The sequence below is a fragment of the Oncorhynchus clarkii genome, chromosome 27, assembly GCF_045791955.1.
Source record: "Oncorhynchus clarkii lewisi isolate Uvic-CL-2024 chromosome 27, UVic_Ocla_1.0, whole genome shotgun sequence".
NCBI lineage: Eukaryota > Metazoa > Chordata > Actinopteri > Salmoniformes > Salmonidae > Oncorhynchus > Oncorhynchus clarkii.
In genome coordinates, this window is record NC_092173.1 from 17288816 (window position 1) to 17360904 (window position 72089).

The window sequence follows — 72089 nt, forward strand, 5'->3', positions numbered from 1 at the left end:
CGGCCTACCTGACTGTAGGCATACCAGTGACTGCCAAAATAAATGAAACACTTCAGTAAACAAGGGATACAAAGTATATGTTATGGTGTAGGGTGCATTTTCCTGGCATGGTTTAGGTCTATTTGTAGAATCTATGCCAAAGTGCATTGAAGCTGTCCCTTTTAAGACACTATATATTTCTTTCATTTTGGCAGATTTTTTATAAACTTGATTTTCTGTGGCTAAATGATGCTCTCGGGTGTATTTGAACATTGAGAGTGAGCTCCTGTGGTTGGATAAAAAAGTATAATAATAAAGTTATTATAATACATTTGGGCCCCCTATGGGCTTGGGCCCCTGACTCACACAATTGACCAGTCACATTTATTTATTATGCAGTTTATTTACTAAATATATTAATCAGTTACCCAATCAAGACAGGGCCCCCCCAGTTGCCCACGAGGGCCCCCTACCTCCTCTCCTCCCCCCATCTGATGTTTAGCAGTGGCAGCACAGGAGGTTAATGGCACCTTAATTAGGGAGGACGGGCTCGTGGTAATGGCTGTGCTTGATGCCATTCCGTTTGCTCTGTTTTTTGCTGCCTCTTGGGCCCCCCACAGGCATGGGCCCAGGGGCTTCAGCCCCGGTAACCCCTGCATTAATCCAGCCCTGTCCATGAGACACCATTTTAACTGACAAAATTTGGCTTCAGTGAGCTATTGAGTCTTCACATAGGAGTGGTGTCACGTGATCGATTGCTTTGTCCATTCAGTCATTGGATTATCCGCATAAAACATTATATTTTTCATCTCTATTCTAGTCATCATTGTTTTGTTACTTTTAACCTCTTCTGCACCAATTAGGAACAACCTATGTGACAGTCCTGAGGGCCTCAAGTTGGGCCTACTTGTGTATGTTTTGTCATGGGAATTATTATTGTTTTGTGTGGTGATGGGGACAAAAATCGATACAGTTGCATATCACAATATTATTTTGGGACGATATTATATTGATATTTGATATATTGCTATGTAAAATATTTTTTAAATAGTGAGCCAACAGGATATCTGCACTTTTGTTTCCTTGACTGTCCAAAACCTCATTCTCATGTTCTCTCTTCTCTCTGCAGTACACATATAGTGAGCACTATGTTTGGAACATCAAATCGTAATTAATTTGCAGTATCGAATCACAACACATATAGAATCGTGAGAATCGCAATACATATCGTATCGGCACTTAAGTATAGGGATCATTTCATATCGTGAGGTCCCTGGCAATTCCCTCCCCTAGTTTTGTGTGTGTGTGTGTGTGTGTGTGTGTGTGTGTGTGTGTGTCTGAGTGTGTGTGTGTGTGTGTGTGTATGTGCGTGTGTGTGAGAGAGAGAACTATAGACATGGACACTGTCATTGGACATGTTTGTTGTGTTCCTTGTGCCCACTGCTCAGGCTAAGGGACACTGTTGTTTTCTTGGCTGGAGCAAAGATGGAGCCGGGAGAGAGGAGGAGGACGGAGGAGAGGGTCGGGAGACAATAAGAGAGGTGCTGATTGGCTAAGGAGAATCAGCCTTGGCAGCAATTGGAGGAGGGAGGAGGAGAAGAATGCTGGACACGCAAACCTCTGAAAATGAATGTCTCACCCACACAGTGTATACTCGAGCATCATCACACACATATTCCAACACACACACAATACATTCACTTCGATAAACACTGGCTTTAATCAGAGCTATGCAGAGAAAGATGAGGTAATTTTCAGACCATGCATCTGCATCATCAAAGCAGTTTAGAGCCTCCCTCCACCACAACAGTCCATAATGAGATCCTGTTCTGTTCTGTTTGCTCCCTCCAATAGCATGTGCATATTTCACTGCGCTGAGGTAACTATGGATTTGGATGGCAACCCGCTTCTGCCACGTTATAAGTGCTCTGCATTGATTGGTTTCAGGGCCAATTAGGCTGAGACGTAATGCTAAAGCAGAGGGTTTCGATCTTAAGAGTTCTTCAAAGTTCTAGAGCTTGTTTGTTCTGTGTTCCACTGCCATCACCATCATTCTACTCACGTTGCACAGCGACGACTCCGCGATCTCAACAAGGCTCATAGAACTCTAACTTAATCTGCTGGATAAAACACTTAATCCATCCCCCCCATTTCCTCCCTAACGGCTTAATCCAGGAAGCTCTCACAATATAATTATTAATTTTTTTACTGATGCTTTTATCCAAAGCCACTTATTAAAGTGGGAGCCCAGTTTTATACAGAGGGCTTTAGTGGAGCCCACCAGATGTCGGCCCTACCTTTGATCAAGGGACACCGCCACAGTTGTGTCCCACCAGAGAGTTGAACCCGCCGCAGCCCCCCCATAAGCACACACACACATACATTCACTCCTAAAACACTTACACATAGCCTTCAGAAGGAAGAATTCAGAGTTCCCAGGGTTCTCTCTGCTCCCTCTGCTGCACTTCCTGTGGCAGCTGGTGGGGAAACATCTCCCAGAAACCTTTTCAGTCCGTGCAGCAGCCTGGCATTGCGTATTAGGTTGACCTCAAGATGGGTAGCTAGATTCTCTCCTCCCTCCCTCCCTCCCCTCCTCCCCCACAGCGGATCTCTCCGCATGTGGATCAAATCAGAATCGTCCACTAATTGACTATTTACAGGGCTCCAGAAAGGCCGTAATGGACTTGATATGAAATCCCCCCTCCACTATTTAAAGCGTGTTTTCAGAGTGCCTCGGCTGGACTGAAGGAGAGAAGGAGTCAAAGAGGGCCTGGGTTTTTTTACAAGGCAGCCCAGTTAAGCCCATCGGAGTGGGTCAGAGTCATCAGAGTGGGTACCGCCCAGCCCGGGTCCGTGTTCCAAATAGCACCCTAGTCCCTATGAGGTACCCTACCCCTGATCAGGGCCCATTGGCTCTGGTCAAAATTAGGGCACTATATAGGGAATTTGTGCCATTTGGGACGCAACCCCAGGCGGCTCTCAGACGGGATTATGGGATGACAGCGGTAAGGGAAAGAAAGGGCAGTGTGGACTGGAGAGAGGCAGGGGAGAGAGGCACCGGCACAGCCAGATCTCATCACCAATGAGTTCCAGATGGAACCCTAGGCCCCCAGTCAGGTTCTCACAGATAGGCTGCATCCCAAATGGCTTTTGACTTTTGAAAGGTAGTGCACTATAAAGGGAATAGGGTTCCATTTTGGACACATATGTTGATACACTGCCATACCTCTGCAGCTCTAGAGTGGGGATACTGTGCTCTGCATGGGGCTTAAACTTGGCTTTTTTATAACAGAGATAGACTGCATTTTATGTGGAAAGTTCGCATAAATTAACGACTACTGCTACATCTGTCTTTTTATGCTCTATTCAAGCTAGCTAAAGTCAGAAAAAGGTCATCATAAATTGAACGATGAGAATTAACTTGAGTTTTTTTCCCAGTAGGTTCTTAATAGTATCTTTTGGGTGTCTCCTGTTTTTTGAGGCAGATTGTTCAAACCACATGACGCGTATATTTATCTGTCCTCACCTCTCACACCATAGCATTGTTTCTGTTAGCCATCCTTGGCCTCTCATCCATCATAGGACAATCAAATCAATAGAGATTATTTTGTAGTCAAATGACTCTTGACTGAATGGTCCAATTTTCCCTCTTTTTCTCTGTTGTGTTTCCTTCCTGCTCTTAGATCTGGTTGGCCCCAGCTGCGGTCCGATTCTGCTCGCTCCTCCAGACCTACAGCCCAGCCCGGTAGAACCACCTGCACTCAGTTGAACATCCTCCAAAGAAACATGGAGGCCAGTCTAACTATTCAGCCTCACAACCACCATATCCGCCACACATACACATCCTAACCATACTTCCTCCTGGTGTGCACATGTGAGAACAACACATTTCTGTATATTACAATATACATGGTTTATTACTAATATCCTGTATCTCATTATTGTCATACTTGTGATTTGTATGAAGCTCTATGTAATAAATATGTCTCTTAATGAATTTGACCAGATATTTTATTTTGTATATAACTGTAAAGATGTATTATGGTAAAATGATGATTTGTACCCACAATAGTTAGGTTCTCTTGTATAGACACACTGCAAGGCCCCACATCCAATCATTTCTACATCCATTTCAGAGAGGAAATTATCTCTATTTCTCGTATCTTTGGTGTATGTATTGTGGGGTATTTGTCACACCAGTAAAGGTGTATACATAACCTAAGTTGCTCATACAGTATATGGGAAAATACATGCACTGTACAAATGTTATTCATGTTCAAGATACTAACAGGATCTCTGTTGAAAATATCAGTACCCCTCTTATCAGGCAAAGAAAGTGGTAGACATTTCATCCTGTCTGAGGACCCTAGATCTCTTGCCATTGATTAGTTGGAGTGGGAAGTTCTCCTCCGAGATAGAAAGAAAGAGAATGAGGGAGAGAGATAATGAGAGAGAGAGAGAGAAGAACAAGGAAGAGAAATAGAAAGCAATGTGAGGTACAGAGAGAGAAAGGAGGTGCTGACATGAGCCAGGGCAGAACCATCACTATAACTCAGGACCCTAATGATTGCTGTGTGTGAGAGAAAGCAGAGGGCTACAGGACCCGTATGTATGTATGCCCTGGGAGATCTGACCTCCTTTACCTCTACCATTCACCTGCATTTGTTACTGTACAGCCACGCTGCCCTGACACACACACTGACATATGACAGACACAAATGATTTCATTTGATAGATAACTAACCCAGTCAATGTTCACGGTATGATGTCATTTAGGTGGGTGTAGTTGTTGTTTATGTTTAATGTCTTTGATAGCTTGATTGGTTTTAAATAATGATGATTTGGTGGGTGCTTATATTTGTCCTATTTCACACAAGTGTGTATTAATACGCAGGTGTGAATTGGAAATGTGATTTTTGCATATCCAACCTCTCCCTGAGACACCCTCTGAGAGTGGGGTCATGGCCGGGGTCTGCCATTATAATCGGCGACCCTGGAGCCTTGCTCAAGGGAAATAGAAATGTAATTTATATTTCTGTGGGCCCAACGCTCTAACCTGCTAGACTACCTGCCGCCCGTAATGATTGATGTGAGCTTATGTGTCTTAGATCACCAATGACAGGTAAGTGCTAGTGGAGGATAGACATAAATTAATTTCAGACTGATTCCATTACCATTATTATTACCAAAATAATACATCCGCAAAGCTACTCTGTTGACCTTTTCAACTCTATCTGACCTCTTCAACTTTTTGGAGTAAACATAACGCTAAGCAACAATGGGAGGCATACAAATATTTATTTAATCAAGTGTGCAAAAAAAAGAAGTTATATGGAATATGAAAAGAAATGAATGGATAACGTGAGTGTGCCAGGTAATAGACCACCATATTGTTCTATTATTACCCATCCCTACTTGTCAAGGTCAGACAGGCCAGGCCGAATGTTACACGGTCGTCCCTGCTTCAGTTCAGCTCAGCTTGACTTCACAATGTGGCTCCTCGCCCGCCCTGCTCGGGCTGTTTTACATTTGCAGTCTTGTAAGGATTTTTCCAACTCAGTCATTTGGGGCTGGGATTTGTATGGAGCTCTGTGTTCTGCACTAGCGTTGACTTAACAGCGATTCCTTAAGCTCCCATGTGGTTGGCCAGGGACCTTATCCGAAGTCCCACTTCAACAGGCGGGAACGCTGCTTTGGAACGGACCTCGGGTTTGTAACTAAGGGCCGTTAGCCTAGCGGATGTTTGGCTTCATGCTAAGTGGTGTCACGCTAGCTTAAAACATGGCTAGCAGAGGCTTATGGCTGAAGGTGAGATCTAGACCTACAAACACTTAAGCTCTGCTCAAATGGACTGCATGGGTGGGCTTGTTGTGTAGTTCACCTGCAGCCCATGTTTAAAAGTTCAACAGATTTCTAACTGGCAAAGTTTCTCAACACAAGCAGAGAAGGCAAATTAAATGAAGGCTTTACTCAAGGTCTTAACAAAACATTTGGACTGTTACTTCAATCTCTTTGCACATACACATCCATGTCCCACTCCGTCGTATATGATATGATAAAGTTTTGCATTTAAATGTTTTTCTTAGAAACGTTAATCAATTCATTACTGGTACATACGTGTCCATCTTAATCATAAACACACTACTTCAAAAACATCAAAGGCATAATGGATACTCTTCACTTTGCTGAACACATCTCCTTTTGACACTGTTTGACATTGATAATTTTTTAAAGCCATCATATGGCACGCTATAGGAGGGGTTCTTCCTCTGGAATACTCATCATCATCATCACAGTCCTGATGCTCCTCCAGTCAGGATAACATGGATCTGAAGGTGCAGAGCTTTTGGGCAGATGGAGGCTTCTATTGGAGTTTGGCCACTCTGATTTGCTTCTCCTCATGCTAAACTACTATAGCTTCCTTACAACTTGGCAAGGTCATCATGGCTGTATTTCAACATAATCTCACTTCAGATGCCTCACAGGCAGTTCAAAGTTGGCTGGCTGGCTAGGGGGAGTCTGGTTGATTCTGGACCGACCGGGTGGGTGGACATCGCTGCTGCCGCAGGAGCCACACAGCACCCCATAGCCCTAGCTATCATTCCAGTGGGCCCCTACACTGCTCTGCCCCATCTGGTACTGGTAGGACGGGTCCCGGATGGATGGGGGGGCGCTCTGTGTTGGGAAGGCCGAGAACTCCCTGTGAGGCAGGAGAGGAGACCCAGGCCCAGGCTTCCTGTGGTACAGAGGAGGATAGACCAGCGGCCTACTATCCCTGGAACCAGGAACCGGTGGAGAAGAAGACGAGGCGGAGGATGATGAGGGGATGACGGCCAGGCCTCGCTGTGCCGTGGCCGGACTGTAGACTCCTATGTCGGGCTGGGGGCGTGAGGGACCGGAGGGGGTGTGGTGGGGCACCACGGAGGTGGCGGTGGCAGTACTGGTGAAGTGAGCAGTGAAGGGCTGGTAGGGGACGGCCTCCACTGTCTGCACACTGTACCGCGGGTAAGGCTGCACCGACGCCCATACGTTGCAGTTCAGAGAGGGGGGAACCAGGTCGTCAGCACCCACAGCCCCGTGGCCGTTCTCTCCTTCCATCCCTCCATACATACAGGCCTCCCTGGAGCTTATGGCCTCACCGCAGTAGGGGTGGGACAACAGTGGAGGCTCATAGGAGGGAGGAGAACGGAAGTAGTGTTCCTCCGAGACTTGTGGAGGAGCCGTGTCCAGATATGGCCGTTTACAACCCAGTTCCAAGTGCCTGGTGTTATCTGTAAAGAAATGAAGATTGAATCATCATAACTGAATTCAAAAACTCGTATGTATCACCCTGCTGTCCTATGATGCTTCTTCATACTGTTCGGAACTGTTTACCAATCCATCTATATTGTGTGATATTGATGTGTAGCACCAAAAGATGTATTGCAAGACGAGAAAGTTTTCTGAAAGATGAATGAGTTCTGCCCACTTTCTGTGATTGACAGGTGTGGAGATTTTCGGGTAGGTCTGTAGCTAACCCACCTCTGTGTTTGAAGCAGTGGTAGAGCAGGCTGGGCTCTCGGCTGGGAGGGAAGGAATTGGAGATGTGTTCCTGGTGGTCTGAGTTCCCCAGGGGCACCCCACCCTCATACTGGTAGTGGGACAGGACCTGGGGGTGCCCCGACAGGTGTACCCCAGCTCCCAGCTTCCCCGTCAGGTGACCGTGTGAGGATAGGAGCCTCTGGCGAACCATGTTCTTAGAAATCACTGGGTAGTCTTTTCTATGGACAGGAAGGAGAAACAAGAACGGAAGGATTAGCGTTACAGTGTTGGGGAAGCTAGTCTGAAAATATAGTTTACCAAGCTACCAATTACTTCACACTGGAAGAAGTTAAGCTACACAAAAGCTACCCTTAAGAAAAATATAGTTTGCTTAATTAAGTTACTTTGAAAAAGTAGTTCACTACATCCAAACTACTTAGTGAAAAATTATCATATATAAATCTGAAATGTCATAGACTACAAATTGCAAGAACAGATCACTCTGGAGTCAGATGTTAACAGAATGTGTAGTTTAAACACAAAAAGTGATTATGCACACAAAAAAAGTGTTTCAAGTGAGAATTGTGCAGGTATGATGTAAAAAAGAAGGTACATTCTTGCCAACACCCATCTGTTATTTTTGCTAGTTAGCTAGTTAGCTACACCACTACATAGCAACTACTGAAAACACTACCAAGATTTGAATTTAGTTCAACTACCACCAAGCTACTGCAAAATGTAATTAAATTACTAAATGTAGTTCACTACTCCCCAACACTTGCGTTAATAGATTCTACTTTGCAGAGAGAGAACGATGTATTAAAAAGGAAGCAAGCACAGTTAATCCATTCACAGGTGGGGAAAAAATCTGCTAAAGGAAGAAATGGAACAAGTTCCAAAAGGAAAAAATGGTTCCAATGAATGATGTACTGTGTCAAAAGAAGAATTGTTTCCATTATAAAGTAAATATTCCATATACTTTTATTGAGTGGCACATTCCCATGAACATAACAGAACGTACCCCTGAAGTCTGGAGACACGCAGGTCCCCTTCGTCGCTGCCACGGAAACCCTTGGCAAACGGATTGTTCTCGATCTTTAGCTGAGTTATCTGGGAAGACAGCAACATATCTTGTCACTGCACTGACTCATCATGAAATGTGCAGCTAGGTTCAGTCAAAACTTGACTATGAAAACTTGACTTGATCTATAACTGTCCATTTTGGATTTGGAACCTTTCTCCTGCAGACAGTGTTTTGAAGACATGCTCTCGTATTACTGACATTAGAAACGTGACTATGTGCAGAAGACGTTGAACATCAGACAGCAGGTGGACAACTACATGGGTGGCACACATACTGTACCTTATGGTTCTGGTAGGAGGTGACGGAGATGAAGGCTGTCTCGTGAAACACGTGAGTGCAGTAGGCTGTGTTCTTAGACCCAAAGGCGTTGTTCTCGTCGGCCTTGACGATGTGGAGCCGAGGCTGGTACTTGTGCATCGAGTTCAGGATGATCTATCAGTGGGAAGGAAGGAAATGTAGAAGAAAAGAAAAACCAGTACAAGGTCAGACGAACGAAGTCGATCACAGCACACAGTCCTCTTAGAGGCACCAGTGAATGACCAGCCACCACCACAGTCTTGAGACTTTTTAAGATGTTTGTTTAAGAGGTTCGTTTTTCCCCCTTTAAATGAATGGTTGTCCCTGCCCTAGATGCTAAATGCCAAGTGATGTAATTGTATTGACTTGAATAGACTCATAGTGTGAATGGGGTGCTTACGATGCTCAAGTTTTCCATGGCTAGCCTTTTTTGGAAGTAGGCCTATTTTAATGCTCCTGGAGTCGGCGTTAGTGTGCATACAATGTGGACATTTGTCAATGTACTGTAGTTCAATGTGTTGATACTGAAAAGTGGGCACCCCTTTGTCACACTTGAGTTGCAACTGTATAGTGCATTAATCAGCACGTGTGGAGCGTGCTCAATGTTTGGGTTGGGGGGGGCTAGGTCAGCACATCGGCACCAGTCTGCTCAGAGTAGCCCAGTAGCCTAGGAACATGCTCACTGGAGCGTCAGCAGGACCGGAGCAGGGTCATCTCCAGCGTAGCTCTGTCAGGACCGATGAGCATCAAGCTCTCCCACCTCTCCTACCTTCTAGACTCACAGCCCGCTGGTACCAGAGCCCTGACTTAAGAGGCCAGCCCCTCCAGGAGGCTATCACAGAAAGAGGTTAAGACTCATTTGGGAGGACAGGCTCATAGTAATGGCTGGAACGGAAAAAATTGAATGTTATCGAACACATCAAATGCACGGTTTCCATGTGTTTGATACCATTCCATTCACTCCATTCCAGACATTATTATGAGCCATCCTCCCCTCAGCAGCCTCCTGTGGTATCAGGGCACAGGCGGCTGGGGTCATAGTTGCACCCTGAACAGCCCAATGCTCACATGCCCCTTCCCCCCTTTTGTTGAGGCAAGGTTCAGACAGAGATAATCAATTGGTTAATTGGCTGACTACAGACTCTGTAGTGAAGGAACTGATAGAAATAAGCTAGTGGTTGGTTGACTGGAGACTATGGTCACAACCTTTGTCTAGTCTGCTAGTCTGGCAGGGGTCTGTCTGGAGGCAGTGCAGAAAGGAGTCTGACTCTCTCTGTGCTGTCTGGTTGCATTGATCAGGACAAGCCCTCCTTGGATCAATCCAGAACCAAATCGTGCATTCTCTCTTTCATCTTTTGGGTAAAAATGTCTGCTAACTGGTTTTTAAACCAAGACACTCAGTGACAGCTGGGAAGTGACAGCATTTCAGGAGTGATTCCTTGGACCATCTCTTGGTCAACAGTAGCAGGGGTCAGTGGGATCCCAGATCAGTGATAATGTTTTTACTGCTGATGCTGACAGGTCAGCAGCGAAGGGAGGGGAAGGGCAGAGTTTGTGGGGGATGGTGAGGAAGGGGAAGGGTTGTCATAGATCTGAGATACCCCTGGGTTGAATCAAGCTGATGGCCATCCTGCTCTGGACTGTGGGCGAGCAACCATGCTGACCCACATACTTGCACACACAGTCATGCAGACCGCATACTCACATTACATAAACAAACACTCTTGAAAAGACACACTCTCAAATGCACAAACAACAGAGTCTGTCATTGACTGTCATTAGCTCACTTCACAAGCTGTTTTATTTCAACTGTGGGTCAGTTTATAGCAGGGGTGTCAAACTCATTTTGCCTCTCGGTCTTCAATGAGGTCCGGAGGGCCGCATTGAAAATTGCTTATATTTCCTAGGAGTCGAAATATGAAAAAAATAGTCCTCTATCCATCGTTTTTAGAATTTTCTGTGCTCTGTCTAGCTTTCATTGTCTAGCTTTCATTTCAGTGATTATTAGCAAGCTGGATTTTATTTCCCCCACCCCCATGGGCCGTATGCCATATGTTTGACACCCCTGGTTTAGTGGGTCAGGTGGGTGGTGGATCCAGTGCTATGCAGGCCAGAGGAAGGGAGAGGCTCTCTGGCTCCCCTGCTGGCGTGGGCTGTTCTATCAGCAGGGCTTAGTAAGACCTGGCCCCTCTCTCTCTCTTTGTCCTCATTACTCGCCCTTATCACTATCCAGGCGGCGGATTCAACCTGACAGCGAGCCCCGCCACTGATCCCAGGGGTTATGAACCTAATGAGCTCGCCTTCTGACGGGATGGCTTTGGACAAGCCTGCTCAGAGTTCCTCTGGGCAGCACTGCTGCCGCCGTCACACTTCTCACTCCCTCTGTGGCAAGATGCTCACTTTCTCTCGTATGCTTTCTCTCTCTCCCTCTCTTCTCTCACCGCCACTCCCTCCACTTCAGTCCATCTTTCCCCCTTTCTCCTGCTCTCTTCCTTTTCCTCTCTGGCCATCCTTCCTCGAGTCCTTCCCCCTCTCTCCTCTCTCCCACTCATTCCACGAAGACAGCTTTATGACTCTGTCTCTTGTTAAAAAACACATATTTTCGGCTCTTGTTTTAACACTAATCTATTTAAGTCTCATCTACTGTGTAGTTTTGAGAAAATGAGTTGTGTCAAATCACCTCTCTTGTTTTACATGACCAGGAGAAGTGATTAGCTCTATTGTGTGAAATGACCCAGTGCCTTCCTGGGATGTGAATTCACCTACATTGTGAGGCATCAGTAAAGGGAAAGAGGGATACCTAGTCAGTTGTATAACTGCATGCATCTTCTGCATTTAACCCAACCCCTCTGAATCAGAGAGGTACAGGGGGCTGCCTTAATCGACATCCACGTCATCGGTGCCCAGGGAACAGTGGGTTAACTGCCATGCTCATGGTCAGAACGACAGATGTTTACCTAGTCAGCTCGGGGTTTAGTTACCTGCCGCCCAGCTAATCATCTCTCTCTCTCTCTATCTCTACACCTTTACAGTTAATTGAGCTTAAAGATTATAAACGTTGACATTAGTTTGTAGACTGAGAGTCACTCACATGCCCAAAGGGGTCCAGGTGGTTGTTGGTGAGCTTTAGCTTCTGGAAGGACACCATCTGCCTCATCCAGTGGGCTCCTGTTGCCGGGGAGTCTGGATGGACATAGAGCCTCCCTGGCATGGCTGGCTCCGCCTTGCCTGCCACCATCCTGAGTAGAAAGAAAAGGAGAAGAGAGAGAAGAACGAGAGTGGGAAGGAAAGAGAGGGAGATGAAGAGACAAATTGTGCAACGTCATGATCATCATAAGGACCGCTTGGCTAGCAGCAACCAATGACCATTTCTCTGCCAAGATGTCTCAGCCATTGTGGCAATCCAGCAACCATATGCAACCCAGCAGCCCAGTGCTCTAGCAAACCCTATTGTCAACCTCTTGTCACGGCATGGCTAAATCTTCCAGCAGCCACACGACTCCATTCGTGCTCACTGATTGTCCTCTGAAGAATCCCTTTTTTATAACAAACACATGTAGCTACAGTCAGTAATGGCAGCGGTTTCAGTCCTCACACTATGGGGCTAGAGGAACCATTCCCCCAGACTGGAGGCTGCTTCAACCGTAACATCACTGCTAATTATGCTCCTCCAAGGTGTCGCTGAAAGAGTCCAGAACCCCACGCTGGCAACCGCTGGGATTCCAGGCCCTCCCAGGCCATCCCACAAAGATCGGGAACAAATGGCTGTAAAACAAGAAATGGCTGGGTTTCTGCTGGAGAAAGCAAAGCACAGTTGTGCATTTTATGGGGGTTTTGTTTGGGTCTCAAATGGTACCCTACATTGTGCACAATTTTTTACTACGGGCCCTGGGATTAGGGAGCCATTTAGGACGCAGCCTTTTATTTTCTTGGCGTGATGTGACGCCGGGTTCTGCTTTCAGTACGCCCTACCCTGGAGACGGTTGTTTTGTCATTTGCACGGCCAGCAGTGCCAGCGGTTGATGCTGCTCCGGTGGGCAGTGGCAGAAGCAGGCTGTGGTGGCATCACCGGTCATGGCTAGAGGGATACAGTTTATATCAAATTGATGTCAAAAGTTGCTGCATTTTAGCTAAACCTAACCCTTTTCCTAACCTTAACCTAATTCTCCTAACCTGCTACGTTAATTGTCCAAACCTGTTTTGAAAAGTCAATTCTTTCTGGTCAATTCGAACATAAGTTGTTTCCTCTCTAGGCATCACCCAAAGTAAAGGGTCACTGGAAGGCCAGTGGGTACAGCCAAGCTGTTTTTATCCCATAGGTTTTGACAGGCGGCTTGCCAGTGCCCTGCGGTAATGAACTGTGTGCTAATGACAATCCGTAGCTACAGTTAAGTTTGCGCAGCGACTGAGACATGAGGTTCTGGTCTTGGTGTGCTCTGAAAGAACAAAGGAGCATGCATGGCATGGCATACTATTGTTACCATGACCTCAATAACAACAAAGTTTCCTGTGGACAGCCTTGTCACTTAAAATATTACAGTACTAGAGATTTTGATGATCATCATACTGTATTTGCGTCCTCTCTCTCGTTCTGAGAAGTGGTGATATGTCTCTGCAGCCAGGATGTTTGAAAATGGTTGGAAGAATGTCTTTTTTGACGTAAATGACTCCGTTTTTGTGGGAAGAGGTGATTAGGGCGCTCCTTTTGACAAGAGCAATGACTAAATTGACAGAAACCAGTTGGTTTTCCTCATTATTCAACCACACAAGACTAAATTTAGACATCCATGACTGGAGGCAGCAAGTGCCTGGACTCACGCTCCATCTCTCCATTCCATCAATGAGCGGATAGAGATGAATGAATGAACAGATGAGTGGGAGATGAACCTCACACACGTTGGTCTTGAACACAAAGCAAATGTTGTTAACCAATACACACAACAAATTAGGGTTCCTCAATGGTTATTTGTGAAGGGTGATAGTTCTACGTGGAACCATACTGACCCAAAGAACCCTTTGAGCCCTTCAATAGTTCTTTGCAGTTTGCGGAGTCAAAAAAAGGGTTATTTCCAATTTCAGTGATAATTAAAATAATTAAACTCATTATCATATTTTGGGGGGTGGTTTGTGCACCGCTCTTTTTGTACAGTGAGTGTCATTCCAGTTTATCTAATCTTTTTTGTTATGCCATGTTGAAAATTACTATGGCCAGTGACAGTGTTTTGTGAAAGAGTCACATATGGCCTTGTGTCAATTGAGAACTGTTGTGTAAGTCAGTGGTTCTCAACTCTCTCTTTAAGGACCCCCAGCTGTTCCAGAGCTAGCACACCTGATTCAACTTGTCAATGAACACTTAAGTCATCATTTTTATTTATTTTTTATTTCACCTTTATTTAATCAGGTAAGCAAGTTGATAACAAGTTCTCATTTACAACTGGGACCTGGTCAAGATAATGAAAAGCAATTCGACACATATAACAACACAGAGTTACACATGGAGTAAAACAAACATACAGTCAATAATACAGTAGAAAAATAAGTCTATATACAATGTGAGAAAATGAGGTGAGATAAGGGAGGTAAAGGCAATAATTAGGCCATGGTGGTGAAGTAAATACAATATAGCAATTAAAACACTGAATAAGAATAAGGCCTGAGGGGGTGTGGTATATAGCCAATATACCACGGCTAAGGGCTGTTCTTAGGCACAACTCACCCCGAGGTGCCTTATTGCTATTATAAACTAGTTACCAACGTAATTAGAGCAGTAAAAATAAATGTTTTGTCATACCCATCGTATACGGTCTGATATAGCACGGCTGTCAGCCAATCAGTATTCAGGGCTCGAACCACACAGTGTATAAAATAATATAACCTATGGAATTTTAACCAGAAAGAAGGTTATTTGTAGAACTTTTGAGATTGAAAAAGGTTTTAAATAGAGCCATTCTCCATAAAGATTCAATTAAGAACCGTTACAAAGTGTTGTACTGTATAAAGCACCAAAAAGGGTTGTAACCATAGCGGAACCCTTTTTGGTCCTATAGAGAACCTTTTTTATAGTTCTTTATAAGAAAGGGTTATTTAACGCACCATAAAGGTTCCATTTAGAACCATATGAGCATAGTTCTTTATAGAACCTTCAAAAAAGGGTTCTATACAGCACCAAAAAGGGATCCGCTATGGGATCCGCTATGGTAACAACGTTACATTATCCAACATGACATTTGTGAAAGGCGAGGAAGAGAGGGAGGTATAAATAAAGAATATAATGCAGAAACATGTTAATTTGTACCCTTCCATTTATTTGGTTTGCATAATGATGTCACAGCATGTAAAGTGTTTGTTCCAGAGCATGCCGGGAACAGTGCCCTCCGCCAGGGATGTGTGTGTGCGTGTGTACTGCTTGTCTGTGTGTATACTGAATGTGGGAGGCAGCATCACCTCAAGCATATAAAACTGTCTGAGAGTGTTAAATGTCTCTCTCATTTGCACCCACCGTTATTGTCTACTCTACAGCATTGGGGGTTGTTTTCCTAAGGTGAGAGGAAGGCCTCTACAGAGCGGTGGGGCTGAAGCTGTGGCTGAGAAGATGAGAGCTATTTTCACCTTCCTTAAGCTCACCACCGCTCCCTCCCCACCCTCCCTCACCACCCCATTTCTTGACCCCCCCTTTCTAAAGCCAAGCAGCATCTGAGACAGGGTAGAATGGTTAGATGTCTCATAACAACCATTAAAAATGTTACTCATCTAAACCCTGAGCTTAGAGAAGAACTTGAGCAATACTGCAAACTGGAAGAACCACCATGACAAGGATTTTGGCAGGATTTTATCATTGTCTTTGTATATTTTGTATACTGTTGTATTGTATGTATTGCTGTATTGTCTGTTCTTAATATGTAGATTTTTGTATTGACTGTATAGGGGCTCCAGAGTGGTGCAGCGGTCTAAGACACTGCATCTCAGTACTAGAGGCATCACTACAGACCCTGGTTTGATTCCAGGCTGTATCACAACCGGCCATTATTGGGAGTCCCATAGGGCGATGCACAATTGGTCCAGCGTCGTCCGGGTTAGGGTTTGGCCGAGGTAGGCTGTCATTGTAAATAAGAATTTGTTCTTAACTGACTTGCCTAGTTAAATAAAGGTTCAAATAAATACATAACAAATAGCTGCTGTGTTGGTGACCAGGTTTTCCATGTAAAGGAGAATCCTTATCAACAGTCTTCCAGGTTAAATAAAGAATCACATTTTTTAAAGGTGTCTCTGACGTAACTCACCACTTGTTGTCGCAGAACTTGTAGCGATGGTCGTCGGCAGGGACGATGTCTGTGAGGAGGATGTACTTGGTTTTGGGGTTCATACCCGTCACTTTCACCTTGTAGCTGGGGAACATCCTCCTGTGAAGGACACGAGAAGGGTCTTACATTAAATTAGACATTCCCTAATGACGATGATTTCACCCACCATTATACCCACTAGACATAAAGCTCGCTCCCCAACTCACTTAAACACGAATTGGGTCAGCAGGTGTTTCGTTATTGGTGACGAAGTCACCTCATCCTGATCCAATTTGGAAAGACTTGCCATTAGCTTCTAAGCACCTTCAGTATCGTAAGACCCGTAAATACAGAGGTTTATATAATGCCTTTTGTCATCGTGCTGCCCTCACACCTTCGAGCTTTGAGGGATGTTGAACGGGATAAGGCGAGTTGATAAGGCGCTTTAGGCAATGATGTCACCCAAGCTTTTTGAGCACCTAAGTACCTTCCCTCACCTAGCTACCTTACACTGGAAAAGATTTGCCTCTTCAGATGAGCTAATGAAAATCTGCTTTAGCCCGAAGGTGTCTCTCCGTGGGGCTGAGGGCACACGGTAAGCATGCATAAGAGGCTCTTCTCCGGCTTTGCAGGAGGGTTTTAGTCAGCCCTGAGTGGAGCATCAGCACGAAAAGTGTTCTATCCGGCAGGTGAGCGAGCAGACGATTAGCGCTCAGAAAGCGTATCAAGCCAGGCTTAAAGTCTGATTGGGACGAGCTAGAGAGGTCACAGGGGATCTCAGAGTTGAGGGTCATATGTAAAAGTACAATCCCACTGGGCACAAACTGGTTGAATCAACGTTATTTCCATGTAATTTGTCAACGTATTGTGACGTGGAATCTACGTGGAAAGGACCCGTTGGATTCACGTCTCCACCTCAACCAAAAATAAAAGTTAAAGAATTGGACTAAATCAAAACGTACTTTATTTATATTGCATTTAAGTTTGATTAGACTAGATTCTTTAACTGAGATTTCTGGTAGAGATGGAGAAGCGAATCCAAAATATAAATGATTCATTTGTAGAAAAAATGGATATTGAATTGTCTTTGGTAGTCAATGCAACCAAATATCAACATTTAAAGAAGATGTACACTATATATACAAAAATATGTGGACACACCTTCAAATTAGAGGATTTGGCTATTTCAGCCACACCTGTTGCTGACAGGTGTATACAATCGAGCACACAGCCATGCAATCTCCATAGACACACATTGGCAGTAGAATGAACTTACTGAGGAGCTCAGTGACTTTCAACGTGGCACCGTCATAGGATGCCATCTTTCCAACAAGTCAGTTCGTCAAATTTCTGCCTTGTTAGAGCTGCCCCGGTCAACTTTAAGTGCTGTTATTGTGATGTGGAAATGTCTAGGAGCAACAACGGCTCAGCCATGAAGTGGTAGGCCACACAAGCTCACAAAACAGGACCTCTGAGTGCTGAATTGCTTAGTGCGTAAAAATCGTCTGTCCTCGGTTGCAACAAGTTCCAAACTGCCGCTGGAAGCAACTTCAGCACAAGAACTCTTCTTCGGAGGCTTCATGAAATGGGTTTCCATGGCCGAGCAGCCACACACACACCTAAGATCACCAAAGCTTGACACCATTGGACTCTGGAGCAGTGGAAAAGTGTTCTCTGGAATGATGAATCACGATTCACCAGCTGGCACTCCAACAGACTAATCTCTGTTTGGTATTTTGGTATTTTATTAGGATCCTCATTAGCTGTTGCAAAAGCAGCAGTTACTCTTCCTGGGGTCCACAGAAACATGAAGATACAGAACATTAATAGACAAGATCAGCTCAAGGACAGAACAACATTTAAAAAATGAAAGACACATGTAACCTATCGATACATACACACAAACTATCTAGGTCAAATAGGGGAGAGGCTTTGTGCCGTGAGGTGTTGCTTTATCTGTTTTTGAAACCAGGTTTGCTGTTAATTTGAGCAATATGAGATGGGATTTAGTTACATGCAATAATGGCTTTATATAATACTGTACACTTTCTTGAATTTGTTCTGGATTTGGGGACTGTGAAAAGACCCCTGTTGGCATGTCTAGTGGGGTAAGTGTGTGTGTCAGAGCTGTGTGTAAATTGGTTATGCAAACAATTTGGAATTTTCAACACATTATTGTTTCTTATTAAAATAAGTGATGCAGTCACTCTCTTCTCAACTCTTTGCCAAGAGAGACTAGCATGCACAGTATTTACATCAGCACTCTGATTATAATTACGAGCAAGTCATAGAGCCTCCCGAGTGGCGCAGTGGTCTAAGGCTGTGCCACCAGAGATTCTGGGTTCGAACCCAGGCTCTGTCGCAGCCGGCCGTGACCGGGAGGCCCATGGGGCGATGCACAATTGGCCAAGTGTCGTTAGGTGAGACAAGGATATCCCTGCCAGCCATTAGTGACTCCTTTGGCGGGCCAGGGGCAGTGCACGCTGACCAGGTGTATGGTGTTTCCTCTGACACATTGGTGCAGTGTGGCTAGGTTGGGTTGTGTTTTGGAGGATGACCTTTGCCTCTCCTGAGTCTGTACGGGAGTTGCAGTGATGAGACAAGACTGTAACTGATACCATGAAATTGGGGGGTATAAAATTTTAAAAGAGGGCCAGCTGCAACTTTACTTGCAACACTGGACCACACTGGACCACACTGGACAATAGTCAAGATTAGACAAATCTAGAGCTTTTTGGAGTGTGGTGTCTAAAAAGCAGACCTACAGACAGACCTCTCCCCATCTTTACAACCATTGAATCTATATGTTTTGACCATGACAGTTTACAATCTAAGGTAACGCCCAGTAATTTAGTCTCCTCAAATTGTTCAACAGCCACACCATTCATAACCAGATTCAGCTGAGGTCTAGAACTTAGGAAATGATTTGTACCAAATACATTGCTCTTAAATTTAGAGATGTTCAGGACCAGTTTATTACTCGCCACCCATTCCAAAACAGACTGCAACTCTTTGTTAAGGGTTTCAGTGACTTCATTAGCTGTGGTTGCTGATGCATATATTGTTGAATCATCAGCATACATGGACACACATGGTTTTTTTAATGCCAGTGGTAGGTCATTGGTAAAAATAGAAAAGAGTAGAGGGCCTAGAGAGCTGCCCTGTGGTACACCACACATGACATGTTTGACATGAGAGAAGCTTCCATTAAAGAAAACCCTTTGAGTTCTATTAGATAGATAGCTATGAATCCACGATATGGCAGAGGTTGAAAATCCATTACATACATTTTTTCAACAAAAGGTCAATAATATTAAAGGCTGCACTGAAATCTAATAGTACAGCTCCCACAATCTTTGTATTATCAATTTCTTTCGACCAATCATCAGTCATTTGTGTCAGTGCTGTACATGTTGAGTGCCCTTCTCTATAAGCATGCTGAAAGTCTGTTGTTCATTTGTTTACAGAGAAATAGCATTGTATTTGGTCAAACACTATTTTTTCCAACAGTTTGCTAAGAGCTGGCAGCAAGCTTTTTGGTCTGCTGTTAGAACCAGTAAAGGCTGTTTTACCACTCTTGGGTATGGGAATTACTTTGGCTTCCCTCCAGGCCTGAGGACAAAGACTTTCCTCTAGGCTCGGAATAAAGATATGACAGACAGGAGTGGCTATAGAGTCAACTACTATCTTCAGTAGCTTTCCATCTAGGGATGGAAATCCGCCATCTGATCCGATGAAAGATAAAGTTGAATTTGTCTTTCTGCCCATAACTTCATTTAAAGTACTCCAAAGTTTTTTTTCCTTATATCATTGATCTTGGCTTCATAATACAGTTTCTTCTTATTTTATTGAGTTTAGTCACATAATTTCTCAATTTGCAGTAAGTCAGCCAGTCAGATGTGAAGCCAGACGTATTAGCCACTCCTTTTGCCCCATCTCTTTCAACAATACAGTTTTCAATTCCTCATCAATCCATGGAGCCTTAACAGTTCTAACAGTCAGTTTCTTAACAGGTGCATGTTTATCAATAATTGGAAGACGCAATTTTATAAATTCATCAAGTGCAGCATCTGGATGCTCCTTATTACAACTAATCGACCAACATCAGTGCCCGACCTCACCAATGCTCTTGTGGCTGAGTGGAATCAAGTTCCCGCAGCAATGTTCCAAAATCTAGTGGAAAGCCTTCCCAGAATAGTGGAGGCTTTTTTAGCAGCAAAGGGGGACCAATTACATATTAATGCCCATGATTTTGTAATGAAATGTTCGACGAGCAGGTGTCCACATACTTTTGCTTGGATAGTTCCATCTGCGCCACTGACTTAGTCTGGCTTTAATTCCAGTTTGTCTACAAATGAATCATTGATATGTTGGATTCATGTCTCCATCTCAACCAAAAATCTAAATTAAAGACTAGGACTAAATCAGACTTTAAATGCACTTTACATCAAGTTTGATATGATTTAGTCCTAATCTTTAATTTTGATTCTTGGTTGAGATGGAGAACTGAATTCTAAATCAATTATTAATTTGTAGACAAACTGGAATTAAAGTCAGTGGCACAAAAGATACATCTCCTTCAAATGTTGATATTTGGTTGCGTTGACAACCAAACACAATTCAATGTGGAGACGATTCCAACTACGAGTATACTGACCTTGAGCTTAAGCATGAGAATAGCAAGCTTTTCACCTGCTATTCCTCTTGGGTGGAGATTGAGTAAATGAAGGTGTGGCTGAGGTGTGTCCACAGATATGCTGTATTCTGACCTTTACTTAATTCCCTCATAAATCCACCACCTTTACGCGCAAGAAACCATGAAAAAAGTCTGGTGAACATCCTGTTTCCAAGAGAAAAAAAGCATCAACATAATTTCTCCTGATATTATAAATAACACCATTCTCCATGGACTGTAATTTACAACTTGGCAAGAACTATGGATAAGAGCTAGGTAAATTATTAATCTGTTTGGATAAGGGAATTGAAAAATATAAAATACACTTGTTTTTAGATATATTTCACCTAGTCTCTGGAGAAAAATGTGAAACCAGCCTTATGGCAGCAAACTGAAGCATATCAACATAACGTTCCCACAGTAAAGTTCATGAAACGCTGTGCCATTATGCAGAATTTTAAGTGTATGGCCTTTTAACTTGCACTTTTGAATGTCTTAATTATAGACTACCTCAACTTTCTCTGACAATCATGTTAAATATTAGTCACTATTAGTATCGACCATCAGTAGGCCTAATAACAACAAATATTTAACTGCCAACTTACTGTTAGTTCCCTTCAGTTGGTATAGCCTACATTATCATTCCATTTAATTCCATTTTTTCATTTACGTTCCTTTGCTTTTTCTGTAAATGTCGTCACCACCATGTGGTTGTTGCTGAGGATCATTAGTAACAGTTGATCATATTTTTTATTCAATCGTTATGGAGTGGAGTGCAGACCAAGCCGTAACAGTTTGAACCATATGCATAGAGCTTGGCTGTCTCATCCCACAGTTCCACGGTTAGTGCAGGCAATAGACGAGGGTATAGCCTATTATTGTACACTCTTCCCCCTATTATAATTCTATGTACACTAATCTTCCAACATTACCATGGGTTCAAGAACTGAATGAGGCCATTTTCAGAATGAATCAAACCACAGTTTTATATCTTTCATGCATAAAGGCTCTCCTAACCTGTTTTTTATGATTTCTACATACTTTCCTAACCCAAAATAATCTACGAGATCAGAGTATTTTTAAATCTACCAATTGGTGCTGACACATAGAAAAATATGCATATATTTAGATGGCTTTTCTTTCTTTCCTAATATTCTGAACCCGTTATTTATTCAACCTTAAAATGACTAACACATCTACGGCCACATGTGGAGGTTGTCTTCTTTTGTCATCATAGAAGCGTGCATGTTCAAGACAGCACGCAAAGGTCGCAGGTCGGTGGAGAGCTTCACAATTGCTATAATAATCTGTGCAGAATCTCAAACAGCATTGATCCCCTACACTATGTACTTTTGATGTAATCTCAACTACAATCCATGTAATTTGGTTGTGCTATTAGATGAAGCACAGTGATAACACATTAAGTTGGTATATGAATACAAAATATCCGATATTGTATTCCCATTTGAACTTTACTGTGCTTTTAGATGGTTGAAAGCATAGTGATAACACATCAGTTATTCAACAGACTTCTGGCTGTCTTTTTGAGTGGGGGGGATAAAGGTTGAAATCTCATTGATCAACATTTCAATCAAATTTCCAGGTTAAAATGACATGGTGTTCCCAGTGGGATGTTCTTAGAACTCACATGATGCTTTTTGAGAGTGCAGCGGCAGCAGCGCCATAAAAAGACAAGTGTAGGAACGCTGTGAGTGTAGCTCTCTGCTCTCAGCCGTCTCAGAGAGAGAGGGAGACTCAGGAATGATAGACAGAATATGCTAATATAGCAGACAAGGCCATAAAACACATGAATGGCGCTACCTTCCGTGACCTCTTCCCTGAGAAACGGCTCTCTTTTTCATCACATCTGCGTCAAAGCAAAAAGTTGCAAAGGGATCTGCAGCACCCCTTATAAACCCCTAAGTGCTTTTTAATGGCGGTCCGGATCAGACAGCAGTTTTTACATCTGACTTGTCATCGTACCGCATCACCCCCTGAGAGAGTGGTCGGTCAAAGGGTCTGTACTCCAGTACAGTTGATCTGCTGCTTCCCATATCCCCTGGCAACAGGTTTAAATAGAAGAGTGTGAGACACTTGTGAAAGGCTGACGGTGACATGCTCTCTGAACAGATGAGTGTAAGAGTGAGCAGATAGCTGGGGTCACCTAAGCAGACCAAGCAAAAGGCTTTGGGTGCATCAAAAGTAGTGCACTATCTAAGGAACATGGTGACATTTGGGACCCAGCCTCTATCTGCTGCAAACGTACAATGCTTCAAAGGACCCATCCCAGATCTTTCTGGCCTGACAGGAGCCCTTACTAATGCCTTGTTCATGGATCACAAATACTCGACCCATCCTGTACGGTAGAGGGCATTCAAGGCAGGTAATCTCCCTCTGTCTCTCTCTCAGGCTCCAAATTCAATCAGTGTGGAGATCAGTCCTGGTCCTCATACTCACAGAAAGACATTTTAATCTGAGGGGAACTTCAAAAACAGACCTGCAGCTCATCCCAGCCCCACTCACACCCTCCAACCAGGCCCATATTGAGGCCTGTGTCAACAGATTAGGAGGTCTCTAGGAGGATATAAGGCTACTTCTATGTAACCCAGCCTGACATTATTGCTGATGGCTTTTCAGCACATCCATAAGAATGATTCCATTTTCTGACAAAGACATGACTCATGAGTTGAAATAGTGGTGTATAGTTACGGTGGAAACTGTGTTCGATTGGGCCCCAGAATTACCCTCTCCCTATCTGAGTCCATTACCAAAATACTCATCTCCACGACGGGGTCCACAGCATAGCTCAGCAAGGGGGCCCACACTGAATCACTTAGCATTGCTAATGGCTAATCGAGGACCTCGATGGCTCAGCCACCTCAGCCCTGCCTGATGACAGATGCTGTGGTTTCCATGGTAAAGCTGCCAAACAGCCATGAAGAAATATCTAAGCTTTACTGCCCATCCCCTTGAGGTCCAGGACTTTACTCTAAAGCACGCTTTTGTGTCATCAAAAACGGAATATGACAATGATGAACAATGGAAAGGGATGCGTTTATTAGAGCGAGTGCCTGTCAAAACAAGGTCAAACAAGTCAGGACAAGCTGATTGCCACATTTTCCCAAGGCATGTGTTTTCTGTGAACATGCGTGCCTGAGAGAGTGTTTGTGTGTGTAGAGGACTGGAGAGAATGAGAAATGGAGATGGAGAATGTGTATGATATCAGTGTCAGTGTGTGGGTGTGTGTTTGTGTGGTGTGTGCCAGCTGTTTCTTTCCTAGCAGCCCAGCACTATGAGCCTCCCTGTCTCCTAGGCCCTCCAGTCAAGGGATCTATCCAGGCTGTTCCCAAATAGAACCCTATTCCATTTATAATGTGCTACTTTTGACCAAGGCCCATAGAGCTCTGGTCAAATCTAGTGCACTATACAGGGAATAGGGTGCCATTTGGGACTCCCATCCAGTCTCTGGGAACATCCAACACTGAGGGAGATCAAAAGGAGCGGCAGGGGGATGATGGAGTGCTCCAGGCCACCGCTAGACGCCGCTGAAAGCGGGCCCCGTGGTCCTCTTATCACCCCTCTGCCACCTCTCCCACTGACTGGCTGTGTACAGACAGAGAGAAAGGAGAGAATGAGCACTGTGCCTATAGAAAGAGAGAGAGGAGAGAGTTGGAGCACTGCCTAGGTACGTTGAAGAGCAAGAATTAAGACTGGGATTGCTGCACTCACAATAACAAACTACATCTACGTTCCTCAGTAAGGAGTTCACTGACTGCACTGTAAGAGGCTGAATGGCCAAGCTGCACTGTAAGTGGCTGAATGGCCAAGCTGCACTGTAAGAGGCTGAATGGCCAAGCTGCACTGTAAGAGGCTGAATGGCCAAGCTGCACTGTAAGAGGCTGAATGGCCAAGCTGCACTGTAAGAGGCTGAAGGGCCAAGCTGCACTGTAAGAGGCTGAAGGGCCAAGCTGCACTGTAAGTGGCTGAAGGGCCAAGCTGCACTGTAAGAGGCTGAAGGGCCAAGCTGCACTGTAAGAGGCTGAAGGGCCAAGCTGCGCTGTAAGAGGCTGAAGGGCCAAGCTACACTGTAAGAGGCTGAAGGGCCAAGCTACAGTGTAAGAGGCTGAAGGGCCAAGCTGCACTGTAGTAAGAGGATGAAGGGCCAAGCTACACTGTAAGAGGCTGAAGGGCCAAGCTGCGCTGTAAGAGGCTGAAGGGCCAAGCTGCGCTGTAAGAGGCTGAAGGGCCAAGCTACACTGTAAGAGGCTGAAGGGCCAAGCTGCACTGTAAGAGGCTGAAGGGCCAAGCTACACTGTAAGAGGCTGAAGGGTCAAGCTGCACTGTAAGAGGCTGAATGGCCAAGCTGCACTGTAAGAGGCTGAAGGGTCAAGCTGCACTGTAAGAGGCTGAATGGCCAAGCTGCACTGTAAGAGGCTGAAGGGCCAAGCTGCACTGTAGTAAGAGGATGAAGGGCCAAGCTACACTGTAAGAGGCTGAAGGGCCAAGCTGCGCTGTAAGAGGCTGAATGGCCAAGCTGCACTGTAAGAGGCTGAAGGGCCAAGCTACACTGTAAGAGGCTGAAGGGCCAAGCTGCGCTGTAAGTGGCTGAAGGGCCAAGCTGCACTGTAAGAGGCTGAAGGGCCAAGCTGCACTGTAAGAGGCTGAAGGGCCAAGCTACACTGTAAGAGGCTGAAGGGTCAAGCTGCACTGTAAGAGGCTGAATGGCCAAGCTGCACTGTAAGAGGCTGAAGGGTCAAGCTGCACTGTAAGAGGCTGAATGGCCATGCTGCACTGTAAGAGGCTGAAGGGCCATGCTGCACTGTAAGAGGCTGAAGGGCCAAGCTGCGCTGTAAGAGGCTGAAGGGCCCAGCTGCACTGTAAGAGGCTGAAGGGCCAAGCTGCACTGTAAGAGGCTGAAGGGCCAAGCTGCACTGTAAGAGGCTGAAGGGTCAAGCTGCACTGTAAGAGGCTGAAGGGCCAAGCTGCACTGTGCCCCTTCCAAGGAGTGCTGACCGGACACTGCACAACCTCTATAGCATGTTGACCTCTCACTGTCATCCCTTACAAGATAAAATGTTCCTGAGAACCTTCATTCATTCATTTATTAATTTACTCATTCACTCTTCAAGTACTGAGAGGGATTAAAACCTGCTAGCTCGTCAGATCCTTTAGCATCTAGCAGCTCCGAGCACTACTGCTTGATGCTCCTTCCAGATACTTCTCTGAAAAAAGTTGGTGTTGGAATAGATTGGCATTGAATTGTTTTGGCAGTCTCAGTTGCCAATTGAACAACAATATTTCTGTTAGAGCATGCAGTGCAAAATGTCTAGCTCGAGCTGGTGTAGCAGTGAAGCGGCCTTGCTATGTTTACTTTTACATAGAAATATACCTGTAAAAATTTCAGATTACAATTTTGGCCCCTACAGTTTTTTGTTATCCTACCTACAACATTCCACAATGTTGTGGCCTACAACTGGTTTCATTTACAATCCATTTTTATGTTCAATAACATTTTATCTTCACATCAGTTCAGACAGAGTTCATTCTTAGAATTGTTGAATTACACACTGTAGCTGCTCCTGCTCCATTACCGAGCAACATAAACCTGGTGTGCGTCCCATATAGCAGCCTATTCATGCTCACCATCGGCTCGGGTCAAAAGTAGTGCACTATAAAGGTAACAGGGTGCCGTTTTGGACGCCGCCCTGCTCTTCTCTGGCTTCTCAGGCTGACTGACTGTATAAGCCTATTCAGTCAGTCAGGTTTTTCAGCTGAGCGCAGCTGGTGGAGATGCGTAGCTAAGCATCACTCTGAGGCCGGGCCCTTCAAAGGTTTTAAAGGATTCTCAGCACACTTTATCAGCTGGACAAGGTAAAGCCCATCTTTCACAGTTGATGCGGCATTAAAGAAAAATTGTGGTGACCTTTTACATTTTGGACTTGGAAAAAAGCCCCTGTGAGGAATGAGAGGTGGGCGGAGGTTGGTTAGAGAGAATCTAGTCATCTTCTGGTTAAAGTCCAGGTTAAGGGCCAGACTGTCTAATCCACGGGGCAGCATTAAATCTAACACACAGAGCAGAGCTGTGGGTTTGTGTTTTCAATTAGATGTTCACTGGGGCAGAAATGATGTCTCTTCATTTTCTCTACCTGAGACCCAGCGTGACATAACTGTAGCATGGTGTAATTAGTTGCCTTAGCTCCAACAGATGGCCATAGCTACTCAAAATGGAGGTGCCATAATGACTACATTTTAACACTAATGAAAGCAGCTACTCAATTTGCAGAAGTAACACATATTTGTGGGGAATCTGAGATGAGCCTGGTACAGTTTAGTATAGTATAGAATGTGTAGTGCTAGTCGACTAATATGGTATATCCCATGTATTTGCTGTGATATATGAGCTGTAGGTACTCACCTGCCTGCTTTCGTTATGATCATTTCTGTTCCCGCCTCATGGAACTTCTTCCACAGCTCCCTCTCATGAAGAAGAACCTTGATGTTCTCAATATTCTAATAGAGAAAGATAGAGACAGCCATGAGGGTTGGCAACCTGTTGTGGGTTTATAGACAACTCACATTATGCCATCTGCATTTTTAAGTTAAACCAGTTCATTCTCAATAAAATCATTCACAATTGATAGGGTGTCCACCTACTCTTCCCCAACAAGAAATAAAAACACCCACGACTTAATATGGCCAATTATTTTGTTAACAAGTCAACGACTTCCTTAATAATAGCTAAAATCATTGAAATTGAGAGCAAGGAAACATACCCATTTCGTCATTTCCAAGAATAGGAAACTTCTGAACATATAATACCTTTGCAGTTGTGTTTCTGGCTGTGTTGAGAGCCTACAATACCCATGATTACCTGGTCTGGCTCATTGCCCTGGGGGATGCTGGGAGTTGTAGGCAGGCCCAGGTGAGCGGGGTCAGGGCTGAGGTCTGGGGGCCCTCCAGGCTGGACCCCAGTCACACTGTCATCCGTCACAGCTGAGGCCTTCTCCTGGAGCATCTCTATGAGACGAACAACGGCTTCAGTTCAATACACAGACTTACAATACATAGACCATAGAATTACATATAGAACTTATATAGAACTTATATAGTAATGTAATAGGATATCTGTGACATAGAATTACTATAATACTAAAATAAAACAGAGCATCTCTACAGATAATAACAGACTTACAATACACAGACTGACTCCAAACCAATACTAAACTGTCTCGTAAAATACTTAAATAACACATTCCCATGAAATGGACTGGACAAAATACAAAATACACCATGCCCAAACACAATGTAACACACCTTCAAGATACAAAGACGAACCCCGCCCCTAAAAACATAGCCTAATATTTAATTGAGCTATTATTTATTTTTCAACTACTAATTGACATGAAGTGCATTTAAATAATGTACTTGCACAGTAATTGCTGTTCATTTTGTATTTCTACAATAATTATGTCTATTAATACTGTATGGAAATTAAACACATCCTACTGGAAGGCTGCTAATTAATTCAATATTTTCTAATGAACATCTGCAGAATGACCAATGGGAGAAAAAAACTGAACTAAAGGGGACTCCGTAAAAAATGTTTTATCAGATCATTAATTGTTGTCATCCCACACCTTGATTGATGTTCTTCAATGGAATTCCTGTCTGTTTTAGAAAGAAAATCTGGTCTGGGTAAAAGACACGTCTACTTCAATTTGTGTCTGTTATTTACACAAGAAAAGTATATATTATTTATGAATTACTATTTATGTTGAACGATGAATCAAAAGTAAATTGTTTAAATGTTGTTTAAATGTTTCTGGTAGATACAATTATTTCAAATCAAACCTTACAAGGAAATTTTAAGGATGCAGAAGTCAATGCCTCATTCTTGCACTGCAATAATACACACTTGAAGGTGTGATTTCAACAACAAATATTTGCAATGAGAGAATATTTATTTTTTTTAAACTCAACTGCATATTAATTCATTCAAGGCTCTCTCATTGTGGGACATTTCTTGGAATAGATTTTTTAGTTCTTGGAAACCAGGTCACTGTTTCGTCCCCAAGCTACTAACCATTTTTAATATAAATATTTGTTGAATTGTGTAGGCAAAGTCATTTCAAGGTGGATCACTGCAGCAAGGGCCATGTGCCATTGGGGAATTTGGTTACAATGACCCAAATACTTTATGATGATGGGCCTTCATTCATGTAAAATAGATCTGATCTATGTTTGCAGAGAGGTCCTTTGTGAGTTTCAAGGAGGAATCGTCTACTGTATACTGCACCCTCTGCTCTGCTCTCCCCTCATATGAAAAGATTGAACAGTAGCTAGAAAACTTGATTGTTCCTCACATAGAATTTGAATTACCGGACCCATTCAAGTGACGTTATTCCCACATATGACTACACTGTTGTGCTTATTAGGTCATCGTAAATACACAACTACTAAGTAATCATAAATATTCAAGCAACATTCTGGCCATAGAATTACAATTACTAAAGTCTGTGTTCTGTGATGGGTGTACCAGCGGCCATATTGAATATTTCTATTTCTGTTATAGCATCTCCATTTTGATTCTCTGACGTTTAGTTTGATGAATGAAATTACAATATTCCTAATATATATTTGCATATTAACACCGTAAATCATAAGAAACTCTAGACATAAGCTAATTACTCAGCCTGCATGCTTGGAGACCACGATATTAAGCACATGGGGTCAAGATTAATTTGTTCTTCAGAAGAGTTGGATTAAATATTTACTTTTCTAGCATACGGGGGATAGTTTTATGTAACGGCTCCTAAACACTGTTCATTCCATTAGTCCAGATCACCAGCTAAGCTTCGTGCTCTCACAGCTCTAAACCCAGCTCAAAGACAAACATCTTTTCATGAGAGACACAGACACACAGACAGCCTGGTATAGCCTCGTCTGCTCCATACAGTTCAGTTTCACAAGACCCTCTCCTCTCCCATAGCAACCATTCCCCCAGCCATTTTACCATACAGACTCAAACTGTAGGTCTACGTCAAAATAGCACCCAATTCCCTATATAGTGCACTACTTTTGAACAGAGTCCTATGGGCCCTTGTCAAAAGTACTACACTATATGAGGAATAGGGTGCCATTTGCGACGCAGATATAAAGGTATACAGTGTACATTTCGGATAGTTTTTACACTCACCCCGGCCCTCCCTTAATCTCAGGCATGTAAACAATGTGAGTGCTCTCTCTCAGGATGAAAGAGAAGGGGCTCCAACTGTAAACCAACGCAGACATTTGCTAAAGCGAATAAAGATAAGGCACGCTGCAAATCAGCCATGGTACTTTTTTACCCTCCTGAACAGGGCCCTTTCACTTACCCTGTTTAACTAAACACACTGAGCTAGCCCTCTGTTTATATCTGTGTCACTCCCAGACATATAATCCACTAAACTATTCATGGCAGATTGTCCTGTGTGTGTGTGTGTGTGTGTGTGTGTGTGTGTGTGTGTGTGTGTGTGTGTGTGTGTGTGTGTGTGTGTGTGTGTGTGTGTGTGTGTGTGTGTGTGTGCGTGTGTGTGTGTCTTTTGCCTGTATCTGTCAGTGTATCTGTGTCTGTGTTTTCGCCTCCCAGTCTGAAATGCATAGCCATGATGCATGATGCATGTTATTGAGACAGCTACCATAAATTCAAACCTGACCTACCATTTTGTGCAGCAGCCAGCCTCATGCATCTGGTGATGTGTTGCAGAGAGAGAGAGAGAGAGACAGAGAGAGAGCACCTTTATTGTTGTTGTATGTACGTCTCTGGCAGCTACTACTCAGCGATGTCAGTAGAATCACATCACGTAGCCTTGAGCTTGTTAGCATGCCATTTGTGCAAAATTATTTTGGATGTGAAACTGACCTATCACAACAAAAATGTAATGGTACCAAAGTAATAAGTGAGTATGGTGCTGTAAAATCTCTAACCTGGAAAGCAGTTCTCTAATGTTCGATTCCCTCCACAAAAGTGAATACGGCCTATGTTTTAATCAGTTGTTTAGTTGATTGATTGGCTTCAAATGTCAGTATACTACTTAACAGAACATCTCAGGATGTAATGTTAAGAGTCAAATGAAAAATAAAATATGATTTTATTTATTGTAAATTTGTGTAATTGTTTATAGTCCACATTTTAGAGACATCCAACATAATTGTTTGAGTTATGTATTTAGGTATTTATTGAATGAAAAGGACATTATTTAGACTCCCATTTGTAGATTAAATTATTTGGTTGTAATTTGTGATCATATAATTCTAAAAGCATGTCCTAAAATCATCATCTGGCAGTCAGTCTGTATAAACTAATTAAATATATTATTATGAATATTAATGATAGTTTTATCATTATCATTATCATTATTCATCGTTAACTATTATAATAATGATACTAATAATAATATTTGTAACATTATTTAAGGATAAGAACTATTTTTCATCTTAAACAGAACAGATAGAATTGTTGTTTGTTTAACTTTTTATATTACCTTAAAGCTTGAATTGAAAGTTGCTACACCAATTTTGGACTTATAAATGAATACACCCATTGATTCTTGAAGAATATGACTTATAAATGCCTCATGAGCTTAGTTCAACTGTCATACCCCCATCAGAACCCAAAATAAAAGCTTGTTTTAGTCCAATGTTTGTAAACAACATAATGTAAACAAACACTGTATAGCATCAAAACATGGTTAAAAGTATAATTTTACTATAATGGATGGTCAGTCCTTGCATCCATAGTTCTCACAGCTTTAATGTCAATAAGCTTTGAATACCATCACAGGGCCCTGAAACATGTATCAGACTGGTATTTTGGTGTTTTATATGACATTTAATGTCATTTCTACACAGCATCTAGGCTACGATCCATAAAGAAACGTACAATCTCAGACAAGGGCTCTTGAAATTTTTGAGAAATTGAGTAAATTATGTAACAACTGTTTTCATCAAATTTATAGTAACCTCAAAATTATATTGTGAAAATAAGAAGCATATAACCTATAACTTCTTTGAGCATATGTGAAATGTAAAGAAGTTGTGACTTTCCAATTGTACTATAGGCTACATGTTCATATCAGTTACAATTAAGTTTTTTATAGACCGTGTGACCATAGACTGTTATACATCTCCATAATATCACCGCATCATACAACAACGGTTAAGGACACTGCTGTAGCTGTTATTGTTGAAATAGGCTACAGATAGCGTTGTCGCGTTCACCATCACTATCAAGGCAGTCAAATAACGATGGAAAAAAATAAAGTAGAGAGTATATCCTAACACTAATCGCATTAAAGAAGCTGAGCCTATCCAACTACGGCGTTTTCAGATTGACTCCATGCCTGAGCTTGTTTACAAAGCACAAGGCAGGTTACAATGAACATAGGAAATCATATTATTATATTACCTCATGAAATATTATGAGCTCGAATCCATTTATTTTCCAAATGGTAGTTTTCTGTCTTCACCAAGGAAATAGCAGGAAGTTACGTTCCATTGGGACGTAGTTAGGGAAAGTCGTCCAGCATCTCATCTTAATAGGCTTGCTTATCTTTCTCCGGCATAACGGTTCTCGAGTAAACTCCCGGACACGCGTGAGCGCCGGTGTTAACACTGACTTGGTGTGATTCAACTCTCGTGAACTGACTGTTGCCTACTCTGCGCGTGTGCAGTGCGATTTGAGCTAGAGAGAACGAACTTGGTGTGTGATGTTTTCTTGGAAACACAAAAAAGAATTTGCTCAATCACTTGAATTGTTAAAAAACCGGGATGAGTGAATTATTTGACTCGTTCCCCCCTCTCCCTTCCCTCTCTTCCACGCAGACCTGACGTCGATCCTCTAACGACGAGAATACCTTACAGCGAGATGCACTGCTCCTCTGGAGCCAGAATCTCTCCACCAACGACTATTGGACTAATAAATGTTGTGTATGACATGAATACAACCTCATCTCCTCCCCCATCCCACAGGCTATTGGTTACATCATTAAAAATACTATTCCAATGATATAGGCTATATAGCCTATAACTAGATGTAGCTGCAGAGTTTGATAGGGCCTATAGCATATTATACATAATATAGTATAGGTTTCATTAATAAACAATTCAGAGAATAATTAATAGTTTGCCCGATAGGCCTTTTCTACTAGATAAAAAAAATTAAACAAACTCAGAAGAGCACAAATTGATAATTGAAGCATCTGCTCTGGGTCTTTGTCAATCAGGTGTCACTATGCAAACAGACATCTGAGGAACTGAGTTACCTATGAGGTGAACCATGTCCAAATCAGGATTGTTGGGGTAACAGAGTCTCTCCTCTGTTCTAGTGTGAGGTCAAATGACCTCTGAGGGCCACAGTGGAGAGGAGTGGATTAGCCTACAACCAACCCATCCTCTGGTTCTGTTAGGCTCTAGATTTTATTTCTTTACCGTTATTTCGCACGCCACGTATTCCTTTCAAAACAGCAAATGACCTCTGAGGGCAACAGTGATGACGAGTGGACTAGCCTATAGCCTACCCATGATCTGGTTGAGTTATAGATGGTATTTCTGGACAGTTATTTCGCACGCTATGTTTTCCTTTCAAAACAGGGATAGGCGTCGAAGAATGACGCTAAAACGATCATACATTTTCAGGTGAAATATGGTTGTGGTTTTGGAATAAATGGTTCGAAGCACAAGGCCGAAAGATCAATAAATCAACAATAGAAGTTGGCGGGTCGGGTTGGTCGGGGAGAGTTTGACTTATATCTATCTACTGGTGACATGACCAAATGAACGAGAACAGCCTAAATGTCCTTCCAGCGACAGTTTGTCATTTTCAGCCCTTTCAATATTTCTCTGCCAAAATATGACTGGTGAGGAGGCATCGAATGATCAGACAGTGGTCATTTCTTGAGCCTGTTGAATGTTTGGACATGGGTGATGTATTGTATCGGTTAATGTCAGGTTTTAGAGACCTGTTGATCATTTGTTGGTTCAAAATATATATTTCCATATACATTATAATTAACAAATGGCTTGATTTTGGTATCATTTTGAGAACAATAAATTGCATCTAGGCTGACTGTATTTGTCAGTTTATTGAAGTTTTTTAAAGTGAAAATCGGCTGCAATGTAACACACTAGTTGCCTTTAATTTCTTTACTTTGTAGATGGGGTGATTTTCGTTTTATGTTCGTCCATTTAATTTCTGAATTATTATTGTTTTACTAATAATAGTTGTAATGTTTCTTTATTGTAAACATAGAATACTACTAATAGCCTAATAATAGGGTACTAATCATAGGCTAATCTAATTGAATGCGCGCGTGCATTTTTTCGATAGGCCTGTCATCTTTATTATATGATATAATAAATATTGACATTTCTTGTCAGGGAACAATTAAGCAGAATAGTCTGTTTTCTATGGTTTTCCATCCCATATTGCTAAATCAACCCCTTCGCTAAATGGGACTCTAATCTGTTTTTAGTAATCTGTCTTTAGTCATGTGGCGCCAAAAGGCCAAAGCCTCTTGAGTCCGGGTGAAGGCCTTTAGTTCCATATCGAAGATGCAGTCCATCCAAGATCTAACGCAGTCCTCCAAACTTCAGTCATTTGCGCGGGAAGAACATATTTAGCGATACATGTAAATATTGACCCTAAATTCATTGCATCATATAAATACAATGCCAGGCTGTGTTTACACAAATACCTCGTAAATGTTGAACAGAAATTAGTATTTAGAGGATGTTTCTGTCATATTGCTAATGTGCGCCACTAATAAAGGATATAGTGAAGGCTTGAGGAAATGCAGATGTGCAATTCTATCTCTTAAATCATATATATTAGCCTACCTCATGAAAGACAAAAAAAAATGGTATAACCATTGACCGACAATAAATATACCGAATTTAAAACGCCCAAAGGCTAATACTAAATGATGTGTAACTGGCCCTCACAAACATAACACGTGATGTAAAAGTAGCCGTTCTTACCTCCACGTTATTGCTCAGCCCTTAACACGAATTTGACCTCTGCACTGTACTCCCCTTTAGCTGTGCTTTTCTTCCGAGAATCTTAGTCCCACAACGACAAAACCTTAGCCGCCGTGGTATAGAAGATGCTTCTGCTATAAAATGGTAGATTTTTTTTATAGGAGCTGAATTGAGATGGGTTTCTGAAAGGGAATTTAAACTTGACTCACTCCCACAGTCACGTGGTGCAGAAATTAGGAACAGGAGTTCAGTGGGGTTGTGGTGGGCTAGTGGACTTGGAGCAAAACGGGGTGTTGCTGAGGACAATGTTCAAGCATCGTTCAAGCATCGTTAAAAACTCCAATATTATATATACCGATTCCTTGGCGTTTTGGTCTCTGGTCCGAAACTAATAGTGTTTGTTGGTTTAGTAGTTAGGCTATTTTTATGTTTTTGAGAAATACTAGGCAGAAAAATAGAAAAGTCCGTTCCTTTTATTCATGTGCAATATGTTACCTGTGGCTCTGATGGGACCATTAATAAACCTTGCTAATATGATGATCATTTTGTTTTTATTAATGAAAATATCTGTTGCAAAAACATTAATTCCAATACAAACATCAGCTTCTTTTCACAAGTGAGAAAAACAAATGTGTGCCAATTGTCTTATTTGTATAGTCTATTTTGAACCATTTTAATTCGTTATTTCGGTATCAAATTAAACCAGAAACTGTTTTTTCCAAACTTAAAAAGACATGAATGGTGAATGAACATGTCATTGACCTTTGGCCCTGAGTAGATAAGCACGAGGTGCAGTACAGTCGCAAACAATTCAGGATGTAAGTATTACATTTCTCTGAACGGTCCGTAGAATATATTAGTTTGTTTCATGGCGGTATACCACTATTTTACCTACAAATTAATATTTATTAAAAACATTCTAGCAGAAAAAACTAGGCATCATGCAAATATCAGTTTAATTTTAAACAGGTTACAAGACCTTTTGACTTCTAAATCCTACGCTTACGTTTTTGATATGTATGAATGTATATGTATGTATGTATGTATATGTTTTTTTTTCTTAAAATTTAGCAATTAGAAAAGCAGATGTTTTAGTCATTATCGTGATTGGAATGATATTCACCAACTCTATGTATTATTGTTGGTATATGCCTTTTCAGAACCAATTACGCATCTCTAACGAATTTGACATTTCAAATACTATACGTAACAATGAGATATTTTCATTTACAGTGCATTCGGGAAGTATTCAGACCCCTTGACTTTTTACAGCCTTATTCTAAAATTGATTAAATTGTTGTTTTTTTCAATCTACACACAATATCCCATAATGAAAAAGCAAAAACAGGTTTTTAGAAATTGTTGCAAATGTATTTATTTTTTAAATAAAAAACTGAAATATCACATTTACATAAGTATTCAGACCCTTTAATCAGTATGTTGTTGGCAACAATTACAGCCTTGAGTCTTCTTGGGTATTAAGCTACAAGCTTGGCACATCTGTATTTGGGGAGTTTCTCCCATTCCGCTCTGCAGATCCTCTCAAGCTCTGTCAGGTTGGATGGGGAGCGTCGCTGCAGAGCTATTTTCAGGTCTCTCCAGAGATGTTCGATCGGGTTCAAGTCCGGGCTCTGGCTGGGCCACTCAAGGGCATTCAGAGACTTGTCCCGAAGCAACTCCTGTCTTGGCTGTGTGCTTAGAGTCGTTGTCCTGTTAGAAGGTGAACCTTTGCCCCAGTCTGAGGTCCTGAGCACTCTAGAGCAGGTTTTTATCAAGGATCTCTCTGTACTTTGCTCTGTTCATCTTTGCCTCGATCCTGACTAGTCTCACAGTCCCTGCTGCTGAAAAACATCCCCACAGCATGATGCTGCCACCACCATGCTTCACCGTAGGGATGGTGCCAGGTTTCCTCCAGACGTGACGCTTGGCATTCAAGCCAAAGAGTTCAATTTTAGTTTCATCCGAGCAGAGAATCATGTTTCTAATGGTATGAGAGTCTTTAGGTGCCTTTTGGCAAACTCCAAGCGGACTGTCATGTGTCTTTTACTGAGGAGTGGCTTCCGTCTGGTCACTACCATGAAGGGCTGATTGGTGGAGTGCTGCAGAGATGGTTGTCCTTCTGGAAGGTTCTCCCATCTCCACAGAGAAACTCTAGAGCTCTGTCAGAGTAACCATTGGGTTCTTGGTCACCTCCCTGACCAAGGCCCTTCTCCCCCGATTGCTCAATTTGGCCGTGCGGACAGCTCTAGGAAGAGTCTTGGTGGTTCTACTTCTTCCATTTAAGAATGATGGAGGCCACTGTGTTCTTGGGGACCTTCAATGCTGCAGACATTTTTTGGGACCCTTCCCCAGATCTGTGCCTCGACACAATCCTGTCTCGAAGGGCTACTGACAATTCCTTCGACCTCATGGCTTGGTTTTTGTTCTGAGATGCACTGTCAACTGTGGGACCTTATAGACAAGTGTGTGCCTTTCCAAATCATGTCCAATCAATTTAATTCACTACATGTGGACTCCAATCAAGTTGTAGAAGGAGGATCAATTGAAACAGGATGCACCTGAGCTAAATTTTGAGTCATAGCCAAGGGTCTGAATACTTATGTAAATAAGGTATTTCTGTTTTTTATTTTTTATCAATTTGCACACATTTATAATGGGGTATTGTGTGTAGATTGCGGAGGACATTTTTTTAAATGTTGTCAATTTTAGAATAAGGCTGTAACGTAACAAAATGTGGTAAAAGTCAAGGGGTCTGAGTAGTTTCTGAAGGCACTGTATGTGCCAATTTTACCCCAAACCCTTTGATGTTATTCATATTTATATAATGTTGTATGAGTGTACATGTTCCCTCAATCTATTCCATCTGACTGTATGGAAGCAGACTTAGCTCTGTAATCAGTTGTTTACAATAATATACTTGACATTTCCCCTCTCTGATATATTGCCATACATACCATTGTATTATATAGAAGTTTGACACCACTCAGCCTTTCATGGTTTCAGAATTGCTTTTATGCTTTGTGACAAGGACTTAAATTCTGGTGTGGGGTGAAACTAGGGATGTTCTATTCTGTTCGATAAAGGACAATGCTTATTTAGCTGGAGTTGTGTCTACGTGATATTGTCTAACTAGGGTGAGCGTTGGTGTCACAGCATACAGAGTAGTCCATTGGCTGATTTATGTCGGAGGGAGTGAGGGTTTTTCTTTCCTTGGGAAAACATTTGCCTGTGTAATTGGCAGTGGGTGAGAGAGAGGGGTCTCGGCTAATAAAAAAACAAAGATGGGAACGACGTGGTTCCCCCTCTCGCTCTCTCTCTCCCATCGCTGTCTTTCTTCTCTTTAAAGCCAGGTGTGCGTGCGTATGTCATATTTTTCCAAATCAAGGAGTACATAATTCATTAGTTGAAATAATCTTACAGACGGTTTAATCTTGCAGACTGTGACTTGAAGAAGCCAGTGCCTCTCCTTGCTGATTTGAGTGCAGTCAAAATGGAGGAGATAGAGAGAGTGGTGAATTTGGGCTTATTACACCTACAGTGCTCAGATGCCTATTAGCTTAGCAGTGAGCATAGTGCTAGCCATTGCACAGAGGCTATTTCTCCCACTTACACCTCCCAGACCAAGGCCCTTCTCCCCTGATTGCTCAGTTTGGCCGGGCGGCCAGCTCTAGGAAGAGTCTTGGTGGTTCCAAACTTCTTCCATTTAAGAATGATGGAGGCCACTGTGTTCTTGGGGACTTTCAATGCTGATATTTGGTTCAGAGATTTTTTGGTACCTTTCCCCAGATCTGTGCCTTGATACAATCCTGTCTTAGAGCTCTGCTTCGATCTCATGGCTTGGTTTTTGCTCTAACATGCACTGTCAACTGTGGGACCAATCAATTGAATTTACCACAGGTGGACTCCAATCAAGTTGTAGAAACATCTCAAACAGGATGCACCTGAGCTCAATTTCGAGTCTCATACCAAAGGGACTGAATGCTTATGTAAATAATGTGTTTCTGTTTTTTTTTATACATTTGCAAACATTTCTACAAACCTGTTTTCACTTTGTCATTATGAGGTATTGTGTATAGATTGATGAGGATTTTTTATTTTTATTTAATTCATTTTAGAATAATGCTGTAATGAAACAAAATGTGGAAAAAGTGAAGGGGTCTGAATACTTTTCGAATGGTGGGTGGCGGACACACTGTATGAGTCCAATCAGACTCTTCCTATCCCCTCCACTAGCCAGTCTGGGGGATAAAGAGCCGGTCGGACCACCAGATGGATCTATAGAAAGAGAATAGTCACGTACACTTCCTGTGTGAGCAGCCAATCAGAACCATGGGTTTGCCTAAATTAACTACCCATGGTTCTGATTGGCTGCTCACACAGGAAGTGTAAATTACTATTCTCTCTCTATAGATCCAAATGGTGGTCCGACCGGCTATCTTTTCCCCAGGCTCTACTCTATGGCCATGGTGCATAATGGGAAACAGGAAGTGTCCCAGGACACTGACCAAACATGGGGGCAGATTAACTGTACACGGGGCTAATGTTACGACCCTGTTACATCACGTTAACTTGAAATGTTAATTGTTAAATGTTAAGGATGCTACAGAGACACACACCATGTCCCAATTGTCACAGCTCAAGTGTCCGTTGACTGTTCAGTTTGGTAGACCTTCAGTAATGAATTGTGTGTGCAGTTCTATTAGGTAATGTACTAACTAGTATGAAATGGTATTATTCATATAATCAATATTAGGAGAATCTTCTGATTTAAGATTTTTTTTATTTATTTTTTTTATTTATAAAGCAGGCACAATTTATATATTTTTCTAAGTTATCCACCCGATCTGAATGTATCTATAGAGCAATGACCTTGATAGCAATGACCTTGATAACAATGACCTTGATAACTTAGCTCGCGATTTTAGTTCTGAATATTCATAGGGCAAGCCTACAGTAGAACTTGTGTTAAATGGCTTCTTGGCAGGATGGGATTTCAGATCCTTCTTGGAGCTCTTGGGGTGGTTCAATCAGAGGAGGCTGGTGGGAAGAGCTATAGGAGGACAGGCTCGTCGTAATGGCTCGAATTGAATAAATGGAACGGAGTCAAACATGTGGCTTCCATATGGTAGATACAAGTCCATTTATTCCATTACTGTCTTTACAATGAGCCCGTCCTCCTATATCCTCCCACCAGCCTCCTCTGGTTTCAGTTCAACCACAAGTGGGCTGGTCTACTCTGAAACAACAGCCTCAAAAGAAGCTTTAACCCAATTATGTTTTTCAAACAAGACTTTGTTTATTTCCATTTTAAGTGACACACACTATAACGTTGTTTTGAATGATGTCAAAAATGAAGTATCCTTAATTTGGGAGGTAAAGTTGAGTCCAAATAGCTGTGGTTGGATTAGATCGAGCATAAATCCCCAAAGGCCAATTAATGTAGAAGTTGTGGTTTGTTGAAAAACTTTTTGAACGCAGTCAAAGGTTATCACAGTTAATGAGGTTGACAAGTATAAGAAGTTTGCTTTCTCTTTTCACCCAATTTCTGACAATTCTATACACCTAGATTACATTTATAGATATTTGGTCAAGTGACAAATGCCATCCGCCAGTATTCTCTCCGGTGAAGCCCGGTGCAAATGATTATACTGCATAACAGGGTTCCCCAACTGGTGGGAGGGGGCATTTCAAATACATTGATAACACATAGGAATCAGCTCCAACTGATTTTAATTTTGGAAATCTGTTCCCAAGTATTCCCTCGCATAATAGAGAGACACGTTTGCACAGGTGCTGAATAGCCCTGCTTACATACAAATCTATAAACCAAAACAGAGCCATTGATGACCAGTTGACCCCTAACGTATGGGAAAATATTGGATAGGAGCAGAAACTGGGGCTCACCCATACGAGGCTCACCCCACATGGGGAAAAGTAATTCAAGTGCAGTTGACATCTTCTGGCTTTCTGTCAAGGCAAATGGACAGTTTATACACATGGTTCAGAGCTGTCCGAAGCAGATGAAACACTGAGCCCTGGCTGTCAGCTAGCCGAGGGTGTCATGCTACAAATCTCAGTTGAGACCCACTAGGTTGTTTAGGTTCAGACTCAGGCAGAGGCAGTGGAGAGGCAAGGTTCACATTCCTATCTGAGTGTGGAGGTCCTGGACTGGTAAAAATGACCATGTTACGTCTTTACCAGAGCCATGTATTTAATTCAATATATATTTAAGGTGTGGTATATGGCCAATATACTACGGCTAAGGACTGTTCTCACCCACAACGCACGCGGAGTGCCTGGACATAGCCGACAGCCATGGTATATAGGCCATATATCACAAGCCCCAGAGGTGCCTTATTGCTATTGTAAACTGGTTACCTACATAATTAGAACAGTAAAAATGCATGTTTGGTCGTACTCATACCCATGGTAAACGGTATGATAAACCACAGCTTTCAGCCAATCATCATTCAGGGCTCGAACCACCCGGTTTATAATAATAAATATATGGCTCTGATCATGGCCAATCTGTGTAGGGAGACAGAATATTGGATATATTGGTAGCCTGTTACTTGCAATCCCTTGCTTGTTCTAGTTGTAGATGCTCATTGTTGAACATGAACCCAATGAGCAGACTGATCATGTAACTATTGAAGCTGATTTTAGTTACACTGTGAAGTGTAAAGAGGCCTACGTCTAAGCTGCGAGATAAAAAGTAAGAGGTCAGGGGTCTCAATTTAACCATAGAACCACTCATATAATTGTATTTTCTTTATCCACAATACAAACAAGCACTACTGCACATGTCTCTGTTCTCTGTAAAACCATTCTCATGTTTATTTGGTGGTATTGCCATCAATACTCCATTACATCACCATAACCATCGTAAGATCCTTAGCTAGCGTAAATTAGAAAAGTAATGCACTCTGTTCTTCTGAGGTAAGCCCTTCAAGCTTAGAAGTGAAATGAGGTTTGGACTGTTAGCGTTCAGTTCATAGCAGTGCTACGAGACTACACCACCCGATGTCACAGGAAGGTCATAAAGATCATCAAGGACAACAACCACCCGAGCCACTGCCTGTTCACCCCGCTATCATCCAGAAGGCGAGGTCAGTACAAGTGCATCAAAGCTGGGACCGAGAGACTGAAAAACAGCTTCTATCTCAAGGCCATCAGACTGTTAAACAGCCACCACTAACATTGAGTGGCTGCTGCCAACACACTGACTCAACTCCAGCCACTTTAATAATGGGAATTGATGGGAAATGATGTAAAATACAAAATATATCACTAGCCACTTTAAACAATGCTACCCAATATAATGTTTACATACCCTACATTATTCATCTCATATGTATACGTATATACTGTACTCTATATCATCTACTGCATTTTTATGTAATACATGTATCACTAGCCACTTTAACTATGCCACCTTGTTTACATACTCATCTCAAATGTATATACTGCACTCAATACCATCTACTGTATCTTGCCTATGCCGCTCTGTACCATCATTCATTCATATATCTTTATGTACATATTCTTTATCCCCTTACACTTGTGTCTATAAGGTAGCAGTTTTGGAATTGTTAGCTAGATTACTTGTTGGTTATTACTGCATGGTCGGAACTAGAAACACAAGCATTTCGCTACACTCGCATTAACATCTGCTAACCATGTGTATGTGACAAATTTTTTTTGATTTGATTTGATTTAGTGTCAGGGTTAATTGGTGTGTTTAGTCCAGTTTAGTAGCTCTTTCCTCTCTCTCTTGGTATGTAGGCATCATGTGCTGTGTGGTTCAGGATACGGTCAAGCAAGGCCCATAGTCTCACTAACACAACACACACACAAACACAATCACACACAGTCACCTCTTCCTGTCCACCGCTCTTTGATCCCCAAGGAGGAGACGTGGGACCTAGTTTGGCCGTTCGACATTACAGAAGCCGTGGGGCTAGTCCTGCTCCACACGCTGTGTGTGTGTAGCGCTGCTTGGACCTCCCAGGGAGACTCCAGCATCCCAGAATCCCCCTTTAACTTGATGGCCTCTTCCTGTGTCTCTTGTTAAAACACAAACGTATTTCAAAAGACTTCCCTAGTACTCGGCCTTTGTTCTCGAGGAAAGAGAAGCATTGAGAGTAGTAGAAACACATAAACACCAGGACTATAGGAGACAGAAACTAGACAATTAGGAAGCAACATTGGACGTAAGCCTACTGATGACATCAATTCCCCATCAGTGTGCATGGATGATGTGTTGTGAGGGTACATGTAAGTGCATGACTGAATGCAAGCTTTTGAATAGGAATGTGTGCATATGTGTATGAACAGTGGGGCAAAAAAGTATTTAGTCAGCCACCAATTGTGCAAGTTCTCCCACTTAAAAAGATGAGAGAGGCCTGTAATTTTGAGAGAGGCCTGTAATAATTCATAGGTACACTTCAACTATGACAGACAAAATTAGAAAAAAAAATCCAGAGAATCACATTGTAGGATTTTTTATGAATTTATTTGCAAATTATGGTGGAAAATAAGTATTTGGTCACCTACAAACAAGCAAGATCTCTGGCTCTCACTGACCTGTAACTTCTTCTTTAAGAGGCTCCTCTGTCCTCCACTCGTTACCTGTATTAATGGCACCTGTTTGAACTTGTTATCAGTATAAAAGACACCTGTCCACACCCTCAAACAGTCACACTCCAAACTCCACTATGGCCAAGACCAAAGAGCTGTCAAAGGACACCAGAAACAAAATTGTAGAGGCTGGGAGGACTGAATCTGCAATAGGTAAGCAGCTTGGTTTGAAGAAATCAACTGTGGGAGCAATTATTAGGAAATGGAAGACATACAAGACCACTGATAATCTCCCTCGATCTGGGGCTCCACGCAAGATCTCACACTGTGGGGTCAAAATGATCACAAGAACGGTGAGCAAAAATCCCAGAACAACACGGGGGGACCTAGTGAATGACCTGCAGAGAGCTGGGACCAAAGTAACAAAGCCTACCATCAGTAACACACTACGCCGCCAGGGACTCAAATCCTGCAGTGCCAGACGTGTCCCCCTGCTTAAGCCAGTACATGTCCAGGCCCGTCTGAAGTTTGCTAGAGAGCATTTGGATGATCCAGAAGAAGATTGGGAGAATGTCATATGGTCAGATGAAACCAAAATATAACTTTTTGGTAAAAACTCAACTCGTCGTGTTTGGAGGACAAAGAATGCTGAGTTGCATCCAAAGAACACCATACCTACTGTGAAGCATGGGGGTGGAGACATCATGCTTTGGGGCTGTTTGTCTGCAAAGGGACCAGGACGACTGATCCGTGTAAAGGAACGAATGAATGGGGCCATGTATCGTGAGATTTTGAGTGAAAACCTTCCATCAGCAAGGGCATTGAAGATGAAACATGGCTGGGTCTTTCAGCATGACAATGATCCCAAACACACCGCCCGGGCAACGAAGGAGTGGCTTCGTAAGAAGCATTTTAAGGTCCTGGAGTGGCCTAGCCAGTCTCCAGATCTCAACCCCATAGAAAATCTTTGGAGGGAGTTGAAAGTCCGTGTTGCCCAGCAACAGCCCCAAAACATCACTGCTCTAGAGGACATCTGCATGGAGGAATGGGCCAAAATACCAGCAACAGTGTGTGAAAACCTTGTGAAGACTTACAGAAAACGTTTGACCTCTGTCATTGCCAACAAAGGGTATATAACAAAGTATTGAGATAAACTTTTGTTATTGACCAAATACTTATTTTCCACCATAATTTGCAAATAAATTCATTAAAAATCCTACAATGTGATTTTCTGGATTTTTTTTCTCATTTTGTCTGTCATAGTTGAAGTGTACCTATGATGAAAATTACATGCCACTCTCATCTTTTTAAGTGGGAGAACTTGCACAATTGATGGCTGACTAAATACTTTTTTGCCGCACTGTATGACCCAGTGAACAAATATGTTTTAAACATCTGTCTGTCTATCTATGGCCTAGATTCAATCAGATCAAGCGTTAACCGGCGATAGCTGACATCCGCAGAGCTGATGTTTTGGCGGTGTCGGAGGTGTAACTGCGTTGGAGCTGTCACATCGATAAGCTGCTGCTCTTGTGATTGCCACGAAGCCACACCCGTCCCACTAGCGTTAGAAGTTCAGAATGAGAAAGTGTGGGCCTAGGCAATATAGAAATAATGGTGCTGAAATTGAAAATCATGAAACAAAATATTGAGGATTTCTATCAGCCTAATCAAGGTGTAGGCCTAGATTATATCACACATTCCAGTGTTGGAACTTGTAAACACAGCTGCAAGGGATTCCAACACTTTTGGAAAAAATGCAGTGGTGTAAAGTACTTTCGTTGCTCTGTCTTACTGAGCATTTCAATACCTAAAACACAAGGATCCTCTTCATTAGGTGTGACTTCTCATTTTCAAGCTGAAGAATAAAACCTTTTTTGAGTTGATCTGTACTTAACCATTTCTTTATACTTTACTACATTTTTAAAGAAAATTATGTACTTTTTACTCCCTGACACGCGAAAGTACTCAATACATTTTGAATGCTTAGCAGGACAGGAAAATGGTCCAATTCACACACTTATCAAGAGAACATCCTGGGTCATCCCAACTGCCTCTGATCTGGAGGACTCACTAAACACAAAAGCTTTGTTTGTAAATGATGACTGAGTGTTGGAGTGTGCCCCTGACTATCTGTAAATGATGTCTGAGTGTTGGAGTGTGCCCCTGACTATCTGTAAATGATGTCTGAGTGTTGGAGTGTGCCCCTGACTATCTGTAAATGATGACTGAGTGTTGGAGTGTGCCCCTGGCTACCTGTAAATGATGACTGAGTGTTGGAGTGTGCCCCTGGCTATCTGTAAATGATGACTGAGTGTTGGAGTGTGCCCCTGACTATCTGTAAATGATGTCTGAGTGTTGGAGTGTGCCCCTGACTATCTGTAAATGATGACTGAGTGTTGGAGTGTGCCCCTGGCTATCTGTAAATGATGACTGAGTGTTAGAGTGTGCCCCTGACTATCTGTAAATGATGACTGAGTGTTGGAGTGTGCCCCTGGCTATCTGTAAATGATGTCTGAGTGTTGGAGTGTGCCCCTGACTATCTGTAAATGATGTCTGAGTGTTGGAGTGTGCCCCTGACTATCTGTAAATGATGACTGAGTGTTAGAGTGTGCCCCTGACTATCTGTAAATGATGACTGAGTGTTGGAGTGTGCCCCTGGCTATCTGTAAATGATGACTGAGTGTTGGAGTGTGCCCCTGGCTATCTGTAAATGATGACTGAGTGTTGGAGTGTGCCCCTGACTATCTGTAAATGATGACTGAGTGTTGGAGTGTGCCCCTGGCTATCTGTAAATGATGACTGAGTGTTGGAGTGTGCCCCTGGCTATCTGTAAATGATGACTGAGTGTTGGAGTGTGCCCCTGACTATCTGTAAATGATGTCTGAGTGTTGGAGTGTGTCCCTGACTATATGTAAATGATGACTGTGTTAGAGTGTGCCCCTGACTATCTGTAAATGATGTCTGAGTGTTGGAGTGTGCCCCTGACTATCTGTAAATGATGACTGAGTGTTAGAGTGTGCCCCTGACTATCTGTAAATGATGACTGAGTGTTGGAGTGTGCCCCTGGCTATCTGTAAATGATGACTGAGTGTTGGAGTGTGCCCCTGGCTATCTGTAAATGATGACTGAGTGTTGGAGTGTGACCCTGACTATCTGTAAATGATGTCTGAGTGTTGGAGTGTGCCCCTGACTATCTGTAAATGATGACTGAGTGTTAGAGTGTGCCCCTGACTATCTGTAAATGATGACTGAGTGTTGGAGTGTGCCCCTGGCTATCTGTAAATGATGACTGAGTGTTGGAGTGTGCCCCTGGCTATCTGGAAATGATGACTGAGTGTTGGAGTGTGCCCCTGACTATCTGTAAATGATGACTGAGTGTTGGAGTGTGCCCCTGGCTATCTGTAAATGATGACTGAGTGTTGGAGTGTGCCCCTGGCTATCTGTAAATGATGACTGAGTGTTGGAGTGTGCCCCTGACTATCTGTAAATGATGTCTGAGTGTTGGAGTGTGTCCCTGACTATATGTAAATGATGACTGAGTGTTAGAGTGTGCCCCTGACTATCTGTAAATGATGACTGAGTGTTGGAGTGTGCCCCTGGCTATCTGTAAATGATGACTGAGTGTTAGAGTGTGCCCCTGACTATCTGTAAATGATGACTGAGTGTTGGAGTGTGCCCCTGGCTATCTGTAAATGATGACTGAGTGTTGGAGTGTGCCCCTGGCTATCTGTAAATGATGACTGAGTGCTGGAGTGTGCCCCTGACTATCTGTAAATGATGTCTGAGTGTTGGAGTGTGCCCCTGACTATCTGTAAATGATGACTGAGTGTTGGAGTGTGCCCCTGGCTATCTGTAAATGATGACTGAGTGTTAGAGTGTGCCCCTGACTATCTGTAAATGATTACTGAGTGTTGGAGTGTGCCCCTGGCTATCTGTAAATTATGTCTGAGTGTTGGAGTGTGCCCCTGAATATATGTAAATGATGACTGAGTGTTAGAGTGTGCCCCTGACTATCTGTAAATGATGACTGAGTGTTGGATTGTGCCCCTGGCTATCTGTAAATGATGACTGAGTGTTGGAGTGTGCCCCTGGCTATCTGTAAATGATGACTGAGTGTTGGAGTGTGCCCCTGACTATCTGTAAATGATGTCTGAGTGTTGGAGTGTGCCCCTGACTATCTGTAAATGATGAATGAGTGTTGGAGTGTGCCCCTGGCTATCTGTAAATGATGACTGAGTGTTGGAGTGTGCCCCTGGCTATCTGTAAATGATGACTGAGTGTTGGAGTGTGCCCCTGGCTATATCTAAATGATGACTGAGTGTTGGAGTGTGCCCCTGACTATCTGTAAATGATGTCTGAGTGTTGGAGTGTGCCCCTGACGATATGTAAATGATGACTGAGTGTTAGAGTGTGCCCCTGGCTACCTGTAAATGATGACTGAGTGTTGGAGTGTGCCCCTGACTATCTGTAAATGATGACTGAGTGTTGGAGTGTGCCCCTGACTATCTGTAAATGATGACTGAGTGTTAGAGTGTGCCCCTGACTATCTGTAAATGATGTCTGAGTGTTGGAGTGTGCCCCTGACTATCTGTAAATGATGTCTGAGTGTTGGAGTGTGCCCCTGACTATCTGTAAATGATGACTGAGTGTTGGAGTGTGCCCCTGGCTATCTGTAAATTATGACTGAGTTTTAGAGTGTGCCCCTGACTATCTGTAAATGATGACTGAGTGTTGGAGTGTGCCCCTGGCTATCTGTAAATGATGACTGAGTGTTGGAGTGTGCCCCTGGCTATCTGTAAATGATGACTGAGTGTTGGAGTGTGCCCTGACTATCTGTAAATGATGTCTGAGTGTTGGAGTGTGCCCCTGACTATCTGTAAATGATGACTGAGTGTTAGAGTGTGTCCCTGACTATATGTAAATGATGACTGAGTGTTAGAGTGTGCCCCTGACTATCTGTAAATGATGTCTGAGTGTTGGAGTGTGCCCCTGACTATCTGTAAATGATGTCTGAGTGTTGGAGTGTGCCCCTGGCTACCTGTAAATGATGACTGAGTGTTGGAGTGTGCCCCTGGCTATCTGTAAATGATGACTGAGTGTTGGAGTGTGCCCCTGACTATCTGTAAATGATGACTGAGTGTTGGAGTGTGCCCCTGGCTATCTGTAAATGATGACTGAGTGTTGGAGTGTGCCCCTGACTATCTGTAAATGATGTCTGAGTGTTGGAGTGTGCCCCTGACTATCTGTAAATGATGACTGAGTGTTGGAGTGTGCCCCTGGCTATCTGTAAATGATGACTGAGTGTTAGAGTGTGCCCCTGACTATCTGTAAATGATGACTGAGTGTTGGAGTGTGCCCCTGGCTATCTGTAAATGATGTCTGAGTGTTGGAGTGTGCCCCTGACTATCTGTAAATGATGTCTGAGTGTTGGAGTGTGCCCCTGACTATCTGTAAATGATGACTGAGTGTTAGAGTGTGCCCCTGACTATCTGTAAATGATGACTGAGTGTTGGAGTGTGCCCCTGGCTATCTGTAAATGATGACTGAGTGTTGGAGTGTGCCCCTGGCTATCTGTAAATGATGACTGAGTGTTGGAGTGTGCCCCTGACTATCTGTAAATGATGACTGAGTGTTGGAGTGTGCCCCTGGCTATCTGTAAATGATGACTGAGTGTTGGAGTGTGCCCCTGGCTATCTGTAAATGATGACTGAGTGTTGGAGTGTGCCCCTGACTATCTGTAAATGATGTCTGAGTGTTGGAGTGTGTCCCTGACTATATGTAAATGATGACTGAGTGTTAGAGTGTGCCCCTGACTATCTGTAAATGATGTCTGAGTGTTGGAGTGTGCCCCTGACTATCTGTAAATGATGACTGAGTGTTAGAGTGTGCCCCTGACTATCTGTAAATGATGACTGAGTGTTGGAGTGTGCCCCTGGCTATCTGTAAATGATGACTGAGTGTTGGAGTGTGCCCCTGGCTATCTGTAAATGATGACTGACTGTTGGAGTGTGACCCTGACTATCTGTAAATGATGTCTGAGTGTTGGAGTGTGCCCCTGACTATCTGTAAATGATGACTGAGTGTTAGAGTGTGCCCCTGACTATCTGTAAATGATGACTGAGTGTTGGAGTGTGCCCCTGGCTATCTGTAAATGATGACTGAGTGTTGGAGTGTGCCCCTGGCTATCTGTAAATGATGACTGAGTGTTGGAGTGTGCCCCTGGCTATCTGTAAATGATGACTGAGTGTTGGAGTGTGCCCCTGACTATCTGTAAATGATGTCTGAGTGTTGGAGTGTGTCCCTGACTATATGTAAATGATGACTGAGTGTTAGAGTGTGCCCCTGACTATCTGTAAATGATGTCTGAGTGTTGGAGTGTGCCCCTGACTATCTGTAAATGATGACTGAGTGTTAGAGTGTGCCCCTGACTATCTGTAAATGATGACTGAGTGTTGGAGTGTGCCCCTGGCTATCTGTAAATGATGACTGAGTGTTAGAGTGTGCCCCTGACTATCTGTAAATGATGACTGAGTGTTGGAGTGTGCCCCTGGCTATCTGTAAATGATGACTGAGTGTTGGAGTGTGCCCCTGGCTATCTGTAAATGATGACTGAGTGCTGGAGTGTGCCCCTGACTATCTGTAAATGATGTCTGAGTGTTGGAGTGTGCCCCTGACTATCTGTAAATGATGACTGAGTGTTGGAGTGTGCCCCTGGCTATCTGTAAATGATGACTGAGTGTTAGAGTGTGCCCCTGACTATCTGTAAATGATTACTGAGTGTTGGAGTGTGCCCCTGGCTATCTGTAAATTATGTCTGAGTGTTGGAGTGTGCCCCTGAATATATGTAAATGATGACTGAGTGTTAGAGTGTGCCCCTGACTATCTGTAAATGATGACTGAGTGTTGGATTGTGCCCCTGGCTATCTGTAAATGATGACTGAGTGTTGGAGTGTGCCCCTGGCTATCTGTAAATGATGACTGAGTGTTGGAGTGTGCCCCTGACTATCTGTAAATGATGTCTGAGTGTTGGAGTGTGCCCCTGACTATCTGTAAATGATGAATGAGTGTTGGAGTGTGCCCCTGGCTATCTGTAAATGATGACTGAGTGTTGGAGTGTGCCCCTGGCTATCTGTAAATGATGACTGAGTGTTGGAGTGTGCCCCTGGCTATATCTCAATGATGACTGAGTGTTGGAGTGTGCCCCTGACTATCTGTAAATGATGTCTGAGTGTTGGAGTGTGCCCCTGACGATATGTAAATGATGACTGAGTGTTAGAGTGTGCCCCTGACTATCTGTAAATTATGTCTGAGTGTTGGAGTGTGCCCCTGACTATCTGTAAATGATGACTGAGTGTTAGAGTGTGCCCCTGGCTACCTGTAAATGATGACTGAGTGTTGGAGTGTGCCCCTGACTATCTGTAAATGATGACTGAGTGTTGGAGTGTGCCCCTGACTATCTGTAAATGATGACTGAGTGTTAGAGTGTGCCCCTGACTATCTGTAAATGATGTCTGAGTGTTGGAGTGTGCCCCTGACTATCTGTAAATGATGTCTGAGTGTTGGAGTGTGCCCCTGACTATCTGTAAATGATGACTGAGTGTTGGAGTGTGCCCCTGGCTATCTGTAAATTATGACTGAGTTTTAGAGTGTGCCCCTGACTATCTGTAAATGATGACTGAGTGTTGGAGTGTGCCCCTGGCTATCTGTAAATGATGACTGAGTGTTGGAGTGTGCCCCTGGCTATCTGTAAATGATGACTGAGTGTTGGAGTGTGCCCTGACTATCTGTAAATGATGTCTGAGTGTTGGAGTGTGCCCCTGACTATCTGTAAATGATGACTGAGTGTTAGAGTGTGCCCCTGACTATCTGTAAATGATGACTGAGTGTTGGAGTGTGCCCCTGGCTATCTGTAAATGATGACTGAGTGTTGGAGTGTGCCCCTGGCTATCTGTAAATGATGACTGAGTGCTGGAGTGTGCCCCTGACTATCTGTAAATGATGTCTGAGTGTTGGAGTGTGCCCCTGACTATCTGTAAATGATGACTGAGTGTTGGAGTGTGCCCCTGGCTATCTGTAAATGATGACTGAGTGTTAGAGTGTGCCCCTGACTATCTGTAAATGATTACTGAGTGTTGGAGTGTGCCCCTGGCTATCTGTAAATTATGTCTGAGTGTTGGAGTGTGCCCCTGACTATATGTAAATGATGACTGAGTGTTAGAGTGTGCCCCTGACTATCTGTAAATGATGACTGAGTGTTGGATTGTGCCCCTGGCTATCTGTAAATGATGACTGAGTGTTGGAGTGTGCCCCTGGCTATCTGTAAATGATGACTGAGTGTTGGAGTGTGCCCCTGACTATCTGTAAATGATGTCTGAGTGTTGGAGTGTGCCCCTGACTATCTGTAAATGATGAATGAGTGTTGGAGTGTGCCCCTGGCTATCTGTAAATGATGGCTGAGTGTTGGAGTGTGCCCCTGGCTATCTGTAAATGATGACTGAGTGTTGGAGTGTGCCCCTGACTATCTGTAAATGATGACTGAGTGTTGGAGTGTGCCCCTGGCTATCTGTAAATGATGACTGAGTGTTGGAGTGTGCCCCTGGCTATCTGTAAATGATGACTGAGTGTTGGAGTGTGCCCCTGGCTATCTGTAAATGATGACTGAGTGTTGGAGTGTGCCCCTGACTATCTGTAAATGATGTCTGAGTGTTGGAGTGTGTCCCTGACTATATGTAAATGATGACTGAGTGTTAGAGTGTGCCCCTGACTATCTGTAAATTATGTCTGAGTGTTGGAGTGTGCCCCTGACTATCTGTAAATGATGACTGAGTGTTAGAGTGTGCCCCTGACTATCTGTAAATGATGACTGAGTGTTGGAGTGTGCCCCTGGCTATCTGTAAATGATGACTGAGTGTTGGAGTGTGCCCCTGGCTATCTGTAAATGATGACTGAGTGTTGGAGTGTGCCCCTGACTATCTGTAAATGATGTCTGAGTGTTGGAGTGTGCCCCTGACTATCTGTAAATGATGACTGAGTGTTAGAGTGTGCCCCTGACTATCTGTAAATGATGACTGAGTGTTGGAGTGTGCCCCTGGCTATCTGTAAATGATGACTGAGTGTTGGAGTGTGCCCCTGGCTATCTGGAAATGATGACTGAGTGTTGGAGTGTGCCCCTGACTATCTGTAAATGATGACTGAGTGTTGGAGTGTGCCCCTGGCTATCTGTAAATGATGACTGAGTGTTGGAGTGTGCCCCTGGCTATCTGTAAATGATGACTGAGTGTTGGGGTGTGCCCCTGACTATCTGTAAATGATGTCTGAGTGTTGGAGTGTGTCCCTGACTATATGTAAATGATGACTGAGTGTTAGAGTGTGCCCCTGACTATCTGTAAATGATGTCTGAGTGTTGGAGTGTGCCCCTGACTATCTGTAAATGATGACTGAGTGTTAGAGTGTGCCCCTGACTATCTGTAAATGATGACTGAGTGTTGGAGTGTGCCCCTGGCTATCTGTAAATGATGACTGAGTGTTAGAGTGTGCCCCTGACTATCTGTAAATGATGACTGAGTGTTGGAGTGTGCCCCTGGCTATCTGTAAATGATGACTGAGTGTTGGAGTGTGCCCCTGGCTATCTGTAAATGATGACTGAGTGTTGGAGTGTGCCCCTGGCTATCTGTAAATGATGACTGAGTGTTAGAGTGTGCCCCTGACTATCTGTAAATGATTACTGAGTGTTGGAGTGTGCCCCTGGCTATCTGTAAATTATGTCTGAGTGTTGGAGTGTGCCCCTGACTATATGTAAATGATGACTGAGTGTTAGAGTGTGCCCCTGACTATCTGTAAATGATGACTGAGTGTTGGATTGTGCCCCTGGCTATCTGTAAATGATGACTGAGTGTTGGAGTGTGCCCCTGGCTATCTGTAAATGATGACTGAGTGTTGGAGTGTGCCCCTGACTATCTGTAAATGATGTCTGAGTGTTGGAGTGTGCCCCTGACTATCTGTAAATGATGAATGAGTGTTGGAGTGTGCCCCTGGCTATCTGTAAATGATGACTGAGTGTTGGAGTGTGCCCCTGGCTATCTGTAAATGATGACTGAGTGTTGGAGTGTGCCCCTGACTATCTGTAAATGATGACTGAGTGTTGGAGTGTGCCCCTGGCTATCTGTAAATGATGACTGAGTGTTGGAGTGTGCCCCTGGCTATATCTAAATGATGACTGAGTGTTGGAGTGTGCCCCTGACTATCTGTAAATGATGTCTGAGTGTTGGAGTGTGCCCCTGACGATATGTAAATGATGACTGAGTGTTAGAGTGTGCCCCTGACTATCTGTAAATTATGTCTGAGTGTTGGAGTGTGCCCCTGACTATCTGTAAATGATGACTGAGTGTTAGAGTGTGCCCCTGACTATCTGTAAATGATGACTGAGTGTTGGAGTGTGCCCCTGGCTATCTGTAAATGATGACTGAGTGTTGGAGTGTGCCCCTGGCTATCTGTAAATGATGACTGAGTGTTGGAGTGTGCCCCTGACTATCTGTAAATGATGACTGAGTGTTGGATTGTGCCCCTGGCTATCTGTAAATGATGACTGAGTGTTGGAGTGTGCCCCTGGCTATCTGTAAATGATGACTGAGTGTTGGAGTGTGCCCCTGACTATCTGTAAATGATGTCTGAGTGTTGGAGTGTGCCCCTGACTATCTGTAAATGATGAATGAGTGTTGGAGTGTGCCCCTGGCTATCTGTAAATGATGACTGAGTGTTGGAGTGTGCCCCTGGCTATCTGTAAATGATGACTGAGTGTTGGAGTGTGCCCCTGGCTATATCTAAATGATGACTGAGTGTTGGAGTGTGCCCCTGACTATCTGTAAATGATGTCTGAGTGTTGGAGTGTGCCCCTGACGATATGTAAATGATGACTGAGTGTTAGAGTGTGCCCCTGACTATCTGTAAATTATGTCTGAGTGTTGGAGTGTGCCCCTGACTATCTGTAAATGATGACTGAGTGTTAGAGTGTGCCCCTGGCTACCTGTAAATGATGACTGAGTGTTGGAGTGTGCCCCTGACTATCTGTAAATGATGACTGAGTGTTGGAGTGTGCCCCTGACTATCTGTAAATGATGTCTGAGTGTTGGAGTGTGCCCCTGACTATCTGTAAATGATGACTGAGTGTTAGAGTGTGCCCCTGACTATCTGTAAATGATGACTGAGTGTTGGAGTGTGCCCCTGGCTATCTGTAAATGATGACTGAGTGTTGGAGTGTGCCCCTGGCTATCTGTAAATGATGACTGAGTGTTGGAGTGTGCCCCTGACTATCTGTAAATGATGTCTGAGTGTTGGAGTGTGTCCCTGACTATATGTAAATGATGACTGAGTGTTAGAGTGTGCCCCTGACTATCTGTAAATTATGTCTGAGTGTTGGAGTGTGCCCCTGACTATCTGTAAATGATGACTGAGTGTTAGAGTGTGCCCCTGACTATCTGTAAATGATGACTGAGTGTTGGAGTGTGCCCCTGACTATCTGTAAATTATGTCTGAGTGTTGGAGTGTGCCCCTGACTATCTGTAAATGATGACTGAGTGTTAGAGTGTGCCCCTGGCTACCTGTAAATGATGACTGAGTGTTGGAGTGTGCCCCTGACTATCTGTAAATGATGACTGAGTGTTGGAGTGTGCCCCTGACTATCTGTAAATGATGACTGAGTGTTAGAGTGTGCCCCTGACTATCTGTAAATGATGTCTGAGTGTTGGAGTGTGCCCCTGACTATCTGTAAATGATGTCTGAGTGTTGGAGTGTGCCCCTGACTATCTGTAAATGATGACTGAGTGTTGGAGTGTGCCCCTGGCTATCTGTAAATTATGACTGAGTTTTAGAGTGTGCCCCTGACTATCTGTAAATGATGACTGAGTGTTGGAGTGTGCCCCTGGCTATCTGTAAATGATGACTGAGTGTTGGAGTGTGCCCCTGACTATCTGTAAATGATGTCTGAGTGTTGGAGTGTGCCCCTGACTATCTGTAAATGATGACTGAGTGTTAGAGTGTGCCCCTGACTATCTGTAAATGATGACTGAGTGTTGGAGTGTGCCCCTGGCTATCTGTAAATGATGACTGAGTGTTGGAGTGTGCCCCTGGCTATCTGTAAATGATGACTGAGTGTTGGAGTGTGCCCCTGACTATCTGTAAATGATGTCTGAGTGTTGGAGTGTGTCCCTGACTATATGTAAATGATGACTGAGTGTTAGAGTGTGCCCCTGACTATCTGTAAATTATGTCTGAGTGTTGGAGTGTGCCCCTGACTATCTGTAAATGATGACTGAGTGTTAGAGTGTGCCCCTGACTATCTGTAAATGATGACTGAGTGTTGGAGTGTGCCCCTGACTATCTGTAAATTATGTCTGAGTGTTGGAGTGTGCCCCTGACTATCTGTAAATGATGACTGAGTGTTAGAGTGTGCCCCTGGCTACCTGTAAATGATGACTGAGTGTTGGAGTGTGCCCCTGACTATCTGTAAATGATGACTGAGTGTTGGAGTGTGCCCCTGACTATCTGTAAATGATGACTGAGTGTTAGAGTGTGCCCCTGACTATCTGTAAATGATGTCTGAGTGTTGGAGTGTGCCCCTGACTATCTGTAAATGATGTCTGAGTGTTGGAGTGTGCCCCTGACTATCTGTAAATGATGACTGAGTGTTGGAGTGTGCCCCTGGCTATCTGTAAATTATGACTGAGTTTTAGAGTGTGCCCCTGACTATCTGTAAATGATGACTGAGTGTTGGAGTGTGCCCCTGGCTATCTGTAAATGATGACTGAGTGTTGGAGTGTGCCCCTGGCTATCTGTAAATGATGACTGTGTGTTGGAGTGTGCCCCTGACTATCTGTAAATGATGTCTGAGTGTTGGAGTGTGCCCCTGACTATCTGTAAATGATGACTGAGTGTTAGAGTGTGCCCCTGACTATCTGTAAATGATGACTGAGTGTTGGAGTGTGCCCCTGGCTATCTGTAAATGATGACTGAGTGTTGGAGTGTGCCCCTGGCTATCTGTAAATGATGACTGAGTGCTGGAGTGTGCCCCTGACTATCTGTAAATGATGTCTGAGTGTTGGAGTGTGCCCCTGACTATCTGTAAATGATGACTGAGTGTTGGAGTGTGCCCCTGGCTATCTGTAAATGATGACTGAGTGTTAGAGTGTGCCCCTGACTATCTGTAAATGATTACTGAGTGTTGGAGTGTGCCCCTGGCTATCTGTAAATTATGTCTGAGTGTTGGAGTGTGCCCCTGACTATATGTAAATGATGACTGAGTGTTAGAGTGTGCCCCTGACTATCTGTAAATGATGACTGAGTGTTGGAGTGTGCCCCTGACTATCTGTAAATGATGTCTGAGTGTTGGAGTGTGTCCCTGACTATATGTAAATGATGACTGAGTGTTAGAGTGTGCCCCTGACTATCTGTAAATTATGTCTGAGTGTTGGAGTGTGCCCCTGGCTATCTGTAAATGATGACTGAGTGTTAGAGTGTGCCCCTGACTATCTGTAAATGATTACTGAGTGTTGGAGTGTGCCCCTGGCTATCTGTAAATTATGTCTGAGTGTTGGAGTGTGCCCCTGGCTATCTGTAAATGATGACTGAGTGTTGGAGTGTGCCCCTGGCTATCTGTAAATGATGACTGAGTGTTGGAGTGTGCCCCTGACTATCTGTAAATGATGTCTGAGTGTTGGAGTGTGTCCCTGACTATATGTAAATGATGACTGAGTGTTAGAGTGTGCCCCTGACTATCTGTAAATTATGTCTGAGTGTTGGAGTGTGCCCCTGACTATCTGTAAATGATGACTGAGTGTTAGAGTGTGCCCCTGACTATCTGTAAATGATGACTGAGTGTTGGAGTGTGCCCCTGACTATCTGTAAATTATGTCTGAGTGTTGGAGTGTGCCCCTGACTATCTGTAAATGATGACTGAGTGTTAGAGTGTGCCCCTGGCTACCTGTAAATGATGACTGAGTGTTGGAGTGTGCCCCTGACTATCTGTAAATGATGACTGAGTGTTGGAGTGTGCCCCTGACTATCTGTAAATGATGACTGAGTGTTAGAGTGTGCCCCTGACTATCTGTAAATGATGTCTGAGTGTTGGAGTGTGCCCCTGACTATCTGTAAATGATGTCTGAGTGTTGGAGTGTGCCCCTGACTATCTGTAAATGATGACTGAGTGTTGGAGTGTGCCCCTGGCTATCTGTAAATTATGACTGAGTTTTAGAGTGTGCCCCTGACTATCTGTAAATGATGACTGAGTGTTGGAGTGTGCCCCTGGCTATCTGTAAATGATGACTGAGTGTTGGAGTGTGCCCCTGACTATCTGTAAATGATGTCTGAGTGTTGGAGTGTGCCCCTGACTATCTGTAAATGATGACTGAGTGTTAGAGTGTGCCCCTGACTATCTGTAAATGATGACTGAGTGTTGGAGTGTGCCCCTGGCTATCTGTAAATGATGACTGAGTGTTGGAGTGTGCCCCTGGCTATCTGTAAATGATGACTGAGTGTTGGAGTGTGCCCCTGACTATCTGTAAATGATGTCTGAGTGTTGGAGTGTGTCCCTGACTATATGTAAATGATGACTGAGTGTTAGAGTGTGCCCCTGACTATCTGTAAATTATGTCTGAGTGTTGGAGTGTGCCCCTGACTATCTGTAAATGATGACTGAGTGTTAGAGTGTGCCCCTGACTATCTGTAAATGATGACTGAGTGTTGGAGTGTGCCCCTGACTATCTGTAAATTATGTCTGAGTGTTGGAGTGTGCCCCTGACTATCTGTAAATGATGACTGAGTGTTAGAGTGTGCCCCTGGCTACCTGTAAATGATGACTGAGTGTTGGAGTGTGCCCCTGACTATCTGTAAATGATGACTGAGTGTTGGAGTGTGCCCCTGACTATCTGTAAATGATGACTGAGTGTTAGAGTGTGCCCCTGACTATCTGTAAATGATGTCTGAGTGTTGGAGTGTGCCCCTGACTATCTGTAAATGATGTCTGAGTGTTGGAGTGTGCCCCTGACTATCTGTAAATGATGACTGAGTGTTGGAGTGTGCCCCTGGCTATCTGTAAATTATGACTGAGTTTTAGAGTGTGCCCCTGACTATCTGTAAATGATGACTGAGTGTTGGAGTGTGCCCCTGGCTATCTGTAAATGATGACTGAGTGTTGGAGTGTGCCCCTGGCTATCTGTAAATGATGACTGTGTGTTGGAGTGTGCCCCTGACTATCTGTAAATGATGTCTGAGTGTTGGAGTGTGCCCCTGACTATCTGTAAATGATGACTGAGTGTTAGAGTGTGCCCCTGACTATCTGTAAATGATGACTGAGTGTTGGAGTGTGCCCCTGGCTATCTGTAAATGATGACTGAGTGTTGGAGTGTGCCCCTGGCTATCTGTAAATGATGACTGAGTGCTGGAGTGTGCCCCTGACTATCTGTAAATGATGTCTGAGTGTTGGAGTGTGCCCCTGACTATCTGTAAATGATGACTGAGTGTTGGAGTGTGCCCCTGGCTATCTGTAAATGATGACTGAGTGTTAGAGTGTGCCCCTGACTATCTGTAAATGATTACTGAGTGTTGGAGTGTGCCCCTGGCTATCTGTAAATTATGTCTGAGTGTTGGAGTGTGCCCCTGACTATATGTAAATGATGACTGAGTGTTAGAGTGTGCCCCTGACTATCTGTAAATGATGACTGAGTGTTGGATTGTGCCCCTGGCTATCTGTAAATGATGACTGAGTGTTGGAGTGTGCCCCTGGCTATCTGTAAATGATGACTGAGTGTTGGAGTGTGCCCCTGACTATCTGTAAATGATGTCTGAGTGTTGGAGTGTGCCCCTGACTATCTGTAAATGATGAATGAGTGTTGGAGTGTGCCCCTGGCTATCTGTAAATGATGGCTGAGTGTTGGAGTGTGCCCCTGGCTATCTGTAAATGATGACTGAGTGTTGGAGTGTGCCCCTGACTATCTGTAAATGATGACTGAGTGTTGGAGTGTGCCCCTGGCTATCTGTAAATGATGACTGAGTGTTGGAGTGTGCCCCTGGCTATCTGTAAATGATGACTGAGTGTTGGAGTGTGCCCCTGACTATCTGTAAATGATGTCTGAGTGTTGGAGTGTGCCCCTGACTATATGTAAATGATGACTGAGTGTTAGAGTGTGCCCCTGACTATCTGTAAATGATGTCTGAGTGTTGGAGTGTGCCCCTGGCTATCTGTAAATGATGTCTGAGTGTTGGAGTGTGCCCCTGACTATCTGTAAATGATGTCTGAGTGTTGGAGTGTGCCCCTGACTATCTGTAAATGATGACTGAGTGTTAGAGTGTGCCCCTGGCTACCTGTAAATGATGACTGAGTGTTGGAGTGTGCCCCTGACTATCTGTAAATGATGACTGAGTGTTGGAGTGTGCCCCTGACTATCTGTAAATGATGACTGAGTGTTAGAGTGTGCCCCTGACTATCTGTAAATGATGTCTGAGTGTTGGAGTGTGCCCCTGACTATCTGTAAATGATGTCTGAGTGTTGGAGTGTGCCCCTGACTATCTGTAAATGATGACTGAGTGTTGGAGTGTGCCCCTGGCTATCTGTAAATGATGACTGAGTGTTGGAGTGTGCCCCTGGCTATCTGTAAATGATGACTGAGTGTTGGAGTGTGCCCCTGACTATCTGTAAATGATGACTGAGTGTTGGAGTGTGCCCCTGGCTATCTGTAAATGATGACTGAGTGTTGGAGTGTGCCCCTGGCTATCTGTAAATGATGACTGAGTGTTGGAGTGTGCCCCTGACTATCTGTAAATGATGTCTGAGTGTTGGAGTGTGTCCCTGACTATATGTAAATGATGACTGAGTGTTAGAGTGTGCCCCTGACTATCTGTAAATGATTACTGAGTGTTGGAGTGTGCCCGTGGCTATCTGTAAATTATGTCTGAGTGTTGGAGTGTGCCCCTGACTATATGTAAATGATGACTGAGTGTTAGAGTGTGCCCCTGACTATCTGTAAATGATGACTGAGTGTTGGATTGTGCCCCTGGCTATCTGTAAATGATGACTGAGTGTTGGAGTGTGCCCCTGGCTATCTGTAAATGATGACTGAGTGTTGGAGTGTGCCCCTGACTATCTGTAAATGATGTCTGAGTGTTGGAGTGTGCCCCTGACTATCTGTAAATGATGAATGAGTGTTGGAGTGTGCCCCTGGCTATCTGTAAATGATGACTGAGTGTTGGAGTGTGCCCCTGGCTATCTGTAAATGATGACTGAGTGTTGGAGTGTGCCCCTGACTATCTGTAAATGATGACTGAGTGTTGGAGTGTGCCCCTGACTATCTGTAAATGATGACTGAGTGTTGGAGTGTGCCCCTGGCTATCTGTAAATGATGACTGAGTGTTGGAGTGTGCCCCTGGCTATCTGTAAATGATGACTGAGTGTTGGAGTGTGCCCCTGACTATCTGTAAATGATGTCTGAGTGTTGGAGTGTGCCCCTGACTATATGTAAATGATGACTGAGTGTTAGAGTGTGCCCCTGACTATCTGTAAATGATGTCTGAGTGTTGGAGTGTGCCCCTGGCTATCTGTAAATGATGTCTGAGTGTTGGAGTGTGCCCCTGACTATCTGTAAATGATGTCTGAGTGTTGGAGTGTGCCCCTGACTATCTGTAAATGATGACTGAGTGTTAGAGTGTGCCCCTGGCTACCTGTAAATGATGACTGAGTGTTGGAGTGTGCCCCTGACTATCTGTAAATGATGACTGAGTGTTGGAGTGTGCCCCTGACTATCTGTAAATGATGACTGAGTGTTAGAGTGTGCCCCTGACTATCTGTAAATGATGTCTGAGTGTTGGAGTGTGCCCCTGACTATCTGTAAATGATGTCTGAGTGTTGGAGTGTGCCCCTGACTATCTGTAAATGATGACTGAGTGTTGGAGTGTGCCCCTGGCTATCTGTAAATTATGACTGAGTGTTGGAGTGTGCCCCTGGCTATCTGTAAATGATGACTGAGTGTTGGAGTGTGCCCCTGACTATCTGTAAATGATGACTGAGTGTTGGAGTGTGCCCCTGGCTATCTGTAAATGATGACTGAGTGTTGGAGTGTGCCCCTGGCTATCTGTAAATGATGACTGAGTGTTGGAGTGTGCCCCTGACTATCTGTAAATGATGTCTGAGTGTTGGAGTGTGTCCCTGACTATATGTAAATGATGACTGAGTGTTAGAGTGTGCCCCTGACTATCTGTAAATGATGTCTGAGTGTTGGAGTGTGCCCCTGGCTATCTGTAAATGATGTCTGAGTGTTGGAGTGTGCCCCTGACTATCTGTAAATGATGTCTGAGTGTTGGAGTGTGACCCTGACTATCTGTAAATGATGACTGAGTGTTAGAGTGTGCCCCTGGCTACCTGTAAATGATGACTGAGTGTTGGAGTGTGCCCCTGACTATCTGTAAATGATGACTGAGTGTTGGAGTGTGCCCCTGACTATCTGTAAATGATGACTGAGTGTTAGAGTGTGCCCCTGACTATCTGTAAATGATGTCTGAGTGTTGGAGTGTACCCCTGACTATCTGTAAATGATGTCTGAGTGTTGGAGTGTACCCCTGACTATCTGTAAATGATGTCTGAGTGTTGGAGTGTGCCCCTGACTATCTGTAAATTATGTCTGAGTGTTGGAGTGTGCCCCTGACTATCTGTAAATTATGTCTGAGTGTTGGAGTGTGCCCCTGACTATCTGTAAATGATGACTGAGTGTTGGAGTGTGCCCCTGACTATCTGTAAATGATGACTGAGTGTTGGAGTGTACCCCTGACTATCTGTAAATTATGTCTGAGTGTTGGAGTGTGCCCCTGACTATCTGTAAATGATGTCTGAGTGTTGGAGTGTGCCCCTGACTATCTGTAAATGATGTCTGAGTGTTGGAGTGTGCCCCTGACTATCTGTAAATGATGACTGAGTGTTGGAGTGTGCCCCTGACTATCTGTAAATGATGACTGAGTGTTGGAGTGTACCCCTGACTATCTGTAAATGATGTTTGAGTGTTGGAGTGTGCCCCTGACTATATGTAAAATGTCTGAGTGTTGGAGTGTGCCCCTGACTATCTGTAAATGATGACTGAGTGTTGGAGTGTGCCCCTGGCTATCTGTAAATGATGACTGAGTGTTGGAGTGTGCCCCTGGCTATCTGTAAATGATGACTGAGTGTTGAGTGTGCCCCCTACTATCTGTAAATGATGACTGAGTGTTGGAGTGTGCCCCTGGCTATCTGTAAATGATGACTGAGTGTTTTTAGTGTGCCCCTGGCTATCTGTAAATGATGACTGAGTGTTGGAGTGTGCCCCTGACTATCTGTAAATGATGTCTGAGTGTTGGAGTGTGTCCCTGACTATATGTAAATGATGACTGAGTGTTAGAGTGTGCCCCTGACTATCTGTAAATGATTACTGAGTGTTGGAGTGTGCCCCTGGCTATCTGTAAATTATGTCTGAGTGTTGGAGTGTGCCCCTGACTATATGTAAATGATGACTGAGTGTTAGAGTGTGCCCCTGACTATCTGTAAATGATGACTGAGTGTTGGATTGTGCCCCTGGCTATCTGGAAATGATGACTGAGTGTTGGAGTGTGCCCCTGACTATCTGTAAATGATGAATGAGTGTTGGAGTGTGCCCCTGGCTATCTGTAAATGATGACTGAGTGTTGGACTGTGCCCCTGACTATCTGTAAATGATGTCTGAGTGTTGGAGTGTGCCCCTGACTATATGTAAATGATGACTGAGTGTTAGAGTGTGCCCCTGACTATCTGTAAATGATGTCTGAGTGTTGGAGTGTGCCCCTGGCTATCTGTAAATGATGTCTGAGTGTTGGAGTGTGCCCCTGACTATCTGTAAATGATGTCTGAGTGTTGGAGTGTGCCCCTGACTATCTGTAAATGATGACTGAGTGTTAGAGTGTGCCCCTGGCTACCTGTAAATGATGACTGAGTGTTGGAGTGTGCCCCTGACTATCTGTAAATGATGACTGAGTGTTGGAGTGTGCCCCTGACTATCTGTAAATGATGACTGAGTGTTAGAGTGTGCCCCTGACTATCTGTAAATGATGTCTGAGTGTTGGAGTGTGCCCCTGACTATCTGTAAATGATGACTGAGTGTTGGAGTGTGCCCCTGACTATCTGTAAATGATGACTGAGTGTTGGAGTGTGCCCCTGGCTATCTGTAAATGATGACTGAGTGTTGGAGTGTGCCCCTGGCTATCTGTAAATGATGACTGAGTGTTGGAGTGTGCCCCTGACTATCTGTAAATGATGACTGAGTGTTGGAGTGTGCCCCTGGCTATCTGTAAATGATGACTGAGTGTTGGAGTGTGCCCCTGGCTATCTGTAAATGATGACTGAGTGTTGGAGTGTGCCCCTGACTATCTGTAAATGATGTCTGAGTGTTGGAGTGTGTCCCTGACTATATGTAAATGATGACTGAGTGTTAGAGTGTGCCCCTGACTATCTGTAAATGATGTCTGAGTGTTGGAGTGTGCCCCTGACTATCTGTAAATGATGACTGAGTGTTGGAGTGTGCCCCTGACTATCTGTAAATGATGTCTGAGTGTTGGAGTGTGACCCTGACTATCTGTAAATGATGACTGAGTGTTAGAGTGTGCCCCTGGCTACCTGTAAATGATGACTGAGTGTTGGAGTGTGCCCCTGACTATCTGTAAATGATGACTGAGTGTTGGAGTGTGCCCCTGACTATCTGTAAATGATGACTGAGTGTTAGAGTGTGCCCCTGACTATCTGTAAATGATGTCTGAGTGTTGGAGTGTACCCCTGACTATCTGTAAATGATGTCTGAGTGTTGGAGTGTACCCCTGACTATCTGTAAATGATGTCTGAGTGTTGGAGTGTGCCCCTGACTATCTGTAAATTATGTCTGAGTGTTGGAGTGTGCCCCTGACTATCTGTAAATGATGTCTGAGTGTTGGAGTGTGCCCCTGGCTATCTGTAAATTATGTCTGAGTGTTGGAGTGTGCCCCTGACTATATGTAAATGATGACTGAGTGTTAGAGTGTGCCCCTGACTATCTGTAAATGATGACTGAGTGTTGGATTGTGCCCCTGGCTATCTGGAAATGATGACTGAGTGTTGGAGTGTGCCCCTGACTATCTGTAAATGATGAATGAGTGTTGGAGTGTGCCCCTGGCTATCTGTAAATGATGACTGAGTGTTGGACTGTGCCCCTGACTATCTGTAAATGATGTCTGAGTGTTGGAGTGTGCCCCTGACTATATGTAAATGATGACTGAGTGTTAGAGTGTGCCCCTGACTATCTGTAAATGATGTCTGAGTGTTGGAGTGTGCCCCTGGCTATCTGTAAATGATGTCTGAGTGTTGGAGTGTGCCCCTGACTATCTGTAAATGATGTCTGAGTGTTGGAGTGTGCCCCTGACTATCTGTAAATGATGACTGAGTGTTAGAGTGTGCCCCTGGCTACCTGTAAATGATGACTGAGTGTTGGAGTGTGCCCCTGACTATCTGTAAATGATGACTGAGTGTTGGAGTGTGCCCCTGACTATCTGTAAATGATGACTGAGTGTTAGAGTGTGCCCCTGACTATCTGTAAATGATGTCTGAGTGTTGGAGTGTGCCCCTGACTATCTGTAAATGATGACTGAGTGTTGGAGTGTGCCCCTGACTATCTGTAAATGATGACTGAGTGTTGGAGTGTGCCCCTGGCTATCTGTAAATGATGACTGAGTGTTGGAGTGTGCCCCTGGCTATCTGTAAATGATGACTGAGTGTTGGAGTGTGCCCCTGACTATCTGTAAATGATGACTGAGTGTTGGAGTGTGCCCCTGGCTATCTGTAAATGATGACTGAGTGTTGGAGTGTGCCCCTGGCTATCTGTAAATGATGACTGAGTGTTGGAGTGTGCCCCTGACTATCTGTAAATGATGTCTGAGTGTTGGAGTGTGTCCCTGACTATATGTAAATGATGACTGAGTGTTAGAGTGTGCCCCTGACTATCTGTAAATGATGTCTGAGTGTTGGAGTGTGCCCCTGACTATCTGTAAATGATGACTGAGTGTTGGAGTGTGCCCCTGACTATCTGTAAATGATGTCTGAGTGTTGGAGTGTGACCCTGACTATCTGTAAATGATGACTGAGTGTTAGAGTGTGCCCCTGGCTACCTGTAAATGATGACTGAGTGTTGGAGTGTGCCCCTGACTATCTGTAAATGATGACTGAGTGTTGGAGTGTGCCCCTGACTATCTGTAAATGATGACTGAGTGTTAGAGTGTGCCCCTGACTATCTGTAAATGATGTCTGAGTGTTGGAGTGTACCCCTGACTATCTGTAAATGATGTCTGAGTGTTGGAGTGTACCCCTGACTATCTGTAAATGATGTCTGAGTGTTGGAGTGTGCCCCTGACTATCTGTAAATTATGTCTGAGTGTTGGAGTGTGCCCCTGACTATCTGTAAATGATGTCTGAGTGTTGGAGTGTGCCCCTGACTATCTGTAAATGATGACTGAGTGTTGGAGTGTGCCCCTGACTATCTGTAAATGATGACTGAGTGTTGGAGTGTACCCCTGACTATCTGTAAATTATGTCTGAGTGTTGGAGTGTGCCCCTGACTATCTGTAAATGATGTCTGAGTGTTGGAGTGTGCCCCTGACTATCTGTAAATGATGTCTGAGTGTTGGAGTGTGCCCCTGACTATCTGTAAATGATGACTGAGTGTTGGAGTGTGCCCCTGACTATCTGTAAATGATGACTGAGTGTTGGAGTGTACCCCTGACTATCTGTAAATGATGTTTGAGTGTTGGAGTGTGCCCCTGACTATATGTAAAATGTCTGAGTGTTGGAGTGTGCCCCTGACTATCTGTAAATGATGACTGAGTGTTGGAGTGTGCCCCTGGCTATCTGTAAATGATGACTGAGTGTTGGAGTGTGCCCCTGGCTATCTGTAAATGATGACTGAGTGTTGAGTGTGCCCCCTACTATCTGTAAATGATGACTGAGTGTTGGAGTGTGCCCCTGGCTATCTGTAAATGATGACTGAGTGTTTTTAGTGTGCCCCTGGCTATCTGTAAATGATGACTGAGTGTTGGAGTGTGCCCCTGACTATCTGTAAATGATGTCTGAGTGTTGGAGTGTGTCCCTGACTATATGTAAATGATGACTGAGTGTTAGAGTGTGCCCCTGACTATCTGTAAATGATTACTGAGTGTTGGAGTGTGCCCCTGGCTATCTGTAAATTATGTCTGAGTGTTGGAGTGTGCCCCTGACTATATGTAAATGATGACTGAGTGTTAGAGTGTGCCCCTGACTATCTGTAAATGATGACTGAGTGTTGGATTGTGCCCCTGGCTATCTGGAAATGATGACTGAGTGTTGGAGTGTGCCCCTGACTATCTGTAAATGATGAATGAGTGTTGGAGTGTGCCCCTGGCTATCTGTAAATGATGACTGAGTGTTGGACTGTGCCCCTGACTATCTGTAAATGATGACTGAGTGTTGGAGTGTGCCCCTGACTATCTGTAAATGATGACTGAGTGTTGGAGTGTGCCCCTGGCTATCTGTAAATGATGACTGAGTGTTGGAGTGTGCCCCTGACTATCTGTAAATGATGACTGAGTGTTGGAGTGTGCCCCTGACTATCTGTAAATGATGTCTGAGTGTTGGAGTGTGCCCCTGACTATATGTAAATGATGACTGAGTGTTAGAGTGTGCCCCTGACTATCTGTAAATGATGTCTGAGTGTTGGAGTGTGCCCCTGGCTATCTGTAAATGATGTCTGAGTGTTGGAGTGTGCCCCTGACTATCTGTAAATGATGTCTGAGTGTTGGAGTGTGCCCCTGACTATCTGTAAATGATGACTGAGTGTTGGAGTGTGCCCCTGACTATCTGTAAATGATGACTGAGTGTTGGAGTGTACCCCTGACTATCTGTAAATGATGTTTGAGTGTTGGAGTGTGCCCCTGACTATATGTAAAATGTCTGAGTGTTGGAGTGTACCCCTGACTATCTGTAAATTATGTCTGAGTGTTGGAGTGTGCCCCTGACTATATGTAAAATGTCTGAGTGTTGGAGTGTGCCCCTGACTATCTGTAAATGATGACTGAGTGTTGGAGTGTGCCCCTGGCTATCTGTAAATGATGACTGAGTGTTGGAGTGTGCCCCTGGCTATCTGTAAATGATGACTGAGTGTTGAGTGTGCCCCCTACTATCTGTAAATGATGACTGAGTGTTGGAGTGTGCCCCTGGCTATCTGTAAATGATGACTGAGTGTTTTTAGTGTGCCCCTGGCTATCTGTAAATGATGACTGAGTGTTGGAGTGTGCCCCTGACTATCTGTAAATGATGTCTGAGTGTTGGAGTGTGCCCCTGACTATCTGTAAATGATGACTGAGTGTTGGAGTGTGCCCCTGACTATCTGTAAATGATGACTGAGTGTTGGAGTGTACCCCTGACTATCTGTAAATGATGTTTGAGTGTTGGAGTGTGCCCCTGACTATATGTAAAATGTCTGAGTGTTGGAGTGTGCCCCTGACTATCTGTAAATGATGACTGAGTGTTGGAGTGTGCCCCTGGCTATCTGTAAATGATGACTGAGTGTTGGAGTGTGCCCCTGGCTATCTGTAAATGATGACTGAGTGTTGAGTGTGCCCCCTACTATCTGTAAATGATGACTGAGTGTTGGAGTGTGCCCCTGGCTATCTGTAAATGATGACTGAGTGTTTTTAGTGTGCCCCTGGCTATCTGTAAATGATGACTGAGTGTTGGAGTGTGCCCCTGACTATCTGTAAATGATGTCTGAGTGTTGGAGTGTGTCCCTGACTATATGTAAATGATGACTGAGTGTTAGAGTGTGCCCCTGACTATCTGTAAATGATTACTGAGTGTTGGAGTGTGCCCCTGGCTATCTGTAAATTATGTCTGAGTGTTGGAGTGTGCCCCTGACTATATGTAAATGATGACTGAGTGTTAGAGTGTGCCCCTGACTATCTGTAAATGATGACTGAGTGTTGGATTGTGCCCCTGGCTATCTGGAAATGATGACTGAGTGTTGGAGTGTGCCCCTGACTATCTGTAAATGATGAATGAGTGTTGGAGTGTGCCCCTGGCTATCTGTAAATGATGACTGAGTGTTGGACTGTGCCCCTGACTATCTGTAAATGATGACTGAGTGTTGGAGTGTGCCCCTGACTATCTGTAAATGATGACTGAGTGTTGGAGTGTGCCCCTGGCTATCTGTAAATGATGACTGAGTGTTGGAGTGTGCCCCTGGCTATCTGTAAATGATGACTGAGTGTTGGAGTGTGCCCCTGACTATCTGTAAATGATGTCTGAGTGTTGGAGTGTGCCCCTGACTATATGTAAATGATGACTGAGTGTTAGAGTGTGCCCCTGACTATCTGTAAATGATGTCTGAGTGTTGGAGTGTGCCCCTGGCTATCTGTAAATGATGTCTGAGTGTTGGAGTGTGCCCCTGACTATCTGTAAATGATGTCTGAGTGTTGGAGTGTGCCCCTGACTATCTGTAAATGATGACTGAGTGTTGGAGTGTGCCCCTGACTATCTGTAAATGATGACTGAGTGTTGGAGTGTACCCCTGACTATCTGTAAATGATGTTTGAGTGTTGGAGTGTGCCCCTGACTATATGTAAAATGTCTGAGTGTTGGAGTGTACCCCTGACTATCTGTAAATGATGTCTGAGTGTTGGAGTGTGCCCCTGACTATATGTAAAATGTCTGAGTGTTGGAGTGTGCCCCTGACTATCTGTAAATGATGACTGAGTGTTGGAGTGTGCCCCTGGCTATCTGTAAATGATGACTGAGTGTTGGAGTGTGCCCCTGGCTATCTGTAAATGATGACTGAGTGTTGAGTGTGCCCCTTACTATCTGTAAATGATGACTGAGTGTTGGAGTGTGCCCCTGGCTATCTGTAAATGATGACTGAGTGTTTTTAGTGTGCCCCTGGCTATCTGTAAATGATGACTGAGTGTTGGAGTGTGCCCCTGACTATCTGTAAATGATGTCTGAGTGTTGGAGTGTGTCCCTGACTATATGTAAATGATGACTGAGTGTTAGAGTGTGCCCCTGACTATCTGTAAATGATTACTGAGTGTTGGAGTGTGCCCCTGGCTATCTGTAAATTATGTCTGAGTGTTGGAGTGTGCCCCTGGCTATCTGTAAATGATGACTGAGTGTTGGAGTGTGCCCCTGACTATCTGTAAATGATGACTGAGTGTTGGATTGTGCCCCTGGCTATATGTAAATGATGACTGAGTGTTAGAGTGTGCCCCTGACTATCTGTAAATGATGTCTGAGTGTTGGAGTGTGCCCCTGGCTATCTGTAAATGATGACTGAGTGTTGGACTGTGCCCCTGACTATCTGTAAATGATGTCTGAGTGTTGGAGTGTGCCCCTGACTATCTGTAAATGATGACTGAGTGTTGGAGTGTGCCCCTGACTATCTGTAAATGATGTCTGAGTGTTGGAGTGTGTCCCTGACTATCTGTAAATGATGACTGAGTGTTAGAGTGTGCCCCTGACTATCTGTAAATGATGTCTGAGTGTTGGAGTGTGCCCCTGACTATCTGTAAATGATGTCTGAGTGTTGGAGTGTGCCCCTGACTATCTGTAAATGATGACTGAGTGTTGGAGTGTGCCCCTGGCTATCTGTAAATGATGACTGAGTGTTGGAGTGTGCCCCTGGCTATCTGTAAATGATGACTGAGTGTTGGAGTGTGCCCCTGACTATCTGTAAATGATGACTGAGTGTTGGAGTGTGCCCCTGGCTATCTGTAAATGATGACTGAGTGTTGGAGTGTGCCCCTGGCTATCTGTAAATGATGACTGAGTGTTGGAGTGTGCCCCTGACTATCTGTAAATGATGTCTGAGTGTTGGAGTGTGTCCCTGACTATATGTAAATGATGACTGAGTGTTAGAGTGTGCCCCTGACTATCTGTAAATGATGTCTGAGTGTTGGAGTGTGCCCCTGGCTATCTGTAAATGATGTCTGAGTGTTGGAGTGTGCCCCTGACTATCTGTAAATGATGTCTGAGTGTTGGAGTGTGACCCTGACTATCTGTAAATGATGACTGAGTGTTAGAGTGTGCCCCTGGCTACCTGTAAATGATGACTGAGTGTTGGAGTGTGCCCCTGACTATCTGTAAATGATGACTGAGTGTTGGAGTGTGCCCCTGACTATCTGTAAATGATGACTGAGTGTTAGAGTGTGCCCCTGACTATCTGTAAATGATGTCTGAGTGTTGGAGTGTACCCCTGACTATCTGTAAATGATGTCTGAGTGTTGGAGTGTACCCCTGACTATCTGTAAATGATGTCTGAGTGTTGGAGTGTGCCCCTGACTATCTGTAAATTAGGTCTGAGTGTTGGAGTGTGCCCCTGACTATCTGTAAATGATGTCTGAGTGTTGGAGTGTGCCCCTGACTATCTGTAAATGATGACTGAGTGTTGGAGTGTGCCCCTGACTATCTGTAAATGATGACTGAGTGTTGGAGTGTACCCCTGACTATCTGTAAATTATGTCTGAGTGTTGGAGTGTGCCCCTGACTATCTGTAAATGATGTCTGAGTGTTGGAGTGTGCCCCTGACTATCTGTAAATGATGTCTGAGTGTTGGAGTGTACCCCTGACTATCTGTAAATGATGTTTGAGTGTTGGAGTGTGCCCCTGACTATATGTAAAATGTCTGAGTGTTGGAGTGTGCCCCTGACTATCTGTAAATGATGACTGAGTGTTGGAGTGTGCCCCTGAATATCTGTAAATGATGACTGAGTGTTGGAGTGTGCCCCTGGCTATCTGTAAATGATGACTGAGTGTTGGAGTGTGCCCCTGACTATATGTAAAATGTCTGAGTGTTTGAGTGTGCCCCTGACTATCTGTAAATGATGTCTGAGTGTTGGAGTGTGCCCCTGACTATCTGTAAATGATGTCTGAGTGTTGGAGTGTGCCCCTGGCTATCTGTAAATGATGACTGAGTGTTGGAGTGTGCCCCTGGCTATCTGTAAATGATGACTGAGTGTTGGAGTGTGCCCCTGGCTATCTGTAAATGATGACTGGGTGTTGGAGTGTGCCCCTGACTATCTGTAAATGATGACTGAGTGTTGGAGTGTGCCCCTGGCTATCTGTAAATGATGACTGAGTGTTGGAGTGTGCCCCTGGCTATCTGTAAATGATGACTGAGTGTTGGAGTGTGCCCCTGACTATCTGTAAATGATGTCTGAGTGTTGGAGTGTGCCCCTGACTATATGTAAATGATGACTGAGTGTTAGAGTGTGCCCCTGACTATATGTAAATGATGACTGAGTGTTAGAGTGTGCCCCTGACTATCTGTAAATGATGTCTGAGTGTTGGAGTGTGCCCCTGGCTATCTGTAAATGATGACTGAGTGTCGGAGTGTGCCCCTGACTATATGTAAAATTTCTGAGTGTTGGAGTGTGCCCCTGACTATCTGTAAATGATGTCTGAGTGTTGGAGTGTGCCCCTGGCTATCTGTAAATGATGTCTGAGTGTTGGAATGTGCCCCTGACTATATGTAAAATGTCTGAGTGTTGGAGTGTGCCTCTGACTATCTGTAAATGATGTCTGAGTGTTGGAGTGTGCCCCTGACTATCTGTAAATGATGTCTGAGTGTTG

General features: G+C 43.8%; 1 protein-coding gene across 2 annotated transcripts; it reads right to left on the reverse strand.

Annotated features, from left to right (window-relative positions):
* Positions 1-5258: 5258 nt before the first annotated feature.
* LOC139386038 (T-box transcription factor TBX4-like) lies at positions 5259-32519 on the reverse strand. 2 transcript variants are annotated; one of them, XM_071131449.1, is made up of 10 exons: positions 32283-32356; positions 30536-30564; positions 27708-27853; positions 27252-27346; positions 16162-16281; positions 11973-12120; positions 8864-9016; positions 8522-8610; positions 7501-7739; positions 5259-7250 (listed from the first exon to the last, which is right to left on the reverse strand). In XM_071131449.1, exons 1-10 carry the CDS (start codon positions 32285-32287, stop codon positions 6571-6573), a joined length of 1704 nt encoding a protein of 567 aa, XP_070987550.1. In that variant the 5' UTR covers positions 32288-32356; the 3' UTR covers positions 5259-6570. The 2 variants fall into 2 exon arrangements, with proteins under 2 accessions (XP_070987550.1, XP_070987551.1); XM_071131450.1 differs by lacking the exon at positions 30536-30564 and having other exon boundaries at positions 32283-32519.
* Between the last annotated feature and the right edge of the window lie 39570 nt (positions 32520-72089).

Bases quoted from the DNA above. Each gene is read 5' to 3' on its own strand.
- LOC139386038 (XM_071131449.1), bottom strand. The intron at 27,854-30,535 runs GTAGGTCAGGTT...TTCGTCTCATAG, and splicing joins GCTGGCTGCTGCACAAAATG to AGATGCTCCAGGAGAAGGCC. The intron at 9,017-11,972 runs GTGAGTGACTCT...TCCCACTGATAG, and splicing joins ACCTGGACCCCTTTGGGCAT to ATCATCCTGAACTCGATGCA.